We start from the raw sequence: 72,089 nt of genomic DNA on the forward strand, positions 1-72,089 counted from the left end.
TTTTCAAACACAGCCTGTAAAGTGACAGAAGCTGATTAGTTGGTTCTTTATCTCTCTCCGCTATATCTCTCTTCAAGGCTTAGTACATCTCCCTCTGTATACTATCGATTCCTACCTATCTATACCTTCTAACAATCGATTCCTGCCTATACCTTCTAAACAAAATTCCTTCCTATACCTTCCAAAATTGTCGCTATTCGGTGTAATGAGTCGTACAAGAAATAAATGCTTTCAGACTTTGAATGTGGTTCCAAAGCACAAAAAGATATTATTCAATATAAAAACAGATGGTTACATGCGGTGATCTAAATACAATTAGCGCAAATAAATCATACAGACCCAAGGTACAGTTGTTACATACGCACGCGCTCTGGGCCCAGATACCGGCATCAGCATTAGAAACCTCCGTCAACAGTACAGCAAGAAGACTCAAGACTGTGGTCAGAGAGCGCACATATATACTCTATATACTCTTGCAGGGATAGGCAATACAATAGACAATTCCATTGGTTCTTCTTAAAGGTGCTTTTGTTACAGGATAGTTCATAGGTCAATTCAAATAGACACAAACAGCATCCAACTGCCTTTTGTGTCCTTTTTCCCGCTTTTTCGCTGGTATCGTTTGTATATAAGTGCAACACTTTACTCCAAATTGGGTGGCCAAAGTTACGCAATACCCTCCGTTGACAGCTGTTAAATAATTTTAACACTAGTCTATGTTGCACCAGTTCTTTCTTGTATGCTTGCAATTCCCTACCTGTATACCTGAATGTGGGATCCAATGCTACTAAAACTTGAAAGCCAGTTGTCTCACTAATTAACTGAGTGGCTTTATGCACATCACCAGGTATCATATTTCTTTTGTCTCTGTGTTCATACTGTGAGGGGAATTCAATTAGAGGCGAAAGCCATATTCGCCTGTTTTTTTGTGAAAAATTTGCCTAAAAAAAAATTCGCCAAATTCAATGCCAGGACAATTTCGCCTAAGTGGAAATAATTCTCCAAAATGATTCTCCAATCAATAGCTGGTGAAAAGAAATGCAAAATCTTTATTTTGGGGTGCAAACGTGGGGAAACAACTCAGACCCCTTGGGACAGCCCCCCAAAGGACAAATACGCAAAAAAAACAGAAACTAAAACCTAAGAACACCCCAAAAAAGACATGTCATTTTTGGGGTGAAAATTTAAAAAGTAGGGGGATAAACATTAAAAGTATCGAAAAAGACTTCTTGGGGGTCCACAAGTATGGGTCAGGTGATTTTGGGATTGTAGGTGCATGCAGCAGGTGGATTTTTCAAGTTTTTTAAAAGTTCACTTTAGAGACATAAAAACATGCTTGCACCCATTTTCAAGCACCCCAAATTTGACAGTACAACCGATTTTCACCAAAAAATACAGCTTTATGCCATTCTTCACCACTTTTACAAAGACGCTAATAGCAAGCAATTTACACAACTTAAGTACGCAAAATAGTTTTATTAATGCTATTAGTACACATCTATATTGATTCCCTATGTTAGAGCATCTTTTTCTGGGGTACAGACTGATTTCCCCAATTCTTTCAGTACTTTTCACCTGTTCCGCATTCGCCTATTTCCGTTTTCGCCTGTTTTGCAATTAAATTAGGCGAAAAGCGGGGACGAGCACGGAATAAATTCGCCTCTGAAACAGGCGAATAAAGCGAACAGTTGGACAGGCGAAAACTTCGCCTCTAATTGAATATGGCACTGTGTGTGAAGATATGGTGGTGGTGTGTCTTTATGAATACTAAGCATTTCACCATGTGTAAGGGTCATAACTTCTGGAATTACTCTTCCCAAATAACACAAACCTTTGGAACTCGGAGAGAGCCACTTATACGCTTTCCTTCCACATATAAAATATACATCATCGGGGAGAACATAAGGAATCGTAAACATTATCATCGTACACATTTCCCTGGCAAGTGATCCTACTTCAGGTTCTCCCATTTGACTCATTAATGTTTCGGATTGTAATATCTTGGCAGAATACCCTTCTGGTACCCTACCAATCATTTCTTTGGTGGGACTCAGTGTATATTTATACCGGAAGTGTCTTCCACTCAACCTAATTGTGCGTAACAGTTCATAATTCATAGGCTCACGATCAGCTCTTAGTGAGAAGGTCTTCGTCTGATTATTCCCAGTCACCTCCCAACTTCCTGGTTCATTGGAGTTGGTGATGTTTAAACATAAAAGTGATTTATCTACTTGGTACTGGTGGAGTTTAAAATGGGGTGGTTTGGTATTAAGAAATTTGCCATCTAGTGCATGCCCTCTTTGTGATTCTATAATTTCAGAGACATTTAATGGGAATGGCACTAATCCTACATTATGCTGTCCTTGGGGCATGTGAGAACACACCCAACAGTCAGTTTGGTTTAAAATTTTGCCCACCATGGTGTGATAGTCCTCTAAAGGATACCCACTCCAATACTGATTATACTTAGGTTGACGCCGTTGGATGCAATTCTCATCAATTACGAACCCACAAAACTCACACATACAATAATCCTCAGACGATAGACCTTCACACTGTCTCCGAGTATCCAAAATAGCAGATCTCTTAACAATTACTGTACTAAGATTGGTCAAACACTTCCCTGATTGGCATAGCACTCCTCCTTTCGACTCCACTCCATCAATACTGCCATCAGCTCCCATCTCCTCTATCGGTCCCCCATCACAAAAACCAGAAATCCCCGAACAAACCAGGATGATGGAAACTCTGGAAGAGAATACAAAAATGAACACAGCAGACCAGTCCAATGCCGTAGCAAGGACCTGCAAATTTCTTTAGTTCAGATATCTCACTGCAACCTTTTAACCCTCCCGGAACAAACTCGTGATCGACAGGTCCACGTTATCAGTTTCTCCACCGGTTGGTTGACCTTCTTGCAGTGAGTGGAATGGACCCAGGTATCTCTCTCGGCCACCTTCAAAGATGTGGTACTCGTCAGCAACACCTGATACAGACCTTCCCAACGATCAGTCAAACAACCTGAATGCAAGAAATTTCTGATCAAAACATATTCTCCAGCTTCAACATCATGACAGTTTGTTTCAGGCATATCATGGGACAACAATTTCAATTTCTGCTGTTTTAACTGTTTACTCATTGTTATAAGATACCTTACAGTTACCTCGTTATTACCTTTCAAATCTTCCTGCGGACTTATAATCAAATGAGGTTGTCTGCCAAACAGTATTTCAAAGGGGGACAGATTTAGAGGGGGTCTAGGAGTGGTCCTTATGCTATGTAGGACCAACGGTAATGCTTCTGGCCATCCTAGTCCAGTCTCTGCAATGAACTTACTTAATTTATTTTTAATAGTACCATTCATCCTCTCCACCTTGGCACTGGTTTGCGGTCAGCAGGGGGTATGAAGTCGACTATTAATACCCATCAGTTTACACATGTTTTGAAAAACATCACCTGTGAAATGAGTACCCCTATCACTCTCGATAATTTTAGGGATACCGTATCTGCACACAAACTCCTGAACAATTTTCTTGGCAGTGAACGCAGAAGTATTAGTGGCAGCTGGGTATGCCTCACCCCAATTGGAAAACATATCAGTGCACACTAATACATACTTGAGATTCCTGCAGGGTGGTAATTGGATTAAATCAATTTGTATTACCTGGAATGGTCCGTCAGACGGAGGAATGTGAGATGGTTCGGTAGGGATCATTTTCCCAATGTTTTTCCTCAAGCAGGTCAGACAGGACATTGCTCTCTTTTCCGCTTGAGAAGAAAAACCCGGTGCGCCCCAGTATGCTCTCACCAATTTGCACATACCTTGCTTTCCCAAATGAGTCAGACCATGCGCTGCCTCAGCCTGGCTGGGGTAGTATGCCTTGGGAGCCACTGGCTTACCTTGTCCGTCCCTCCAGAGTCCAGTGGACTCTTGCCCACATCCCTTGGACCTCCAGACTGACTTTTCCTGGATAGAACACAAATTTTGCATCTCAATTAATTTCAGCATATCAATTGTTTGAAAAGTCATGATTTGTTCAATTGGTACATTCATTTTTAATCCTGCTGCCCATTTTACAGCTTCATCTGCCCTGTTGTTGCCCAGTGACATCGGATCATCTACACATGTATGGGCTTTAAACTTAATTACTGATACTGCCTTTGGCAATTGGATTGCTGTTAATAGTCCATTTATATGTTTGGAATGTGCAATTGGTGTGCCTGCTGCTGTCATAAATTTTCTCATACGCCATAAGGCACCGAAATCGTGTACTACCCCGAAGACGTACCTAGAGTCAGTGTAGATATTAGCAGATTTACCTTTCGCTAATTCACACGCTCTCTTTAGTGCCACCAGTTCCGCCACTTGGGCCAAGTGTGGTGGTCCTAAAGGTTTGGCTTCTATAACATCCTCGTCATTTACCACAGTATAACCTGTACATAACTCTCCAGTGTCAGTTTGTCTATGATAACTCCCATCCGTGTAAAATGTCACATCTACATTTTCTATAAAGGTGTATCCCGTATGTCAGGTCTTGCAGTAAAGGGTTGATTCAGATATTCCATACAATCATGTGCATCAATATACCTGCAGAACTCACCTGTTGCCAACGGCTCACCTCTCTCCACCCTTTGTGCATCATGTTGCACATATGGTAAACACATAGCTGGATTTAACGTACTGCACCTTTTGATGGTGATGTTTGCAAGTGCTATTAAGGCTAGTTCCCATTTTGTAAACCTGGCTGAGGAGACATGTCTGGTTTGGGCAGAGTTTAGCAAAGCAGATACAGCATGGGGAGTATAGACAATCATATCATGGCCTAGTACCACATCCTCACTCTTACTGACCAATAGAGCAGTTGCTGCTACACTTCTTAAACACGTTGGGAGTGATCTTGCCACAGTGTCCAACTGTGCACTGTAGTATGCTACGGGCCTACTGGCATCACCATGTTTTTGTGTGAGGACACCTGCTGCACAACCATCGGCTTCCGTACAATACAAATCAAAAGGTTTTTCATAATCGAGTATTCCCAATGCAGGTGCTCTTGTCAGACTATCCTTAAGATTAAGGAAAGCCTGCTCTGATTCCTGTGGGTGTATGACACGATCGGGCTTTGAGGAAGAGACTAAGGGCCTGATTCAGAGCCGCTCGTAAGCGGCCGCTCGTTCGCTGTGAGCGATTTTCGCAAAACTGCGAATGCGTATGGGTCGTAATGCCCATGTGTAAACCAGTCATTGCGGTCGGAAATCGAGCACTCGCAAAACAGCGAGGGGATGCTAATTTGATTGACAGAATGTACCATTTGTGGGTGGTAACAGGGGAAGGTGCTTGAAAACAGGGGAGTGGAGATCCAAACACAGGCGTGCCTAACGGTAAAAAGGGCATTTCATGGGAGTGCATAATTAGTAAAGGAGCGTCATTGACCACGTCACTTGATTATCTTTTAGCCTGAACTGCTCGCAGTGATTGCGGTAGGAAAAACCTACCACAAGCACTGCGAGCAATTCAGATGCCTTTCGATGTACCCGATTAATCAAATAAATACCGGAGATGACGTGTGATGTGAACGGCAAAGGGGCGTCATTACAAAATAGCGTGCGTATTTTTCGTTCACTTGCTTAGACATAGAGGCGTCAACAAACCGCAATGAGCGAGCGCTCAATTTAAATAGCCGGCCCCTTTTTAGGAATGACCGTCCGCAAATAGCGTCCAGCTCTGAATCAGGCCCTAAGTCCTGTAATGGCAAGGTCAAAATAGAAAAACCTGGGATCCACATTCTGCAGTATCCACACATTCCCAAGAAGGTATGAATTTGCTGTTGATTCTGCGGCAGTGTCATGTTCTGTATGGCCTGGATTCTGTTGTTTGTGAGATGTCATAACCCCTGAGTTAGGCAGTGTCCCAAATATTTAAACCTGGACTGGCATGGCTGCAGTTTGTCCTTAGCAACCTTGTGTCCTGTTTGCGAGAGATGAAGCAACAAAAGTTTAGTATCATTTAAACATGACATAAACGAATCAGAACATAACAATAAATCGTTCACATATTGTATTAGTACAGATCCATTGGCAGGTTGAAAAGATTGGAAACAGTCATGTAAGGCCTGGGAAAAGATACTGGGGCTGCCTATGAAACCCTGGGGCAATCGTGTCCATGTGTATTGTACACCCCTGTATGTTAAGGTGAATAGGTACTGACAGTCAGGATGAAGAGGTACAGAGAAGAAAGCAGAACAGAGGTCAATGACAGTGAAATGGGTTGCATTGGGTGGGATCTGCATAAGAATGACAGCTGGATTTGGTACTACGGGAAATTGTCTCTCTACCACCCTATTAACCCCTCTAAGGTCTTGTACCAGCCTATAACCCCTCCCACCACTCTTCTTTACAGGAAAGATGGGGCTGTTGGCTACACTTGCTGTACAAACTAAAATTCCCTGCTGTAACAATCGCTCAATTATGGGATAAACCCCTAATTCTACCTCTGTTTTAATGGGTACTGAGGAATTTTAGGAGCTTGCCTACCACTTTTTAGACTTGGGACTTACTTTTGCCATTAATCCAGTGTCCTGTCCATCCTTGGTCCAAAGCAAATCTGGAATTTGGGATAACATTTGATCTACCTGAGATGCATTTTTATCTGAACCAGTAGAGTGATACATTATCCTTTGGGCAGTGTCCAACATATCCCTCACCTCATGCGCAACTCTCTCAGAGATATCTAGAAATACACCATCAGGGGTACAATACATGACACATCCCATCTTACATAACAAATCCCTTCCCAGTAGGTTAGTAGGAGCCGCTGCTGCCAGGAGGAAAGAATGCCTGGTATGCAATGGCCCGATAGTGACCTCTGTGGATTTTGTTAAAGGATAATGTTGCACTTTACCCATTATACCCATTGTTGGTACTGTCTTGCTGGTTACCTGTAAGTTAGCGGGAGATTTTATCACTGACCTGGTCGCCCCTGTGTCTACAAGAAAAGGATATTTAGTACCAGCTACATCAACCATCATTACCGGTTCCTCCCTAGTACTTCCCGTTAACCTGACTATCTGTAGACTACAGGATTTACGGCCACAATTGGAGCTGGTGACTGTTGTGGGTTTCCTGTACTCTGTGTATATCCTGTATGGGGATATACAGGTATTCCTTGGTTAGGGGGTCCTACCCTCTTCACCTTACAGTTCCTACTTACATGTCCCACTTGGTTGCAGTTAAAGCACTTTCGTGAGTGGGGTGGGTGAAAGGATTGCTGTGTGGGTTGAGCGGAAGGGAAAGATGGTGGGTGTGGGTAAGGATATTGAGGGAAATATGGTGGTTGTGGATAGTATGGGTTTTGTGGTTGTGGTTTGTGGTTGTGTGTGATAAGTGGGGTATGGCTGTGTTTGTGGTGGTGCAGGATTGGCGAGTACGTGTAGCTGTTCAGGTGCAGGTGTGTCTGCTGGCTGTGATGTTACAGTCATTCCTTCTAGAGCTTGAATACTAACAGCCATTAGCTTCTCGCTCTGGGTCTCTCTCTTTTTAAGGATGTTCTTATCGTGTTCAATAGCGGATTCTATGAGGGTGTCTACAGTGACTCCCCTCCAGCCAGGTTGTGAGTTCTGAACTCGGGTCTTTAGGTTCTCTTTTAAACCATCCATAAGTACAGTGATGATCCTTCCCCTGTGATGAGTGCTATCTTTATTCAAGTGTACTGGGTGATAGCCTGCAGAGCTCGGTTACAATAATCCTCTGCAGATTCACTCTTTTTGTTTTATGGTGAAAATTTTGCTCCAGTTAACTACTACTGGAAAATATACACCCAATTGAGTTATAATGCGGGAAATGTTACCTTGGTTAATTTCATCAAGGGAATATCTCCATCCAATACACAATCCGTGATAAACTTTGTCACATTGGTATTGAGTGGAAGACAAGCCCTTAACACCACTCGCCAATCTTTATTGGTTGGCTCGTGAGCACTACCCAAATGTTTCTAAAATCTTTGGCATTTGGATAATTCCTTTTTAGGGTCAGGGAAATCATTCATTATGGAGTTTAGCTCCGTTCTTGTCCAAGGACAATGCATTGCTACCTCCCTTGTGGGCACTATACCGTTTGCATCTACATTCCCATTTGGAACAGTTATTGTCTGGAGGGGATGCAGACTGGCTGCACTGCTACTTTTGACCTTGTTACCTGGCTGGGGATGTCCCCCTCATGCTGCCATAATTTTAAACACTGGTTATATTTTACCTTTTTCATTCGAGAGCACACCATACAGATGCTATCTCGGACATTGTTCAATACCTCCTTATCAAAGCTGCCAATTCTGGGAAAAGGTCTAACACTCCTCATAGTCATTTTAAACCATACATCACAGTACCTAATTGCATAAGCACCATACTTAGTATGCATAATATGGCGTGCCGACCCAAGCAGCGCTTCCAACAGCAGCACATCATCTAACATCTTTACCGTTTGCTTGGCCCCCATCCTGAGAGAGCCCTAAGCTTTTCAATGGAGATTTAAACTGGTGAAAGACAGTCAAGATACTTTCACTTACCTGCGGACGATATTAACAGGATGCGCCCACACATCTATGGAAGGATAGTCGAGATGCCTCCACTCACCTATGGAAGAAAGTGTAGATGCCTCCACTCACCTATTCCCTTTTTGACTACCTTTCAACTGCTATCATGTAGGTATTCCAATAACACCTACTCTTTTCAGTGATTTCATCCACCCTCTACCTAGTTCGCAATCACAATTTAGCCAATACTGTGCGGTTCAATTACAATGCTCAAAGAACCCTAACTGATCACTGAATACTGTAACCACACTGGGAGCCAAATCTGCAACAAAGACAACAGATACACCTGCTTATGTGTAAGAACGGTATCTACTACCGAGCTACTAGACCAACCCTTGCGCCTAGCACTTAAGGGTCCTACGATACCCTTAACTAGGGAACATGTTACCCCTACCAACAAATACTCACTGTTACACACCCTTTTCCTGCGCAGAAAAATATACGTTTTCCCAGACTATGGCAACACTGATCAATGTATTTACAACAATGCTGTATCAATATCACCGTGCACACTCAACGGCTTTGTTTAAAACACATGGCAGCAATACCGGAAATACGTATAAGCTATTGTGCGACTATTCACATACACAATAATGCGACTACTACACAACACGTATTATGACTTTAACGCTATATTACAACTGGTCACATACACAATAATGCAACTTCCCCTTTTTAACATTAAAAAAAACTATCGATGAAGGAAAACAAACTTTTTCCTCCCTAGTCCCTGGATTCTCAATCAGGACTCCTAAAGCCCCATTAACAGGTAGCAGACTCTCAGCAACAAAGTGATAGCAGATTTCAAAGGCACAATGCGTTCTCCTGCTAGGCGCCTCCATTCTTTTGCTGAGAGATTGCTACAGAGTGTTACCTAGTGACCGGTAGCGTGATAAACACTGCGAGCTCCCAACTATCGAATCCTACCTATCTATACCTTCTAACAATCGATTCCTGCCTATACCTTCTAAACAATATTCCTTCCTATACCTTCTAAAATTGTCGCTATTCAGCGTAATGAGTTGCACAAGAAATAAATGCTTTCAGACTTTGAATGTGGTTCCAAAGCACAAAAAGATATTATTCAATATAAAAACAGATAGTTACATGCTGTGATCTAAATACAATTAGCGCAAATAAATCATACAGACCTAAGGTACAGTTGTTACATATGCACGTGCTCTGGGCCCAGATACCGGCATCAGCATTAGAAACCTCCGTCAACAGCACAGCAAGAATACTCAAGACTGGTGTCAGAGAGCGCACATATATATACTCTTGCAGGGATAGGCATTACAATAGACAAGTTTGACATGATTCCATTGGTTCTTCTTAAAGGTGCTTTTGTTACAGGATAGTTCATAGGTCAATTCAAATATACACAAACAGCCTCCAACTGCCCTTTGTGTCCTTTTTCTCACTGCATGCTAATCTAAGCTGCTAACATTACAGACTACATGTTAATGTTTCAACTCTCTATAGTCCATAGTTTGCAGACGCATATTCTGATCTTCTCACCGATGATACCAGAAATCTGTTGAGACACAGTGGATCAGTACAACACCAAATACGGTCTGCTTACCATGTATTAAATCTTAGATATCAAATAATCTTTATTTCACAACATTAATTATTATTGAATAAACCTTGAATATTACACTTTAATACTAGGGAACCTTTTATGTAAGTGTGCAGTGTGTAAGTATTGGGGAGTTGGGAAAAGACGCTAAGTAGCGCTGTACATCTGTGTTTTGTGGAGTACATTATGGTACGTGTTATGCATGGATAATCATTTTATATGTTTTAGTGACTGTCTGTATTTACATGGTGAGGTCTTTTAACTTCTTTCTATTGCATGGGAATTGCACAACGCTAAATAATAGCATCGCCGTATGTACTTATAATGGCGAGTTTCACTAAAATGGCGCTGGGCAGCCAGTCGCAAAATGCTGTCTCATTGCCATTTGCAAAATGGCGTTGCGCAGATCTAATTTTAAACTGATCCTGTCTCAGCCAATTATCCGGCTTTGACAATATGTAATTCTTTAATTTTTTGTAGTGCATAACACCCCTCTTCCCCCACCAGTGCCAAAAGATGCCCTCCTCCATTAGCCCCCCTTCCCCTGTGGCATAGCCCCACCCCCTCACCTTGTTGCAGAAAGCAGTGGAGCATGGGGCACTGATTATCAGCATATTTGTACTCAAATGAGAACTACTGTTTGTTTCCTTTGTCACACTTTTAGTTTCCTGTCCCAGTCTCTGGCACTGTCTGTTTCTTCAACTAATATGAGGTAAGTATGTAAAGGAGCCAATACACAGTACGATTTGGCCGTTTGCGATCATTCAGAACAACCAATCCTGTAAAAAGTGGCGTATTCCATTACGATGGCGATGCACGTCCCCGGCGTCGTGTATCGGCATCACAGATCAACTGAACCTGCAGTAAGATTTTGATCTATCGACACACATCCTACGCTATTTTGCTTGATGTACGATTGCAATGTGTGATTTACGATGTCCCTGGCCACTCCTTTCCTCCATTTTGTGACAGACGATAGGAGAAGTGAAGAAGCAGCAGCAGCATTGTCTCTTGCGGAGGTTTGCAAATAAAACGTGAGTAATCACCTGTATTCTACTATGTACACCCTGAACCACCAATGTACCCCTGCACCTCCAATGCCCTGCACCACTAATCAATACCAGATTAAGGTCCACATGGGCCTGGAGCTGAAATTTTTGAAGGGCCTATTGTGTGCCGCTGCAGGGGAATATGACCGCAATCACTATGATTTACCGCCGGACCTGTGCCCGGCGTTTGGAATCCAGACAGCAGGAGGCCGGCAGAGGAGGAAATCCTGATCGTCGAAGGTAAGTATATACTAACCTAATTCTAACCCCCTAACCCTCCTTTAGGGTGCCTAACCCTAACCTTCCCCCCCAGTGCCTAACTCTAATCCCCCCTCTAAGTGCCTAAACCTAACCCCCCCTACCCCACCGCCTAATCCCAAAATCACCCGGGGGCTTGCTAACCCTAACCCTCCCCCTAGCCTAACCCTAATCTCCCAGGTGGGTGCCTAACTCTAAATTCCCCCCTGGGAGCCCTAAACCTTACCCTTACCCTCCCCCTCCCCCCCGCGGCTGTCGGTAGCGCCGCCCGGCATCACTTCGATCGGGATGCCGGGCACCAGTCTCCCGGCATCGGTAAAATAACAGGCGTCTATATTTAGATGCTGGTCATTTAACCCTCACCGGGATATGACAGTCAGGAAGCCGGCTGTCGGGATTACGTCCGCCGGATTCCCGACTGCATATCGTATGACCAGCACTGTGGCGGTGTGAGTAGTCATGTGGGGCATGAATAGTGTGTGATCTACACAGAGTGTGTGGCTATCTTTCCTTGATGGCTAGAATAGTTTAGATTAATAAGAAAAAAAAGAGAAAAGAAAAATAATCCAAAATTGTTTTGGCATATTTCTATAAGTGTGCATCCCATTCTATAAGTGGCACATCCATAGCCACTGCAACGCACAAGGTGGTGGTTGATCATCATCACTCTTCAGTGGCAAACGCAGGATTTCTAGAGGGGGGTTTCCAAATGCTTAATTTTAGAGTGAATGTGGCCAGTCCATGAAGAGGGCAGAATTACCACTTATCCTGCTTTAATATGCATCATACAAAGTGTATTGTGTGTCATAATTCCAGCATATACAGGACCAGAGATCACAGTAAGCCATTAAAAGCGGCAGTAGGGCCATCATGCCTGAGCTTAATGTTTTTATTTTAGATGTGAGCACCATTCCAGGGCAGAATAACCTAGCACTGCTCTGGACATATATGGAAATATTGGGCTCTATAGCAGTGCATCACTAAAGCTGGCCACACACTAGACCAACTTACATCCAACCATCCAACTAGTTGATTGGTTGGAATGATAATCTGGTAACGTATGGCAGGGTCGAAACTAGGATATCTGTCACCCGGTGCAAGTTAGCAATTTTGCGCCCCCTCCCTTCCTGTACCTGGAGTTTGTCCTTGCCCCTCCATAAAGCAGTGCACTACTCAGATGTCCCTGGTATAGTGACTTACATTATTCCATACACCATAATGCTCATTACACATTATGCCACATACTGTAATGCCTATTACCAAAGTTCCACTTACATATTTGCCTGACACCATTTTATTTCCCACAGTAATGCTTCTAATTACTTTAAAATTACCTGCTCATTGCCAGGGGATTTATACTCGTTTCCAGGGGTTACATGCTCGTTGCCATAGGGTTACATGCTCGTTGCCATGGGGTTTCATGCTCGTTGCCAGGGTTTACATGCTCATTGCCAGGGGGTTTCATGCTTGTTGTCAGGGGATTTATGCTTATTACCAGGGGTTCCATACTCGTTGCCAGGAGTTACATGCTCATTGCCATGGGGTTTATGCTCGTTGCCAGGGGGTTTCATGCTCGTTGCCAGGGGGTTTCATGCTCATTGCCAGGAGTTACATGCTCGTTGCCATGGGGTTTCATGCTCGTTGCCATGGGGTTCCATGCTTGTTGTCTTGGGGTTCCATGCTCGTTGCCATGGGGTTTTTGCTCGTTTCCAGGGGGGTTTATGCTCATTGCCAGGGGATTTGAAGGGAGAAGATGCATCTTCTCCCTGCAGTGCCAGCATTCCCGGCACTTCCGGGAACGCTGTGTGCATTGCGCTCTGCTAACAGACACTAGAGGTCCAGTAGGACCTCTAGCATCTGTTTCTTCCTTGGCGACGGCCATTTTTGGATGGCCGTTTTCAGCAGACTCCATGCGGACGGCTAGTCCGCATGGAATCTGCTGAAAACGACCATCCAAAAATGGCCGCCGCCAAGGAAGAGACAGACACTAGAGGTCCAGTAAGGACCTCTAGCATTAGTCTCCTCTTTGGTGGCGGCCATTTTCAGATGGTCGAGTCAGCTTTTTCACCCCCCCGCAATCCCCACCCGGTGCTCGTGCACCTCTAGCCCCCCTAGTTGCGGCCCTGCATATGGGAGTAAATGATGATCAGCAATTTGCTCCTGAATGCCAGAAAACATGAAAATGGTCATCAGACAAGTTTGTTAAATGTTTGATCAAAACAATTTGTTCAAACAACAGTTTTTGTCCATTTTCCGGCGTTTGGGAGCAAATTGCTGATTGTCATTTGCTTTCATCCCTTACCAGGTTTTCATTCCAACCAATCAACTAGTTGGATGGTTGGATGTAAGCTGGTCAAGTGTGTGGCCAGCTTTACAGTGCATGTTTTCAAAATCCCCTAATTGGTGCATAGATGTATTTATTACTGGCTGATACATGTTAAAAGATCCACAGGTGGTGGTAATTATTTCATTTCTGATACTGAGAAGAACATGCAGCGCTAGTAAAGTTCCATTATATTACTATTTCTATTGTGGTCATGGTGTGGGCTGGGTAGGGGGGTTTCCAGGCAGAAGGAACCCCCCCTGCATTTGCCTATGCCCTTCAGTGTTGCAGCAGCTCCCTATACACAAACTCACACATTTTATGTAATATATATATAGTTAGTATATACCTTTCTCAAGACGAAACATCAGACAAAGGATCTTTATGTATCACCACAGTGACTAAAACCTAATGTAAATACCCCCGCCACTTTCCTGTACTCCCTCATGTCAAAAAACAGAAATATCACCCATGTCCCACCTATCTATCTAAGGGCTGTTTTCAATTAGACGCAAAAAAGTATCGCGGATTACGTCATTTCGCCAAGTGGAAACTTTTGCGCCCTATTCAATTCCAAATAGTTTTCGTGTAAGCGAAAACGCAATGCAATGTAATAGTCGAAAAAGATTTGCCTATAAGTAGGTGGTGAAAAAAAGTGCAGAATTGCGGTTTTGGGGTGCAAACGTCGGGAAACTACTCAGCACCCTTGGGACAGCCCCTAAAGCATAACTGCATCCAAAAATCCCTATAAAAAAATTAGGAACACCCCAAAAATGTCTTTGAAAATGGGGGCGAAAAAGTGCAAAGTGGGGATACAAATTTTTAACCTAGCGAAATAGACTTTTGGGGGGTTTGCAAGTATGGGGGGAGGTGTTTTTTTGATTGCAAGTGCTTGGTGAAGGTGCGTTTTTTTTGCAATTTTAAACCATGCTTGCACCCATTTTCAAGTACCCCAAATTTGACAGGAGTACTTATTTTCTCCCAAAAAAAAAGCTTAATACCATTCTTGTGCAAAGACACTAATTAGAGGCAATTGACAGCACTTGCCAAACACCTTCAGTAGGGCTATTCGGTGGAAATCTATATTGATCCCCAATGTTAGTGCATCTTTTGGCTGATTTCAGGCTGACTTCTCTATTTTTTACAGCACTTTTCGCCTGTTTGAGTATCGCCAGGACGCGTTTTCGCTTCCTTTGAAATTGAATACGGCGAATAGCGGGTGGGTGCGCCTGATAAGTTGTTTCAGTCAAAACATTCGATGTAGGCAAAGTGCGGCAGGCGAAACCTTCCCGACTTTTGGCAGCTAATTGTGAAAATGATTGTATTATATTGTATTATATCTAACAAAACCAAAACTCAGTATATAAAATAATGGGCTAGCTAACATGCATAATCAGCCCTATGTGCGCTCCACTGGATTACACTATCACAGGAAGTAACAAAACAGGTTATGCGAGTACTGTGTACCTGCTTCCAACATCCACAGTACCTCTGTTAGCCACTACCAAGGTCCCACACCACTCACCTGTCAGTAGGAGACTGCCACATAGTCACCGAACCATGACCGGAAGTACACTGTAAGGCACTTCCTGTTTGCGCTCCAGCATGGTGCGCAGGCTCAGGAAGTAACCAACTAAAGGGATAAAAATATCTATAGAAGCCAGCTAGTGCTCACTAAAATGACAATTACAGTATGGATCACTGAAAGGTTGAACAAATGTGCCCTATACCAATAAATATAGGGCCACCCAAATACTGTGGATATTATAAGGGAGCCATGCTTTGTGTGATATGCATGTACACCAATGTGTGTGTGTGTATGTATATATATATATATATATATATATATATATATAAATATATAAATATATATACACACAGTCAGGTCCATAAATATTTCACTTGATGAAGACAAAACTGAAGGGAAAATGCCCCACGAACAAACAGGAACTGAAGACATTTGCAGTAGAGGCCTGGCAGAGCTTCATACAAAGCCATTGTGGTGGTGAATAGAGGCCAAAATCTGAAAATTCTGTCAATGTCCCAATATTTATGGACCTGACTGTATATACACACACACACACACATGTATACACACATTGGACCTGATTTAGACCCGCTCGCTAAGGCACGATCGCTCGCTCTGAGCGATTTTTGCCCATGTGCGCATGCGTATAATTCGCAGTGCGCAAGCCATTCATTGGGATCTGATTTTGGTAGCTCATAAGCCACCATCAGGTTGCTGCTTTGAGTGACAGTGCCGTTTGTGGGTGGAGAGAGAGAAAGAGAGAGAGAGAGAGCGAGAACAAAGGCGGCAATCTAGAGGCTTACTATATGTCTTTATTCCATCCAACATTTTGGGCCTCTTTCAGGGATCTAATGATGACGGAGGCCTGAAACTTTGGATGGAATGAAGACGTTGTTTCACTTTATACAGTATATCAAGTCTCCAGAGTACCACTATTGATTGTCCTCTACATATTGTTATTAAGAAGAACCTGCTTCATACTTGCCGACATTCAGCTCCCTCCTTCCAGAAGGGAGCTGAATGTCTGCGCGCAGCAGGGGGAGTGGCCAGGTAATGATGCCACATTGCAGAAAATAGCAGCATTGTGAAGCATGGGGTGAGGTCATGATGACGCGATTCAGTGCCAATCGTGTCACTGCCCCCCACTGCGGGGGTTTATAGTTTACTCTAAGGGGGGGTAGGGAGGGTCGGCTTGCCTGCCTTCCGGAGGGGCTGGGTGTGGCAACCCGATATTCGGGACTGCTCCCAGCCAAATCATGAGGGTAGTCAAGCCTGAGCTACATACATACATGTACATACTAGGGGTGAGCGGGTTCGGATTTCTGAAATCCGAACCCCCCCAATCCGAGGCTAATCCGAGTTAGGCTCGACTTTTCCCGCCTGACTCGGATCTGAAATCGAGGCAAAACGTCCATATCCCGCCTTCCGGGTCTCGCGGGTTTTGGATTCTATATAAGGTACCCGCGTCAGCACCATTTTCTCACTCGGCTGTGGACAGTGAAGAGGGAGGGTGGGAGTTAGGGCTGGCTGGGCTGTGTAGTGTAGTGCAGTGTAGTGTTGTGCTGTGCTGCTGTTGTCCATAGGGCCTGTGTCCACTCCTCCAAAGTCCATAGGGGCTGGCTGTGTTGTGCTGCTGTTGTCCATAGGGGCTGTGTCCACTCCTCCAAAGTCCATAGGGCCTGGCTGTGTTGTGCTGCTGTTGTCCATAGGGGCTGTGTCCACTCCTCCAAAGTCCATAGGGGCTGGCTGTGTTGTGCTGTGCTGCTGTTGTCCATAGGGGCTGTGTCCACTCCTCCAAAGTCCATAGGGGCTGGCTGTACTGTGTTGCGCACTCAGTTGTCCATAGGGGCTGTGTCCACTCCAAAGTCCTGTGCAGTGTCCCAGTCCTAAAGGGGTGCTGTAGTGTTGTCCAGGGGGTGCTCTGTCCATCAGGGGTGCTCCCCCCAAGTCCAAAAAAAATAAATATTTTTTTTGTGTTTGTGAATTGTGTGCGCAGTAGCCGCACGTGCATCAACAAAGTAGCGCCAAGCGTGCGCCTGTGTCATAGGTAAAGGGTCGGCTGGCTTGACCGTTAAAGGGTGCTGTAACCCCCAAAGTGCACTCCAAACAAAATAAAAAAATATTTTCTGTGTTTGTAAATTGTGTGCACTGTGGCTGCACGTGCATCAACAAAGGAGCAGCGCCAAGCGTGCGCCTGTGTCCCATAAGTAAAGGGCCGGTTGGCTTGTCTGTTAAAGGGTGCTATAACCCCCAAAGGGCACTTCAAAAAAAATAAAAATATATATTTTTTTGTGTTTGTGAATTGTGTGCGCAGTAGCCGCACGTGCATCAACAAAGTAGCGCCAAGCGTGCGCCTGTGTCATAAGTAAAGGGCCAGCTGGCTTGACCGTTAAAGGGTGTTGTAACCCCCAAAGTGCACTCCAAACAAAATAAAAAAATATTTTCTGTGTTTGTGAATTGTGTGCACTGTGGCTGCACGTGCATCAACAAAGGAGCAGCGCCAAGCGTGCGCCTGTGTGCCATAAGTAAAGGGCCGGCTGGCTCATTTCTTAAAGGGTGGTGTAACCCACAAAGTGCACTAGTCTCCAACAAAAATAAAAAAATATTTTCTGTGTTTGTGTGCGCCTTAGCCGCACGTATATATCAATATAACATAAATGGAGGACCAAACTTTCTCCGATATAAATAAAATAGGGAAAGATCAAGAACCACTTCCTCCTAGTGCTGTTGCTGCTGCTGGGAGTTGTTCATTATCCCAGAGAGGAAGTAGGAACACCACTACTTTTACTAAACAATTGACCCTCCAACAGTCCTTAGCGAGGAAGATGAAGTACGACAGCAGTCATCCTGAAGCAAAACGTATAACTGAGGCCTTGACTGCTATGTTGGTGTTAGACGTGCGTCCGGTATCCGCCATTAGTGCAGTGGGATTTAGACAATTGATGGAGGTAGTGTGTCCTCGGTTCCAAATCCCATCTAGATTCCACCTGCATCCTCAAAGCAGCAGTGACAAGCATGCGTCTGTCTGTTAAAGGGTGGTGTAACCCTCAAAGTGCGCTCCACAAACAATAAAAAATGCTTCTTTTTTTTCTGTCTTTGTGAAATGTGTGGGCTGTAGCCGCACCTGCATCCTCAAAGCAGCAGCGACAAGCGTGCGTCTGTCTGTTAAAGGGTGGTGTAACCCTCAAAGTGCGCTCCACAAACAATAAAAAATGCTTCTTTTTTTTCTGTCTTTGTGAATTGTGGGGGCTGTAGCCGCACATGCATCCTCAAAGCAGCAGCAACAAGCGTGCGTCTGTCTGTTAAAGGGTGGTGTAACCCTCAAAGTGCTCCAAAAAATAAAAAACAATTTTTTTTCTGTGTTTGTGACTTGTGTGCGATGCAGCCGCACGTGCATCAACACAGTAGCAGCGCTAAGCGTGCTCCTGTGTCATAAGTCAAGGGCCGGTTTGGACATCTGGTCCGGACTGAAGGACGTGCCAACAATTTCTGACAAGTCTACTGTCACTGCATATGATACTGTCCTCAAAGCAGCAGCGACAAGCGTGCGTCTGTCTATTAAAGGGTGGTGTAACCCTCAAAGTGCGCTCCACAAACAATAAAAAAATGCTTCTTTTTTTTCTGTCTTTGTGAATTGTGTGGGCTGTAGCCGCACCTGCATCCTCAAAGCAGCAGCGACAAGCGTGCGTCTATCAAAGGGTGGTGTAACCCCCAAAGTGCGCTCCAACCAAAATAAAATAATCTTTTTTTCTGTGTTTGTGTGTGAAAAGTATGCGCAGTAGCCGCACATGCATCCTCAAAGCAGCAGCGACAAGCGTGCGTCTGTCTGTTAAAGGATTACATTGGTGACAGCATCCAAGTAGGCATGTCAGACAGTCCGTACATGTACTGGCAGGAAAAAGAGGCAATTTGGAGGCCCCTGTACAAACTGGCTCTATTTTACCTGAGTTGCCCCCCCTCCAGTGTGTACTCCGAAAGAGTGTTTAGTGCAGCCGGGAACCTTGTCAGCGAAAGGCGTAGGAGGTTGCTTCCACAAAATGTGGAGAAGATGATGTTCATAAAAATGAATTATCAACTCTTCCAGGGAGACCAGCCTCCAGAACGTGCAGAGGGTCCTGTGGTGGTGGATTCCAGCGGGGACGAAAGAATACTCTGTGAGGATGAGGATGTACACAACACTGAAGAGGGTGAGGAATCGGTGAATGAGAAGGATGAGGACGACATCTTGCCTCCGTAGAGCCAGTTTGTGCAGGGACAGATTAATTGCCAGCTTGTTTTGTGGGGGCCCAAACGAACCAATCATTTCAGCCACAGTCGTGTGGCAGACCCTGGCGCTGAAATGATTGGTTTGTTAAAGTGTGCATGTCCTGTTTATACAACATAAGGGTGGGTGGGAGGGCCCAAGGACAATTCCATCTTGCACCTCTTTTTTTTCTTTGCATTATGTACTGTTTCCGGCCTAGTTTTTCAAACTGCCATCCTGCCTGCCACTGCAGTATCACTCCTAGATGGGCCACGTGTTTGAGCCGCCCACTCGTATCTCTTAGCATAGTCATCCATCTACCTCGGTGCAACCTTTTGGACATAAAAACACTATTGTGAGGTGTTCAGTATAGACTGGAAATGAGTCGAAATTTAGGTTTTTGAGGTTAATAATAGCATAGGAGAAGAAAAATCAACACATTCTTTGATTTTAGCTGTTTTTATGCTTTTTTAAAAAAAATGACAGATCCAAAACACAACACCCAGAACCCAAAACACTGAAGGGTGGTTTTGGCGAAACCAATCCAGATCCAAAACACGAAGAAAGATCCAGATCCAAAACACGAAAAGTGCCCGCTGCACACCCCTAATACATACATATACACATATATACATATATATATATATATATATATATATATATATATATTTATATATATATATATACTAGGGGTGTGCACCGGCCACTTTTCGTGTTTTGTGTTTTGGCTTTGGATCTGGATCTTTCTTCGTGTTTTGGATCTGGATTGGTTTTGCCAAAACCACCCTTCCGTGTTTTGGGTTCTGGGTTTTGTGTTTTGGATCTGTATTTTTTTTTAAAAAAGCTTAAAAACAGATAAAATCACAGAATTTGTAGGTTTTTCTGCCCCTATGCTATTATTAACCTCAATAACCTTAATTTCCACTAATTTCCAGTCTATTCTGAACACCTCACACCTCACAATAGTGTTTTTATGTCCAAAAGGTTGCACCGAGGTAGCTGGATGACTATGCTAAGCGACACGAGTGGGCGGCACAAACACGTGACCCATCTAGGCGTGATACTGCAGTGGCAGACAGGATGGCAGTTTGAATAACTAGGCCCCAAACTGTACATAATGCAAAGAAAAAAAAGAGGTGCAAGATGGAATTGTCCTTGGCCCTCCCACCCACCCTTATGTTGTATAAACAGAACATGCACACTTTAACAAACCAATCATTTCAGCGCCAGGGTCTGCCACACAACTGTGGCTGAAATGATTGGTTCGTTTGGGCCCCCACAAAACAAGCTGGCAATTAATCTGTCCCTGCACAAACTGGCTCTACGGAGGCAAGATGTCATCCCCATCCTCCTCATCCACCGATTCCTCACCCTCTTCAGTGTTGTGTACATCCTCACAGAATATTAACTCGTCCCCACTGGAATCCACCACCACAGGTCCCTCTGTACGTTCTGGAGGCTGGTCTCCCTGGAAGAGCTGATAATTCATTTTGATGAACATCATCTTCTCCACATTCTGTGGAAGCAACCTCCTACGCCTTTCGCTGACAAGGTTCCCGGCTGCACTAAACACTCTTTCGGAGTACACACTGGAGGGGGGGCAACTCAGGTAAAATAGAGCCAGTTTGTACAGGGGCCTCCAAATTGCCTCTTTTTCCTGCCAGTACATGTACGGACTGTCTGGCATGCCTACTTGGATGCTGTCACCGATGTAATCCTCCACCATTCTGTCAATGGTGACAGTATCATGTGCAGTGACAGTAGACATGTCAGAAATTGTTGCCAGGTCCTTCAGTCCGGACCAGATGTCCAAACTTGGTCCTGCCTGCCCTGCATCACCGCCAGCGGGTTGCTTAGGATACCTAAGTTTTTTCCTGGCAGCCCCAGTTGCGGGAGAAAATGAAGAAGGAGCTGTTGACGTGTCACGTTCCGCTTCAGCTGACAGTGTTTTCACCAGCAGGTCTTTGCACCCCTGCAGGCTTGTGTCGGCCGGAAAGAGAGACACCACATAAGCTTTAAACCTAGGATCGAGCACGGTGGCCAAAATGTAGTGGTCTGATTTCAACAGATTGACCACCCTGGAATCCTGGCAAAGCGAATGAAGGGCCACATGCCGAGCGGAATCGCTCCATCTTAGCTCCTCCTTCACTTTCTCCAGCTGCTTCTGCAAAAGCCTGACTCAAGCTGGCAGTGTCTGAACTGACTTCACGTGTGGCAAGTTCGAAGGGCTGGAGAACCTTGCACAACACGGAAATCATTCTCCACTGCGCTTGAGTCAGGTGCATACCCCCTCCTTTGCCTATGTCATAGGTGGATGTATAGGATTGTATGGCCTTTTGCTGCTCCTCCATCCTCTGAAGCATATAGAGGGTTGAGTTCCACCGCGTCACAACCTCTTGCTTCAGGTGATGGCAGGGCAGGTTCAAGAGTGTTTCCTGGCGCTCCAGTCTTCGGCACGCAGTCGCTGAATGGCGAAAGTGGCCAGAAATTTTTCGGACCACCCAAAGCGTCTCCTGCACGCTCCTGTCGCTTTTCAGAAAATTCTGCACCACCAAGTTTATTGTGTGAGCAAAACATGGGACGTGCTGGAATTTGCCCAGATGTAATGCCCGCACAATATTGGTGGCGTTGTCAGATATCACAAATCCCCAGGAGAGTCTAAGTGGGGTAAGCCACTGGGCGATGATTTCCCTCAGTTTCTCTAAGAGGTTGTCAGCGGTGTGCCTCTTACTGAAACCGGTGATACACAGCGTAGCCTGCCTTGGAACGAGCTGGCGTTTCTGAGATGCTGCTACTGGTGACGCTGCTGCTGTTGCTGCGTAAGGTGATACATCTACCCAGTGGGCTGTCAGTCATATAGTCCTTAGTCTGCCCTGTTCCACTTGTCCACATGTCCGTGGTTAAGTGGACATTGGGTACAATGGCATTTTTCAGGACACTGAGGACACTTTTTCTGACGTTTCTGTACAGTCTCGGTATCGCCTGCCTAGTGAAGTGGAATCTAGACGGGATTTGGAACCGGGGACACACTACCTCCATCAATTGTCTAAATCCCACTGTACTAATGGCGGATACCGGACGCACGTCTAACACCAACATAGCAGTCAAGGCCTCAGTTATACGTTTTGCTTCAGGATGACTGCTGTCGTACTTCATCCTCCTCGCTAAGGACTGTTGGAGGGTCAATTGTTTAGTAAAAGTAGTGGTGTTCCTACTTCCTCTCTGGGATGATGAACGACTCCCAGCAGCAGCAACAGCAGCAGCAGCGGCAGCAGGAGGCGTAGCAATGCAGGATCCTCCGGAGGAATCCCGGATAGGAGAGTCAGTCATGCCAGTGACATGGCCTGCAGGACTGCTTCCGATCCTGACTAAGGAGGAAATTGACGAGGAGGGAGTTGACGGTGTGGTTTGCAGGCGCTTGGATACAACAGGACAATGGGATTTAGGTGTCCCTGGACTGCTTACGGTCTTAGCCAAAGTTTCTGAACTTGACAGTAACTTATTATGAACACGCTGCAGGTGCCGTATAAGGGAGGATGTTCCTAGGTGGTTAACGTCCCTACCCCTACTTATTCCACCTTTACATATGGTACATATGGCAAGACAGTTGTTGTCCGGATTTGGATAGAAATATTGCCAGACCAAAGAGGTGGAATGTTTGGTCTTCTGCCCAGGCATGACCGTGATGGGCTTTTTCATCCCACGGACAACAACTGTCTCCCCCGGAGCCTGATTTAAACAAACCACATCACCATCAGAATCCTCCTCGCCAACTTCCTCCTCAGCGCCAGCTACACCAGTATCCTCATCCTGTTGTACTTCAACAGTGACATCTTCAATTTGCATATCAGCAAGTGGACTGTGGGTGCTCCTTTCAGCACTTGCAGGGGGTGTGCAAATGGTGGAAAGAGCCACCTCTTCCCGTCCAGTGCTGGGAAGGTCAGGCATCGCAACCACCACCACACTTGGACTCTCCTTGGGGATTTGTGATATCTTCTTAGAAAGCACAGTTCTTCGCTGTGCTTTTGCCAGCTTAACTCTTTTGATTTTTTTTAGTGGGAGGAGGGCTTCCATCGTCATGTGAAGATGAACCACTAGTCATGAATATACTAGGGATCGACCTTAGCCGTTCCTTGCCACTCCGTGTCGTAAATGGCATATTGTCAAGTTTACGTTTCTCTTCAGATGATTTAAATGTTTTTTTCAGGGTCATTTTCCTGAACTTTGTCATTTGGGATTGTATATGCCCTCTACTATGACATTGGGCATCGGCCTTGGCAGACGACGTTGATGGCATGTTATTGTCCATTGCATGACTAGTGGCAGCAGCTTCAGCACTAGGAGGAAGTGGTTCTTGATCTTTCTCTATTTTATTTTTATCGTAGAAAGTTTGGTCCTCCATTTATGTTATATCGATTTGATATATACGTGCGGCTAAACACAGAAAATATTTTTTTATTTTTGCTGGAGAGTAGTGCACTTTGTGGGTTACACCACCCTTTAAGAAATGAGCCAGCCGGCTCTTTACTTATGGGACACAGGCGCACGCTTGGCGCTGCTCCTTTGTTGATGCACGTGCGGCTACTGCGCACACAATTCACAAACACAGAAAATATATATATTTTTTTGGTTTGGAGTGTACTTTGGGGGTTACAGCACCCTTTCACGGTCAAGCCAGCCGACCATTTACTTATGACACAGGCGCACGCTTGGCACTACTTTGTTGATGCACGTGCGGCTACTGCGCACACAATTCACAAACACAGAAAATATATATTTTTTTGGTTTGGAGTGTACTTTGGGGGTTACAGCACCCTTTAACGGTCAAGCCAGCCGGCCCTTTACTTATGACACAGGCGCACGCTTGGCACTACTTTGTTGAAGCACGTGCGGCTACTGCACACACAATTCACAAACACAGAAAAAATATTTTGTTATTTGGTTTGGAGTGTACTTTTGGGGTTACAGCACCTTTTAACGGTCAAGCCAGCCGGCCCTTTACTTATGACACAGGCGCACGCTTGGCACTACTTTGTTGATGCACGTGCGGCTACTGCGCACACAATTCACAAACACAGAAAATATATATTTTTTTGGTTTGGACTGGAGTGTACTTTGGGGGTTACAGCACCCTTTAACGGTCAAGCCAGCCGGCCCTTTACTGATGACACAGGCGCACGCTTGGCACTACTTTGTTGATGCACGTGCGGCTACTGCGCACACAATTCACAAACACAGAAAAAATATTTTGTTATTTGGTTTGGAGTGTACTTTTGGGGTACAGCACCTTTTAACGGTCAAGCCAGCCGGCCCTTTACTTATGACACAGGCGCACGCTTGGCACTACTTTGTTGATGCACGTGCGGCTACTGCGCACACAATTCACAAACACAGAAAATATTTTTTTTTTTTGTTTGGACTGGAGTGTACTTTGGGGGTTACAGCACCCTTTAACGGTCATACCAGCCGGCCCTTTACTTATGACACAGGCGCACGCTTGGCACTACTTTGTTGATGCACGTGCGGTTACTGCGCACACAATTCACAAACACAGAAAATATTTTTTTTGGGGGTTTGGACTGGAGTGTACTTTGGGGGTTACAGCACCCTTTAATGGTCAAGCCAGCCGGCCCTTTACTTATGACACAGGCGCACGCTTGGCACTACTTTGTTGATGCACGTGCGGCTACTGCGCACACAATTCACAAACACAGAAAAAATATTATTTTTTTAGCACTTCGGGGAAGCACCCCTGATGGACAGAGCACCCCCTGGACAACACTACAGCACCCCTTTAGGACTGGGACACTGCACAGGACTTTGGAGTGGACACAGCCCCTATGGAGAACTGACTGCACAACACAGTCCAGCCAGCCCCTATGGACTTTGAAGTAGTGGACACAGCCCCTATTAACAACAGCAGCACAGCACAACACAGCCAGCCCCTATGGACTTTGAAGTAGTAGACAACAGCAGCACAGCGCAGCACTACTCTGCACTACACTACACAGCCCAGCCAGCCCTAACTCCCACCCTCCCTCTTCACTGTCCACAGCCGAGTGAGAAAATGGCGCCGACGCGGGTACCTTATATAGGATCCAAAACCCGCGAGACCCGGAAGGCGGGATGATGACGTTTTGCCTCGATTTCAGATCCGAGTCAGGCGGGAAAACTCGAGCCTGACTCGGATCTGCCTCGGATCGGGGGGGCTCGGATTTCAGAAATCCGAACCCGCTCACCCCTAATATATACACATACACTCACACGTACATACATAGGTGCCAGACTAACCTGTATAGTGATGCATGCTGATTTCTTCTCATGGCTGGTGACAGCTGCCTTCCCTCCTGTGCAATTCAGCTCAGCCTCTGCTTTCCATCGGCAGCGCTGACTTCTCATAATTTCTGTGCCCAAGCCTAGGGCCAGCTGTCAAAAGGGCCCTGGGTAAGGGGAATGGGCGGGGCTTCAGATGGCCCGGTTACAGGAGATTCTGGTGACCCAGAGGAGGCAACTGTGGGCGGCCGAAGGGAGCTGCTTAGCATAACCTGGCTGCGGGGGCGGGGCTTTGGGCAACCTGAAGGCGGAGCTTCTGGTGACAATGGGCAGAGCTTCAGGCAGTCGAGGGGCAGGGCTTCGGATGGTCGAGGGGGTGGAGCTTCAGATGGCTGAGGGGGGGTTATTAGGCATGGGTATGGCTCCAGATCCTCCGTTGTCAGGTCATCAGATTCAATGCAATGTAGTCTTTGCAAGGAATTTTTTTTTCCTGTCTCAACAGCAGTGACTGGATCCTGTGGGCCTATTTAAATGGTGGGCTTGGAGCTCCACCCACCCCACTATTAATCCGGCCCTGCCACTAATGCATAATGACCAGTGCACCCCAATGTGTATATACCCCTGCCCCCCAATGTACCCTATACCACCAATGTACTAGTCCATCAATGGTTAATATCCACCACACCCACAATGTACCCACTGCCCCAGCCAATGTTATGACAGAGTAGCACAATGAAAGTTGTCCCCCAATTGTTTAAAGAAAAAAAAATGAAAATAAACTGACACAGGTTTCAAAATTTATTTAGATCACATTAAAAACATAACTAATTTAAAAAAAATTCAACTGGTAAAACATTCAAACTTTAAAATTTAAAAAAGAACACATTAAAAACATATCAACTAATTAAAATAATTAAACTAATTAAATTTTAAAAATATTTTTCTATTTTCCCACAGAAATGACCAGTGCAAGAGAGTGCCAGTTTGTCACTGGTTTTCTGGAGCGCTATCGCGCCCACTAATGTCTGTGGCGCATAAAGGGGGCCGACTACAGCAATGAATACAAGAGAGCTGCTGCATTTGAAGAGCTTGTATCTTTTAGCAAGCCATTCCACGACGAGGCTACCCCAGTGGGTTAAAACCAAAATACAATATTTACGTATGGTGTATGTTAAAGAAAACAAGAAACATCAGGACTTCTGTCCTCTTTAGATGTGGCAAGTACAGACATAGGGCCTGATTCAGAGCCGCTCGCGAGCGCTCGATGTTTGGCCACTGCGCATGGGCCGCGTCCGGCATGTGCGAGCCCTGCTGAGCGACTGAACTTCAGTCACTACAAGACAGGGCAGATGTCGATGGTGACAGCTCGCCCCGTTTTGTAGGCAGGTGGGGGGGTGGCTGCACAAATGCAAGCATTCCCTTACAAATGCCTGGTGTTTGTGAGAGGACCTACTGATGTCAGTAGTGGACTTCCTGCTCTATTAGAGCAGGAAGTCCACTCAGCTTTGTGGCAGCCTAGACCCTACCACAGGGTCTTGTCGCAAGGCCGATGGTCGTGATAATTGCAACGGTCTCCAGGCCACTCGCACAAGCTGTGAGAGGTCTCCCACAGCTTTACGAGTGGCAGGAGAAATAAAAATGCCCACAGACCCTGCGGCAGTGAGCGGATCTGAATCAGGGCCATAGTGCATACACACCATGCCAAATGTTTTTTAAAGGTTATAGGGCCTGATTCAGACCCGCTCGTGAGTGCACAGCGCTCGCAAGTGGGTCGATGGTCCCCCACTGCACATGCCGGAGCCGGCTCCGGCGTGTGCATGCGCGAGCCCCAGTGAGCGACGGCAGCTCCGTGGCTCCTGGGCTCGCAGCAAAACGTGGCGGCTGTTTTGTAGGCGGGTCGGGGGGTGGCTTGCCAAATGAGGCATTCCCGAAGGAACGCCTGCCGTTTGGGGGCAGCCCCACTGACATCACGAGTGATGTCAGTGGTGAGCTTCTGGCTCTATTAGAGCCAGAAGCTCACTGGGGCTTGCGGCAGACAAGACCCTACCACAAGGGTCTCGACGCAAGCCCGATGGTCGTGATGGTCAGGATCATCACGACCATCACCTGGCCGCTCGCTAAAGCTGTCAGTGGTCACCCACAGCTTAGCAAGCAGCCAGAAGGCCGGCTCCAAAAAAAAAAAAAAAAAAAATGCCGCCCTGATTCAAAGCGAGCGCTCTGAAAGAGTGTCCGCCTCTGAATCAGGGCCATAGTCCACAATTATCCCTATCACACTAGCAGATACTGTCCTCCTGCCATAGTACTACCCCCACTCCATTAAAGTAGGCCAGGTATTGCTCCCTGACCACTTTAGCCCGCACAGCAGTGGCGGGCTGGGCCGGGGGGCAGGGTGCCATCTGCCCCCCGGGCCGGTAGAATTCTAGTATTTTAGGGCCGGCAGGCACTGGCAGACAGCACAGGATGAGATGCTCTGGCTCTGGTGCTGCTGCCCCGAGAGAGATCCGATTTAGGTAACAGAGACTAAAATAAAATGGCTGCCACCATATCAGGTTACAAAAAGATGGCCGCTGTCGACCAATGGGGACCCAGGTTTCCCTACCCACAATTCCAAGTGGCTGGAGAAAGAGAAAGGGGGCGTGGCCTATCGGGGGAGTAGGAAGAGCCGAAGAGGAGCTGAATGATAAAATACATTTTTTATCATACCCATAGAGGAGAGAGGGAAGAGATGAGGAGTGCCTGCTTCATGGCTTCTACACCCATACCAGGTAAGTGGAGGGTGGAGTGGGGCATATAAATGTAGTGTCACAATGATATAAACGTTTTGTTATTTAAAATATGTGTGTGCTAAGTGTGACCGTATGTGTGTGTGTGCTGATTAAGTGTGACTGTGTGTGCTGACTAAGGCCCTGATTCAGAGCCGGACGCTCTGACCAGAGCGCTCGCTCTGAATTTGGGCCCACCTCCATAATTATGGAGCGTCCTCCTGGACGCTCGTATAGCTGTGGGTCATCACCCACAGCATACACGAGCGTGCAGGTTGATGGTCGCGATGGTCTTGACCATCGCGACCATCGCCACTGCGAGCCGAAGCCTGCGGTTGAGTTTCTCAACCGCAAGGCCCGGAGTGATTTTGGCTCTATCAGAGCCAAAATCACTCCCACTGACATCACTAGTGATGACAGTGGGGCCGGCTTCTGACGGTAGGTGTTCCCTTGGGAACGCCCCCGTCTGGGAGGCACGCCCCCGGCACGCCCACCAAAGGGGGCGTGCTGTCAATCAACATCGACAGCACGCCCCCTTTGATCAGACACAACGAGCGAAGGAAAGTCCTTCGCTCGTCGCGTCTCGCGCATGCGCACGACGGAGCTCCCTCCGTCGTGCGCATGCGCAGTGCACACCATCGACCCACTTGCGAGCGGACAGCTCCTCGCGAGTGGGCCTGATCAAAGGGGGCGTGCTGTCGATGTTGATTGACAGCACGCCCCCTTTGGTGGGCGTGCTGGGGGCGTGCCTCCCTGACGGGGCGTTCCCAAGGGAACGCCTACCGTCAGAAGCCGGCCCACTGACATCACTAGTGATGTCAGTGGGAGTGATTTTGGCTCTGATAGAGCCAAAATCACTCCGGGCCTTGCGGTTGAAAAACTCAACCGCAGGCTCCGGCTCGCAGTGGCGATGGTCGCGATGGTCAAGACCATCGCGGCCATCAAACTGCACGCTCATATAGGCTGTGGGTGGTGACCCACAGCTATACGAGCGTCCAGGAGGATGCTCCATAATTATGGAGGGCGGCCCTCATTCAGAGCGTGCGCTCTGCTCAGAGCGTACGGCTCTGAATGAGGGCCTAAGTGTGACTGTATATGTGTGCTGACTAAGTGTGACTGTATGTGTGTGTGCTGACTAAGTGTGACTATTTGTGTGGCTAAGTGTGACTGTGTGTATGTGCTGACTAAGTGTGTGTGTGCTAAGTGTGACTGTATTTGTGTGTGCTGACTAAGGCCCTGATTCAGAGCCGCTCGTAAGCGGCCGCTCGTTCGTTCTGACCGATGTTCGCACATCTGCACATGCGTACGGATTTTAATACGCATGCGCAAACCAGTCAGTGCGGCCGAAAATTGTTTATTCGCTATATAGCGAATGCCTGCTATTTTGAGTGACAGAAGGAGGCGTATGTGGGTGGTAACAGGGGAAGGTGCTTGAAAACGGGGGTGTGGAATTAGATCGCAGGCGTGCTTAAAGGTCAAAACGGGCGTTTTAAGGGAGTGCATAATTAATACAGCAGCGTCATTGACCACGTCACTTGGTTTTTTTTACTCCGAACTGCTCGCAAAATAGTGGTTGAAAAAACCAGCCACAAGAATAGCGAGCAGTTCATACGCTGTTCGATGTACTCGATTAATCTAATAAATAGCGGACATGACGTATGGTGCGAGCGGCAAGGGGGCGTATTTTTCAAAATTACAACCGCAAGTTTTGCTCGCTTGTTCAGACTTAGAGGCGTGAACAGACCGCAATTAGCGAACGGTTCATTTGAATAGCCACCCCTTGTTTTAGAACGAACGACCGCAAATAGCGAGCGGCTCTGAATGAGGGCCTAAGTGTGTGTGTGTGCTGACTAAGTGTGACTGTATGTGTGTGCTAAGTATGACTGTATATGTGTGCTGACTAAGGGCCTGATTCAGAGCTGAATGCTCTGACCAGAGCGCTCACTCTGAATCAGGGCCCTCCTCCATGAAAATGGAGCGGCCTCCTGGACGCTCGTATAGCTGTGGGTGACCACCCACAGCTATAGCGAGCGTCCATGATGGTCGCGATGGTCTTGAGCATCGCGACCATCGGGCTTGTGACGGAGACCCTGCGGTAGGGTCTCGCTGCCGCAAGCCCTGGAGTGATTTTGGCTCTATCAGAGCCAAAATCACTCCCACTGACATCACTAGTGATGTCAGTGGGGCCGGCTTGAGGCAGTAGGCGTTCCCATGGGAACGCCTCCGTCTGGCAGGCACGCTCCCGGCATGCCCACCAAAGGGGGCATGCTGTCAATCAACATCGACAACACGCCCCCTTTGGTGCGAGACCCGGAGCGATGGAAAGCCCGCCGCTCCCCGGGTCTCGCGCATACGCACGACGGAGCTCCCTCCGTCATGCGCAGTGGGGAACATCGACCCGCTTGCGAGCGTACTGCCGCTCGCGAGCGGATCTGAATGACCCCCTAAGTGTGACTGTGTGTGCTGACTAAGTGTGACTGTATATGTGTGCTAAGTGTGACTGTATATGTGTGCTGACTGTGACTGTGTGTGTGTGTTGACTAAGTGTGACTGTGTGTGTGTGTGTGTGCGCTGACTAAGTGTGACTGTATATGTGTGCTGTCTAAGTGTGACTGTGTGTGTGTGTTGACTAAGTGTGACTGTATGTGTGTGCGCTAAGTGTGACTGTGTGTATGTGCTGACTAAGTGTGTGTGTGTGCCGACTAAGTGTGACTGTGTGTGTGTGTGCTAAGTGTGACTGTGTGTGTGTGTGCTGACTAAGTGTGACTGTGTGTGTGTTGACTAAGTGTGACTGTGCGTATGTGTGTGTGTGCTGATAAAGTGTGACTTTATGTGTGTGCTGACTAAGTGTGACTGTGTGTGTGTGCTGACTAAGTGACTGTATGTGTGTGCTGACTAAGTGTTACTGTGTGTGTGCTGATAGGCCATGCGCTGTGGGCCACCATCGACCCGGTTGCGAGCGCTCAGCGCTTGCGACCGGGTCTGAATCAGGCCCTAAATTTAATGTCAATGAAGTAAAAAAAAAAAAAGGTAATTATTATGTGTACCATATAGGTTACAAAAATCAGGCATGTAGTAGTTTACTGTGGTACACACCCCCAACATTATTGTTATGGCCATTTTTAAAATTGCTTTCACCGGTAGAAAAGCTGGGCCACTTGCTCTGGTTTGCCCCCCAGGCTGCAAGTTGCCAGCCAGCCCTTGCCGCACAGACCCTGTTGACCTGCAGATGGGCCACAGAGGGCATTGGCAATGTCTCCTGTTGATGGTCCTGGTCGTCTGGCGAAGCTGTGTCTAATGTCCTCTGTTGTATAGTGGGAGGTTTGCAGAGGAAATTGTGGAGGACACAGCAGGCCAAGACGACGGAATGTATTTTGTTCACACATCGATTTATAGCCGTATGGAAGATTCTGAATCGGTTGCATAGAATGCCAAAGGTGCTTTCCACTATCCTCCGTGCCCTGGATAGACAGTAATTGAAGACGCGCTTTTCTTTCGTCAAAGCCCCTTTGCACATATGGCTTCAGCAAGTGTTCATGGAGAGCTAATGCCTCATCAGCCACAAAAATTTAATTTAGGCCGTGCTTCGTTGCCTCTGTATTTGGCAAATTCAGACGGTTGGTGTTAAGTCTCTCATAGCAGAGGATTTGTTTAAATGACCCTTCATCAGAAGCACGGCCATTTTTGCCCACATCAACAAAAATAAAACTCGTAATTGGCGTTTACCACCACCATGAGCACTATACTAAAAAAAACCTTTATAATTGTAAAAAAAAAAAAAGAATATGCTGGGCAGGTGGGTTAATGCGGATAGGTTTTCCATCAATGGCTCCTCCCAGGGGCGTCTTTAGAGAGGAGGAGGCCCGTGTGCATCACCGTCACGGGCCCCCTCCTCTCACTCCGGGGGCCTGCAGCCGATCGACTGACGTGGCTGGCTGGCCACCGCAGAATCAATAGACTCTGGGCACTAGAGTGTGGCCAAGGTCTATTGCGCATGCACAGATCGCCGGGGGGAACTGCTGCAGCTGCCATTTTCCTGTAGATCTCTTCACAGCGCATGCGCAAAATGCCGGATAAATGGCCATTTTCCAGCGTGTGGACAGTGCTGGGAGACCCGACGCGGGACTTTGGAGAGGTAAGTATTACAATGTATGGGTGCAGGCTGTGCGGTGTGGGCCCCCCTGGACCTGGGGGCCCATGTGCACCGCACGCCCTGCATCCGTTATAGATACGCCCCTGGCTAGGCCGCAGTTGGGGAAATTCCACCTACATTCAAATTCCTCTGCAATGGTCTGCCACACCTCCATCATTGTTGGGAACTAAAATAAAGATAAAAAAAATATATATTAAAAACATGTTATTAACATTATTCTTTTCTCTCTCTCCTCCATCAGTCTACAACACCAGACCTCGACCTCACCACTTTTCTGCAAATGGCCACCCAAAGTGAGAGAGAGGCTGAATTTACTCAGCCTGCTTCCAGACGGCGTAGGTACCAGCACAAGACCCAGGCGCAGCCAGATCCGCTGCTTAAACAGGTTGAGCAGACCCTACAAAAGCCCCCGGACATGTCCCACCACTCATATAGCCAGTAGTCTCCGGGAAATGGATGAGACTCAACAAATCCATGCCCAGAGGGTCATCTACGAGACAGTGATGCGGGGGCAGATTGAAGCAGCTGGGCAACACAACAAGGTTGATGGATGAGCCTCTGCCCCTGACAAGGGTGCAGCCACACTACGAGTCATCCTCATCCCATTTCTACCCGCCACCAAGCTACCAGGCCACACAACTGGCGCCTACCCCATCCCATCCTACTTACCATACTCCTGAACCCACCAACCCCTCCACATCCTCCTCAGAGGTTCTTTACAGAGCCATGTTGGCGGAGGATGAGGAGCCCCCCAATTTAAAAACAATATAATTTAATATATCAACAAATTTTCTCTCTCCCAATAGCTATTGCATGGTATACGGTGCGGATGATGCAGATTGGACAGGGTCACTAAAAGCATGGTGTAAGGACAGATTGGGGAATGTCGGGGCCCTCAATCTGGACTTGGCCATGTGCTTCTTGGCCTATTCAATCCGTCTTCTGACACAAAAGTATACCATGCAGCCGCCTAGCTATTGGGAGAAATAAACCTTGTTGATATAGCAGTTATTTTACATTACTTTAATTATGTTGAGTCCTGAAAAGGATAAAATAGTTTTCAGAAGGTTTTTTCCTTCAGTATCAACAAGTTTTTATCTCTCCCAATAGCTACTACATGGTATACGGTGCGGATGACGCGGATTGGACCGGGTCACTAAACGCATGGTGCAAGGACAGATTGGGGAATGCCGGGGCCTCAATCTGGACTTGCGCCATGCGCTTCTCGGCCTATTCAATCCATCATCTTGTTGATATAGCATTTTGTATACATTTAAAACCATGTTGGTTTTGGTAAACATTAAAAAGCAGCCATGTTGGCTTTGCTTTAAAGTAAAAATACAATTATCGATATTTACAGCCATGTTGGTTATTTATTCCCTCAGTGTGAAAAAAAAAAGTTCTTTCACCTGAAATAAAAATGTGTAGTGTTTTTACTCACCTTAAAGTAGTGGTACTTCAGGACATTCACAATGGCTTTGCAGGTGTCTGGGATGATTCACCCCAAAGCCTGGGGGGAAATGAGGGTCCCAAACTTCAGGTCTTCTTCAAAGGACCTTCCTGTAGTCAGGTACCTCAGAGAAGCAATGAGCCTCTCCTCATGCCGGTGTCCTGTCTCTGGTCACCAGACGCAAAAACAACTCCTGGAAGGTGGCATCATCCATACGCAGGTAGTTGCTGTAATCGTTCGGGTTGTTCTCCCTTATCTCCATCAACAGGGGCATATGGGAGAAAGTCTCCATCCTCATCAGCCACTCCTTGGTGCAGCTAGACCTCATCCTCCTCTCCTCAGCTCCATCACCTTTCAGCTTCAAATAGCCATAGGCTAGCAGAAGCTTATAGTGATAGGAATCCATCACCACAAAATGTAGGATAGAACACAGGACCTCATTCAGAGCATCTCGCAAAATGCGAGCGCTCGCTCTGAATGAGGGCGGCCGCTTCTATGTGAAGAGCCGGCCTCCTGGCCGCTCGCTAGGCTGCGGGTGACCACCCACAGCTTTAGCAAGCAACCAGGTTGATGGTCGCGATGGTGAAGACCATCGGGGCTTGCAACAAGACCCTTGTGGTAGGGTCTCATCTACCGCAAGCCCCAGTGAGCTTTGGGCTCTATTAGAGCCGGAAGCACACCACTGACATCACGAGTGATGTCAGTGGGGCCGCCCCCAAATGGCAGGCCTCAGTTTGTGTACCCGCCCCACCTACAAAACGGGGCGAGCTGTCGATCACCATCGACAGCCGCCCATTTTGTAGTGAGTCACGGAGCGAGAAAATTTCTCTCTCGCTCCGGGGCTTGCGCACGTGCAGTGCGGCCGCTGCGCGTGCACAGGGCCTCAACATTGACCCACTTGCGAGCGCATAGGCGCTTGCGAGAGGGTCTGAATGAGACCCACAGTTTGTTAAAGGCAAGGCCAAAACAAAGCAAAGCACAATAGCAATGTACAGCGTTCAGCAGGCTAGAAAACCAAGCCTCACTAGTCACAGAGCAGACAGATGTAAAATGGATGCTGCCTTTTATACCCCCTAGATAAGCCCTCCCCTATTGAGATTCCAGCAGATGCATCTTGAGGTTGTTGCAAATCGCACTGTGTATGGGTATCTTTAGTCTTCTGTGGGGGGAGGGAGGGCAAATGTGCTTTTTTGATGTTTTGGTGTTCTTTTATGCGATATGCCTCTGATTGTGCAAATCAGAAATTTATTGAAGGCAAACCTGCATGGAAATCACAGGTGAAACATGACTTTAGATGGCAATAGTTGGCATTAGACCATCGGTCAAAACATTGTATGCTATCACATAGACTGCAATAGAAATCACAGACTAAGAATTGTGTTGTCAAACACGATCACAATCACCCCAAAATTTCATCTGAATAGAAAAAATAAATAGATCTGCTGGTTTGGCCAAAGCACTGCACAGATCAGTATGATTTGTGCAGGTTTTGGTGTTTTAAAGAGTAAAGAAAGGGATACCGTTTAAAAAAAAAAATGTCTTGGGGTCCCTCCCAATTCAAAACCCAGCCCTGGACCTCTTAGCCTGGGTTGGTAGACGTGAGTTCCCCCCTTTTTTCCTATAACCAGAACCAGTCAGGGTGCTTACTCTATAGTGAAGAGACACACAGCGTGGGATCTCGTCTGCCATAATGTAAAGCAAGCCCCAAACTGGTCAGCCTAGGGCTGGGTATCCTAAGAAGTGGGGACCCCAAGTATCAGACAGCCCTGGGGAATCACTGATTGGCTGACAGAGTGTGGAAAGGGTATTCTCAGCCAATCAGTGCTTCCCCATTGACTTTAATGGGAATGACTGGAAGTGACCTGGTCATTTCTGGTGTGCACTGTACCAGGTACAGTGCATATCCGGATGGTATTGGGCTGTTGTTTTTTGGTTTTGCCAAGACATAGAAATGCCTACATGAACCCAAATGGTGAATGTGTTTTTTTTTTCTTAATAAAGGACTTTTGGTTTCCATGTCCTGTCATTATTTTAATATATTCTTTACAGTGGGACTACAGGTGCCAGCAGGCCCTTAATGTCCAGGCATGCTGGCACTTGTTGTTCCACAAGTGCCTGCATTAACCATTTCTTTACTGTTTTACACAACAAAGCCTGCACAAATCATATTGATCTGTGCAGTGCTTGGAATCTGCAGCACATTGACAGTGGATTCATACTTCTATTTAACAGTCTATCATAAAGGTAGCAATCCGAAAGGGTTTTAGACAGAAAAATACGATGAGAATCACCATCATTTCTAAACAGGCAGTCAAATATGCTGCTTAGTAAATCCGTGAATTTGAGCTTCTAAACTGCCGGCAATGTTCAGCAATTTTGTTTACGATACTTAGTAAATTTACCCCTATAGGTTTGTTTCTTTTTTTATTTTATTTTCCAGATGCCATACATTTCCTCACTGAAGCGAACACTGAATAAGTCACATTTAATCAACAGTGACATTTTTAACATCCTGCATTTAACTGTGGATAATCAGGGGACTGTTGGTGCCCTCTGGTGTTGATCACAGGATAATGCTACACAGTTCTCTGACATCTCCACATGTACTTTGTATCAGAGTTACATGGATTTTCTCCTGATTCAAACTGCGCAGCATACATTACTCATAAGGATGTATCCTTTAAGGAGAAGTTCTGTATCACAGTGAAGAGACCACGTTTGTCTACTCACAGGTGCACCAACTTGTGGGGGAAAAAGCAACAAAAAAATGGTATTGGATACCATCTTCAAAATTTCTGATTAGTCATTAAAAGTGGCGGAGTATATGAAGATTTGAATAGTTTATAAACACTGCTCTGTAAAACTGTATGTAGAGATCATGCTACCCTAAAACAGGGTTAATATAAAAGAACGCGGGACTAGCAAGTGATGGACCGAAACATGCTTTGGGCCCCCTCAACCCTGAAGGCCCACCTTCAACCCCCTCAAAAATATGCTTTGGGCCCCCTCAACCCTGAAGGCCCACCCTACCATCCACAAAAGAAAAACAAAATGCTGCAGGAACTTGTGCACATACTGTACACATATAATGCATAGCTTTCTCAAGAATATTTCAGGTATTCACATCAGTACTTGCCCTAGTGGAGCTTACAAACTATGGGCCTGATTTAGACCCGGACACTAAACCGCGAACGAATGCTGTGGCCGATAATCGCGCACATGCGTCAATATGTGCATGTGCGAGTCACTCACTGTGCTCGGGAATTGTGCGCTCGTAGTACACAGACTGGACGCTAATTTGAGTGACAGAGTGCCGTTTGTGGGTGGTAACTTGGTGCTTGTGAATGGGGGAGTGGATGTGTGAACACAGGCGTGTCTGGGCATCTAAATGGTGTTTTAGGGATGTGCATAGTTAGCAAAGAAGCGCCATTGTACACGTCACTTGGTTGTATTTTAGTCAGCGCTGATCACAGTGCTAGCGGTGGGGTAGGGTCTACCTCAAGCACTGCGTGCAGCTCCGGTGGCTCTCAATGTCACCGATTGATCACACACTTCCTGGAGATGACGTGTGATGAGAGAAAGGTGGACGTCTTTATACTGGCATGCGTTCGCTCTGCCATCGCTCTAAGGCATAGAGGCCGTCCTTCCACCAGACAGTGCGATCGCAGCATTTGCATACCCGGCCCCTTCTGGCTGCGTTCGTTCGCGGCTTAGCGTCCGGGTCTGAATCAAGCCCTATATTCACTATTATATGGACACACACATGGGTAAATTTTCAATAGCCTTTTAACATACCAATTTATATTTAAATTGTGGGAGGAAACTGGAGCAAATCTGGTGCATTGTAATGCGTGCTAGTGAGATGGCTGAGGATGTCAGAGAATGTGGTGCCAGAGCAGAGAGTGTTGTTCAGGGGATCGTAATGACCTACAGGAGAGATGTCTGGTGTTGTCAGAAAATTAGGTGTTGGTACATGGGGCATGGCTGGGGTTGTCGGAATGGAGTGCTGAAGAGATGGATGGAGGTGTCAAAGAATAAGGTGCTGAGAGATGGCTGGGTATGTCAGTGATCCGAGGAGTCAGATTAAGAAGCTTAAAAAAATAAATAAATAAAAAAACTGTCCATAAAAACTTCAAGAAGGAACATATCCATCTCCCCCCACTGGTCCCATCTTAGTACCTGTGTCATGCCCCCCACATTTGCTCCACATCCAAGCCTGGTAACAAGTGACGCTTCCTCTATCTCATGTGAGATGAGACCTAAAGGGGAAAGGTTCCAGTCCGCCTTTCTCCCATCTCAGGTGCATGAGTCAAAATAAGGGGTGTGAGTAACGTGGCCACCTCAGGCGGGTTGGAGCAGCAGAAAGGGATGGCTCAGGACACACTGATAGTGATGTCACTGGCACAATGCCCCACTGTGGGCATCCCTGACAGCACTGTCTGAAGAAACCACAGCAAGGGATACCACTGGTAACCATAGCTACATCAGGATGGATTCCTTCCAGCCTGGATGGCACAGCTGTCAGCAGACCAGCCAAGGCCACTCAGCTGTGTGCGCATTAATCAACATGAGCAATAGTGTAGGACACTTGCTGCACTGCCGGTAGTTCTGCCCCTGAAAGAAAGTATATAATATTAATTTAGATTAAATAACTACACAGAACAAATACACCTCATTTGCGATGACATTGAATTGCTCATTATATATTTTGTTATTAAGCAGAGATGAAGATTGAAGGTACCAGCCGGCTTTCTCCACTGCACTAGGACATCATACCGCACATTTCAAAGGGAGGATGAAGTGCAGTGTGTTCTGTACCATGTGGGCTCCCTCCTTCTTCAGTGGGCTCAGGCTATAAGGATAAGCAAGTTCTAAGCTGTAAATTATCAAGCTAATTGGTGTCATTTGGAAAAGTATACGAGTGCAAATGGACAATATGTATAGGGGTCTGAGTATACGTGAAGGCATTTTGTGGCAAGTGAGGGGTTGAGTGCATGTGGGGGGGGGGATTTTGTGGCAAGTGATGGGGATTTGGGATGACCGATATGTGGGTGCCAAGGTCATTCTGGGGCTATTAATTGCTGTAATTAAGTGTAATGTGCTGCACTTTTGAAAGTGCAGCCCTTAACATATATTGGTTTGTTCAACCTGCACATACTTATTCACAGGAAGAAAATTCCTTTAATGAAGAATAACAGAATTCCTCCTTAAATTTAAAGCTTGGTACACACTATACAATAATTAGGTCAATTTGCCAATAATCAGGTGATCGGCCTGATTGATTGTATAGAGAACGATCGTTTGTGTTTCACAGAGAAAACGGTAAAAAAAAAATTACAAACGTATTCCTTCGATTATCAGATTGGTCATCCAAGAAAGAAAGCCTTGTTCTCAATCAGTGGTCTCGTGTGTGTGCATTCTCGATAATCTTTTCATATTTCCAACGTTTCCCGTCACTATGTCATCCTCCTTATGGGCAGACATATGCAAAATCAGTGTAGTGTGGCCGAAAATCAGCAACTTCCAATGAAAAATTGCAAAATGTGTGGTATTGGGGCTTTTGATTTGCAAAAAAATCTCCGTCTGTCGGCCCTATCCAAAAAAAATAAATAAATAATCGGAAAATGTGTAGCTAGTTTATTTATAATATGTTAGATTTATTGGAAATAACAGTTTTTTTACTAACTGCATACCGTGAGGAAGGCAATACTCTGCAGATCTCCTTCACCGGGTGAGAGCATGGATACTGATATCATACGGGTCATTCAGGTCTGCACATCCTTCTATTCCAGATTAAAGCATTACAGTTTTTTGCAAGTATTCAGGTCCCTAAAGAGTTAACAGTTATAAATTAAATGTACTGACCTCATTAATACCAAGTATAAAATGATCTTGCTCATTTTGTAGAGAAGGAAAATGTATTAAAGTAAATAGTGAATTTAAATTTAATATTTAAAAATGAATCATTTGGATTCTAATTATTCCGTTCTGCTATAATAACTTGAAATTAGTTTTTGTCTATGTATATCTTGAATTACTTTTGTTTTATATTGTCTGTATAATATTTACTGAAATTACATTTTTAAAATCCCAGCTTCCATTGAGGTGATTTAGCATAGTAATAACAATGCCGATGTCTCATTACAAATCAATCAGCAATCCATGTAGATGCAATAATTACCTGTCAGTCTCAATAGGGATAAACCTATTTTAATGCATTACTTATCTTGCATTTAAACAAAAAACAAAAACAAAACACAACTTAGACTTTTTTTTGACCGCCTGGTGACATGTGTCGTATAGAGATCTACAACACAAGTCCTGAAAATTAGCAGCAAGTAATACTATACATTATTACAATGGAATCGGTATGTTATACCACCGGAGGTCAGCCCGGCAGATGAAATACTGACGCCGGAAGGCCGGCAGATGAAGATCCCGACGAGGAAGGCATGTAGGCTATCCCTAACACAATCCCTAACCCTCCCTTAGGGGTGCCTAACCCTAACCTTCCCCCATGGGTGCCTAAACCTAACCCCCCCTCCCTGCACCCTAATCCTAACCCTCCCAGAGGGGGTGCCTAACCCTAACCGCCCCCTGGGGGTGCCTGACCCTAACCCCCCCTTCCCCTAGCCTAACCGTCCCGGGAGACCCTAAACAGTCTTCCCCCCCCCACGCAGCTATCCGCTCCCAATGCCTGGTTTACCTACGATCTGTAGGCCGGGCGTCGGGATTTCGGCGTGGGGCTAATAATAGGCGTCAGTATTTAAATGCCTTTCATTAGTCCCATGCCGGGATTTCACTGTTGGGAAGCCGGCAGTCGGCATGTTGGCCACCAGCTTCATACCATTACAATTACTGGTGTGTTTCTCCAGCAACCAATCTGATTTTAGAGGAATATTATGAAGTGAAAGTCTCTGGATAATTAACTCCCTTTCAACCTATCAACTTTTAATGGTTAATTTAATACACATTCATTCATAATTGAAATATATCCTTTAACTTATTTGGTAAAATAATTAAAACATAACTAGTTAAATAATAAATATATATATATATATTTTTTTGAAATATAAATGCTCATTTTATATCCACTGCCAAGAATAGACAGAGCAATATAAGCTAAGCTAGGAAGAGCAAAATCATGGCAAGAATGAGAACGTGCTTATATTCATGCAGCTGTGAGACGAGACGCATTTAATGGTTTCAATTATCTCACTTTTCTAAACCCAGTACATGGAGGCAGTGAGGAGTGAATAACGAATACTCATATCAGCTCTATTACTGCAATTAGGGATGTGACAGAATGAACAGTGGAACACATCTTGGTTTTCTAGTCAAATTTATTACAATGAGCTCATTCCTGCAGTAAATTTATATGATGGAACACAAATATTATAATAAGCCTTTCATTAGAAATAGAGGAGTGGCAATAGTAAGTAACAAGTTTTATAGAGTTATACTCCTTTTACACTGCTGCGAAAACCCAGATTATTGCTGGGTCTACATGGGTCGCAGCCCAGTGTAAAAGGGTCCCTGAAAATAAGCCGGATCAAGAGACTCGGCAATCCAACACAGGTACTGGATGTGTGCTGTCTACACACATCGTTTAGTGTTTCTGTCAGATATCTGTCCAGTCTGGCTGGTTGGAATGAAAACCTGGTAATGTATGGGAGAAAATGACAGACGATCATGTGGTTTTAAACACTGAAAATAGGACAAAAGAAAAATTGTTCAAATTGGTTCAATTTGTGTGTTTCAACCAATTTGTCTGAACAACCATTTTTGGGTATTTTCCAGTGTTTGCGAGCAAATGGACGATTGTCATTTTCTCCCATACCAGGTTTTCATTCCAACCAGCCAGAGAGGACAGATATCTGACAGAAAATTGTATAGTGGATGCCCAGCTTTAAACGTTTCATTAAAAGCACCTACAAAAATGATACTATTTCAAAGGGTGGTTTTAAGCATTAAATACAACTGCAGCGACAAAGGAATCTGTAATATCATTGGATACATAAAAATACTGTATCCAGGACAAGTACCACTCATCTAGCAATAATGTTACTTACTGCCACCTGGACTGGCCGTGAATATCCTATTAACAGTTTAAAAATCATACCCAGCCCCTCTGCATATAAGAACATGGACACATGATTGAATAGTCAAATACTGAAATTAAACTCCAGGTTTTCATTGCCTACTGCATCCATTACATACAAAATACATTTATTTAATACAGTGCCTAATGGAGCCATTGCAATATGAGTATTAAAGTGCATTGAAGTGCCTCAGTAACTGGTTCATTATGATTTCATATGATGCTTTGTCAGATAAATAAGAGTGTAGGCAACAAGAATACTTCAATATTAACACATTATTTCTGTAATTCATTACAATATAAATAAAATGAACAAGAAAAACAAATAATTTAGCGTTCCCGCTAGGCTGTTTTAGCGGGGCGCGGCGCCCTGTCCTCCTTCTGGAGGGCAAAAAGCACCCTGCCCTCCAGGAGGAGGGCAAAAAGCGCCCTGCCCTCACAGCCTGCGGGTGCCGTTCTCACCCGCGGGACGCAGTGTCCCGCCGGTGGAGAAACATGCGCTGTCTCGGTCACCGCCGGAGAATAGACGCCGGGCCCATGCGCCCGGCATCTATTCTCCCTTTCTGCAGTGCTTGGGGGCTGCCCGGCATGTCCATAAGCGCCGGGCACGCCCCCAAGTATGATGAAAACTGGACGCATCTTATAGACACGCCCCCTTTTCATGACCACGCCCCTTTTTCGGGCGCGCGCGCGCCTTCGGCACGCTCTTAATGTTGCCCTCTCTAGCTCCGGCGCCCTGCCTGCCGCTGGAGCTAGAGTGAACACTATAATTCATTGGAAATTGCAAAGTGAGGAAAATTGGTGAAGTGAGAAAAGTGCTTTATCTCAGATGTGTGTGATAATAATGAGAAAACCTCGCAATTAGGCTAATATTCCGTCTATTTGTCAGTAATAAAAGTTTATCAATTTTCCACACAAGTTACTTCACAGTGCGACGGGAAAGTATATCTGACCTTTTCCTCAGTTATACTCAATATCATTTAGCAATTCCATGGTTCTATATTAAATACATAGAGCCATGGTTTCTCATTTTATGTAGAAGCACAATCTTTTTCGCATTACACTGGGCATAGGGTATGCAGTCGGGAAGCCGGCAGACCTAATCCCGACAGCCGGCTTCCCGAATGCTTAATCCCAGCAAGGGTTAAATGACAGGCGTCTAAATCTAGACGCCTGTCATTTTACCGATGCCGGGAGACCGGCGCCCGGCATCCCGATCGAAGGGACGCCGGGCGCCAAGCACAGATAGCTGTGGGGAGGAGGGTTAGGTTTAGGGCTCCCGGGGGGGGGGATTTAGGGATAGGCACCCCCGGGTGTTAGGGTTAGGCTAGGGGGAAGGGGGGCTCAGGGTTAGGCACCTCCCGGGGGGCTTAGGTTTAGGCGGCAGGGAAGGGGGGGGTTAGGTTTAGGCACTGGGGGGAACGTTAGGCACCCATAAGGGAGGGAATTAGGTTAGTCAATACTTACTTTAGGGACGATCGGGATTTTCACCCATGTCGGGCAGTTGCTATCGGGTAAATCATACTGATTCCGGGCATAGTGCCCCTGATTCACATTACACCACAGTAGTGTCCCTTATTCACTTTATGACACACAGTGGTGCCTCTTATACACAATGCCCACAGTACTGCCCCTTATACTCATGATGTCCACAGTAGTTATGCCCCTTATGCAATGCCCACAGTAGTCGTGTCCCTTACACATAAATGACACACAATTACATTACCTACATTATTTGACTACCGCACACCTCTCAGAGTAACCACATGGCAGAACTACTGCCGACTGTCACCAAAACGTCATCATAGCACTATCATTCCACAAGTGTAATCAGTAGCATCACTCACAAAGGGCTCTATTTACTACAATCCGCATACTGAATGCGGATTGTAGTGTGATATTACCGAGTGAATTCGCATTGCGAATTCAGGCAATATCACAGGGATTTACTATAAATCCCTTGCAGGGACAGAGCTTGCGATAAAGCTCTGTCCCTGCGGATCCCATCCGCACTCTAGTCGCTGTATTTTCGGAAAAAATACTGCAACTAAGAGCCCGCACATGCACCGACCGACCACTGCTACTACCCCCCACCGACGCTAAGCCCCGCCCAACAGCGCTAAGCCCCACCCCCCGAGATCGCGGACCCCCGCGACCCCCTCTCCCTTCATTACACTTACCTGCATCCTCCTGGCCTCCGGTGATCTTCTTCGGGCTTCCCGATCAGGTGATCTCCCATACTGCACTGGGGCCCGATCACCTGATGACCGGGCCCCAGTGTACTATGGGAGACCAGCTGACCGGAGAGGAGCCATCACCGGAGGCCCGATCACCGGTCCCTGGATTCAGGTAAGTAAAAAAAAAAATGTTTAATTTTTTTTTTTCTTTTTTTTACAGTAATCAGCTTGCGGTCTGCTTAGACCACATAGCTGATTACAGGTACCGGCTCCCGCCTCTGCTCTCCCCGTTAGAGCAGAGTGGGAGCCCGTTAACTGGAGGAGACCCTGGATAATGCCACCTCCAGGTAAGTAATAAGTGATACTGGGGGTTGGAGTAGAATTTTACTAATTCTACTCCAATTGCCCTGTAATAACTACAGGTGAAACTCAAATAATGTGAAAAGGGTGTGAAAACACCCTTTTTCACTTTATTTTAGTAAAAATAATGTTAATAAATAGAGCCCAAAGAGACTACTCAGAGAGAAGCAGCACATCACTGCCTCACTGACAGACACATTTCTAACAGAAAAATTGCAACCGATTTATTCACTTAAGATGCCTACACACTAGACATATTTTGCACGATTTGCCCGATTTTGACGCATCAGAACGACATATCGGGTAAAATATGTGCATATCGTAAGTGTCCACTCATGATAACGATGGCGATGTGCGTGTACCCACGGGTCGTCCGTCGTATCTTGAGATCTTGCCTACAGTAGGCAAGATCTGGCAATCTCATACACAACGCAAATCGTTAAGGACGCAAGATAGATTGTTGGTCAGATTGGACACTTTTAAGCACCATATCATGGTTGCTATCAACGGGGAGAGTTCAAGAGAAATAGTGATATCACATCATTTGGAGTGTACACACCTTTACACTGTTATCCAGTTAAATATTTATTCATTAAAAATATTTCAAACTAAACATCCGAACTATTATTACACTCCTGGGTGTGTGGTTGTGCTCTGATGTACGCACGCCTTGGGTGACTGACAGGGATGCAGGACTATTGATAGACAGTAAAAAGGTCAACAATGTCTAGATAGACACCAGATGTTACACAGTCAATAGGTTGACTGGGACAAAAGGTTGACATACTAAAGGTCAACATGTGCAAATTGTTGATGGGGTCAAAAGGTCAACATGAAAATGGTCGACATGTTTTTTGGGTTAGGTACTTACCGTTCAGGGTTAGGCACCAGGAGGGAGGGTTAGGGTTAAAGTGAAGATTAGGGCTATAAAAAAGAAAAAAAAAGTGGTGTTGACCATTTTCATGTCAACCTTTTGAAACCATCAACCTTTTGACTGTCTTCCACAGGGGTGGGCATTAAGTGGCCCTCCAGTTGTTGTTGAACTACAAAGCATAGCATGCATTGCAATAGTTTTAGCATGGTCAAATAGCAATTTTGTGTCAAGGCATGCTGGGATGTGTAATTCTACAACAGCTTGGGGGCTGCTTATTTCCACACTTAGTCAAACAAATGGGGGTATATTTACTATTGTGAGAGTTTGTAGAAATGGAGATGTTGCCCGTAACAACCAATTTACATTCTAGCTATTATCTTCTAGTAGATGCTAGTTGAATGCTAAGTAGAATCTGTTTGGTTGCTATGGGGAACAACTCCACTTCTAAAAACCATCACTTCATTAAATATGTTCATATTTTCTGCAGTTAAGCATTGTTTATTACAGAGTTCTGCTGTCATTGGAATCAGTATTGTGGGTCCACTTGGACACCTACGGAGAAAGAAAAAAGAAAAGTGCGAGAGTGTGCATTTTCCAAGGGAGCCCGCATGGCGACATTTTCATCCATTTGGGGTGCAACCTCAATGTAACAGTCGCAAAAAATGAGGTTCACTTGTATACAAAAAAAATCAAATTCAGAGGGCACTCACCAGCTCAAAAGGTGCAACTTTTGATGGCTTACGCATTCTGTGGCGTTCTATTTACCTTGACAAAAGGCCCCACTTAGGATCGAAACGTCGGTCATAGCCTGCATATTTGACACTGGTGGTATGTAACAAATAAATAGGACTGTTTACCTTCTGAGATGGTGAGTGCCCTCTGAAATATATATATATATAATATATATATATATATATATATATATACACACACACACGCACACACACTAGGAGTGCCACCTAAAGACATATATGTGTTGTAGCAGGGTCGGGGAACTGGTACCTTCTCCCGGGGTAGATGGCAATGCACAGCAGCTGAGAAATCACACAAAGGGCCTGATTCAGACCCGCTCGTGAGCGCTGAGTGCTCGCAAGCAGGTCGATGTTGCCCAAGTGCGCATGCGCACGACGGAGGCGGCTCCGTCGTGCGCATGCGCGAGACCCGAACAACGACGGCCAAGCCGTCGTTATTGGTCTCGCACCAAAGGGGGCGTGCTGTCGATGGGGATTGACAGCACGCCCCCTTTGGTGGGCGTGCCTGCCCAGACGGAGGTGTTCCCTAGGGAAAGCCTACCGTCTGAGGCCGGCCCCACTGACATCACAAATGATGTCAGTGGGAGTGCATTTGGCTCTGATAGAGCCAAAAGCACTACAGGGCTTGCGACAGCGAGACCCTACCACAGGGTCTCGTCGCAAGCCCAATGGTCGCGATGGTCTTGACCATCGCGACCATCATTTTGGCCGCTCGCTATAGCTCTGGGTGGTCACCCACAGCTATGCGAGCGGCCAAGAGGCCGCTCCAAAAAGGAGAAGGAACGGCCCTGATTCAGAGCGAGCGCTCTGTCAGAACGTCCGGCTCTGAATCAGGGCCAAAGTGCGTTGGTCTGGTGCAACTGGCCTCAGCCAGCTTTATTTGCAGCAAAACAAAATTAACAGAAATAAACGCCTTGCCGTCTGGCACTGACTAAACATAGAACATTCCTAACTCACTAAAAAACAGAAAGTTTTACCAGGCTTAGTTGATATGTTTCCCAAAAGCATATCCTCTGTCATAGAGACACCATAGCTCCTTTCCCAAGGTAGCGTGTCTCCTAATGATCAGCCTCACAACTGAAAGCCCTAATTAGCCTCCTGTGAAGCTAATAGTCCAAAACACCTTCTCAAAGTTTCAAAAGACATAGGCCCTGATTCAGAGCCGGACGCTCTGACCAGAGCGCTCGCTCTGAATCAGGGCCCACCTCCATTAAAATGGACCGTCCTCCTGGACGCTCGTATAGCTGTGGGTCACCACCCACAGCATATACGAGCGTCCAACAAGATGGTCGCGATGGTCTTGACCATCGCGACCATCGGACTTGCGAGTGAAACCCTGTGGTCGGGTTTCTCAACCGCAAGGCCAGGAGTGATTTTGGCTCTATCAGAGCCAAAATCACTCCCACTGACATCACTAGTGATGTCAGTGGGGCCGGACCCAGACGGTAGGCGTTCCCATGGGAACGCCTCTGTCTGGCAGGCACTCCCCCGGAACGCCCACCAAAGGGGGCGTGCTGTCAATCAACATCGACAGCACTCCCCCTTTGGTGCGAGACCCGGAGCGATGGAAAGTCCTTCGCTCGCCGGGTCTCGCGCATGCGCACGACGGAGCTCCCTCCATCGTGCGCATGCGCAGTGGGGAACATCGACCCACTTGCGAGCGTACTGCTGCTCGCGAGTGGGTCTGAATGACCCCCATAGGTCAGAAATCTAGGGAAAAAATACCTGCCCTCCACTATGATGCCAGTGACCTTGTCACAATGTATGTATGCATGTATATATACAGACGGTGGTTGTGGTTTGTTTAAATCAGGCTCCGGGGGAGACAGTTGTTGTCCATGGGATGAAAAAGACCATCACGGTCATGCCTGGGCAGAAGACCAAACATTCCACCTCTTTGGTCTGGCAATATTTCTATCCAAATCCGGACAACAACTGTCTTGCCATATGTACCATATGTAAAGGTGAAATAAGTAGGGGTCGGGACGTTAACCACCTAGGAACATCCTCCCTTATACGGCACCTGCAGCGCGTTCATAAAAAGTTACTGTCAAGTTCAGAAACTTTGGCTAAGACCGTAAGCAGTCCAGGGACACCTAAATCCCTTTTTCCTGTTTTATCCAAGGAATCGGTGGATGAGGAGGATGAGGACGACATCTTGCCTCCGTAGAGCCAGTTTGTGCAGGGACACATTAATTGCCAGCTTGTTTTGTGGGGGCCCAAACGAACCAATCATTTCAGCCACAGTCATGTGGCAGACCCTGGCGCTGAAATGATTGATTTGTTAAAGTGTGCATGTCCTATTTATACAACATAAGGGTGGATGGGAGGGCCCAAGGACAATTCCATCTTGCACTTCTTTTTTTTCTTTGCAGTATGTACTGTTTGGGGCCTAGTTTTTCAAACTGCCATCCTGTCTGCCACTGCAGTGTCACTCCTAGATGGGCCACGTGTTTGTGCTGCCCACTCGTGTCGCTTAGCATAGTCATCTAGCTACCTTGGTGCAATCTTTTGGCCATAAAAACAATATTGTGAGGTGTGAGGTATTCAGAATAGACTGGAAATGAGTGGAATGAAGGTTATTGAGGTTAATAATTGCATAGGAGCAGAAAAACCCACAAATTCTGCGATTTAAGCTGTTTTTATGCTTTTTTTCAAAAAAATACAGATCCAAAACACAAAACCCAGAACCCAAAACACGGAGGGGTGGTTTTGGCAAAACCAATCCAGATCCAAAACACGAAGAAAGATCCAGATCCAAAACCAAAACACGAAAAGTGGCCGGTGCACACCCCTAATATACACACACACACACACATATATATAAAATATTAAAGAAAGCCTTTTTGTAAAGTAAGCCTGCCCTACAGTTTTGAATATGCTTACAAAGTTATTATAACCCTTAGTAAAAGTATACTACCTCCCAACAATCCCTATTTTCTCAGCTCTAAGAAGGGGTATGGCCTTATAATTATATGGTATTAGTTTGTGAGGCTGGGTAAATTTGGGAGTGGTTTGGGTGGTTATGGGTTTGGAGGATGATGAGAGGAGCATATTTATGTGTTGAATACGTATTTAATGTTGGGAGGCAGGGGCGGATTGGGAGTTTAAAGTGGCCCTGGAAAATATATTGAAAGTGGCCCCATGTGCGCGCGCCGAAGGCACGTGCCCGAAAAAGTAGGTGTGGCCACGTGGCAAGGGGTGTGGCCTTATGTGAAATTCCTGAAGGCCGCTGCCCCCCATTTTTGTTATGCTGGGGGCTTGCCCACCGCTACATGAGCTGATGCATATACCCCCTACATGCAGGTACACACAAACATACATACTGTTACACACATATGCAGTCACACACATAAACATACATACTATCACACACATACATACTGTCACACACATATGCAGTCACACATAAACATACATACTGTCACACACAGATACTGTCACACACATAAACATACATACTGTCACACACAAAAACATACATACTATCACACACAAACATACATACTGTCACACACAAACATACATACTGTCACACACAAAAACATACATACTATCACACACATAAACATACATATTGTCACAGACAAAAACATACATACTGTCACACACATAGATACTGTCACACACATATGCAGTCACACACATAAACATACATACTGTCACACACATACGTAGTCACACACATAAACATACATACTGTCACACATAAACATACATACTGTCACACACAAACATACATACTGTCACACCCAAAAACATACATACTATCACACACAAACATACATAGTCACAGGCAAAAAAGATACATACTGTCACACACATAGACACTGTCACACACATAAACATAGATACTGTCACACACATAGATACTGTCACACACATATGCAGTCACACATAAACATACATACTGTCACACACAAACATACATACTGTCACACATATGCAGTCACACACAAAAATATACATACTGTCACACGTAAACATACATATTGTCACACACAAAAACATACCTACTGTCACACACAAAGATACTGTCACACACATATGCAGTCACACACATAAACATACATACTGTCACACACATAGATACTGTCACACACATATGCAGTCACACACAAAAATATACATACTGTCACACACATAGATACTGTCATACACATATACATACATACTGTCACACACACAAACATACTGTCACACACATAGATACTGTCACACACATATGCAGTCACACACATAAACATACATACTTTCACACACAAAAACATACATACTGTCACAGACAAAAACACTCATACTGTCACACACATAGATACTGTCACACACATACTGTCACCACCCACACATAGATACTGTCACACACATATGCAGTCACACACATAAACATACATATTGTCACACACATAGATACTGTCACACACATATGCAGTCATACACATATGCAGTCACACACATAAACATACATACTGTCACACACATAGATACTGTCACACACATATGTAGTCACACACAAAACTATACATACTGTCACACACATAGATACTGTCACACACATATACATACATACTGTCACACACACAAACATACATACTGTCACACACATAGATACTGTCACACACATATGCAGTCACACACATAAACATACATACTTTCACACACAAAAACATACATACTGTCACAGACAAAAACACTCATACTGTCACACACATAGATACTGTCACACACATACTGTCACCACCCACACATAGATACTGTCACACACATATGCAGTCACACACATAAACATACATATTGTCACACATAAACATATATACTGTCACCCACAAAAACATACATACTGTCCCACACACAAAAACATACTGTCACACACATACTGTCACCCACATACATACTGTCACACACATACAGTCACACATAGATACTGTCACACACATATGCAGTCACACACAAACATACATACTGTCACACACAAAAACATTCATACTGTCACACACATAAACATACATACTGTCACACACATATGCAGTCACACACAGAAAAATACATACTGTCACACACAAACATACATACCGTCACACACAAAAACATACATACTGTCACATACAAAAACATACTGTAACCCAAATACATACTGTCACCCACAAATGCAGTCACACACATACATACTGTCACACACATATGCAGTCGCACACAAAAATATACATACTGTCACACACAATAACATACATACGGTCACACACATAGATACTGTCACACACATATGCAGTCACACACATAAACATATATACTGTCACACACATAGATACTGCCACACACATATGCAGTCACACACAAAAAAAAACATACTGTCACACACATAGATACTGTCACACACATATACATACATACTGTCACACACAAACATACATACTGTCACACACATAGATACTGTCACACACATATGCAGTCACACACATAAACATACATACTGTCACACACAAACATACATACTGTCACAGACAAAAACATACATACTGTCACACACATACACATTCTGTCACCCACAAATGCAGTCACACACATACATACTGTCACACACATATGCAGTCACACACATATGCAGTCACACACATACATACTGTCACACACATAATCATACGTACTGTCAGACAAAAACATACATACTGTCACAAACATACATACTGTCACACACAAAAACATATATACTGTCAAATAAACATACATACTGTCACACACATAAACAAACATACTGTCACCCACAAATGCAGTCATACATAGTCACACACATACATATTGTCACACACATATGCAGTCACACACATACATACTGTCACACACATATGCAGTCACACACAAAAATATACATACTGTCACACACATAGATACTGTCACACACATATGCAGTCACACACAAACATACATACTGTCACAGACATAAACATACATACTGTCACACACATAAACAAACATACTGTCACCCACAAATGCAGTCATACATAGTCACACACATACATATTGTCACACACATATGCAGTCACCCAAATACATACTGTCACCCACAAATGCAGTCACACATAGTCACACACATACATACTGTCACACACATATGCAGTCACACACAAAAATATACATACTGTCACACACATATGCAGTCACACACAAACATACATACTGTCACAGACAAAAACATACATACTGTCACACACATACTGTCACCCACAAATGCAGTCACAGTCACACACATACATACTGTCACACATATGCAGTCACACACATACATACTGTCACACACATAATCATACATACTGTCACACACAAAAACATACATACTGTCACATAAACATACATACTGTCACACACAAAAACATATATACTGTCACATAAACATACATACTGTCACACACATAAACAAACATACTGTCACCCACAAATGCAGTCATACATAGTCACACACATACATATTGTCACGCACATATGCAGTCACACACATACATACTGTCACACAAATGTGCAGTCACACACATACTGTCACACACATATGCAGTCACACAGAAAAATATACATACTGTCACACAAAGATACTGTCACACACATATGCAGTCACACACAAACATACATACTGTCACAGACAAAAACATACATACTGTCACACACATACACATACTGCCACCCACAAATGCAGTCACACACATACATACTGTCACACACATAATCATACATACTGTCACACACAAAAAATATGAGATATGGTAAGAACTTACCCATGTTATCTCTATTTCTACGAAGTCCATAGGGTTCCACAGGATTCCTTGGGTATAGGTGTTGACGTCAGTCTTCAGGCACCACAGAGTTAAAGTTTTCAGCCTCCCAGGATGCATCTGGGTCCCTCTCCTATACCCCGCCCCCGGGCCAAGGCATCTCAGTTACGTCACAAGCCATAGGCCGGAGGAGGAGAAGAAAGAGAGAGAAGAAAAAATCTGGACACTCACAAGAATCACATTCTCACCAGAGGGAGACGGAAAAACCGGTGACCAGAATAAAGCCCATCTGCAGTACAGGTGCGACAGGGCGGGAGTCCTGTGGAACCCTATGGACTTCGTAGAAATAGAGATAACAAGGGTAAGTTCTTACCATATCTCATATTTTCTACTTCAGGGTCCATAGGGTATCCACAGGATACCTTGGGGATGTCCCAAAGCAGTATCCTTTAAGGGTGGGGACGCTCCTGTGCAGAAAGGAGAATCCGCCGCCCGAAGGAAGCATCCTGAGAGGCAAAGGTGTCAAAAGCGTAATACCTCACAAAGGTATGGACAGAAGACTATGTAGCAGCCTTGCAGATCTGAACTGCAGAGGCACCACGTCTAGCTGCCCACGAAGGACCCACAGACCTAGTGGAATGAGCCCTCACCAAGGAGGGAGTCCAGGTGAATTGAAAGCCGGCACAACAATTTCTTCATTGATGTGAACGCTGGATACCACTTTGGGAAGGAATCCCGGACGAGTGCGAAGCACCGCCCTATTCCTCTGAAAAATCAAGAGAGAGCCCCTAAATCCGCAACCCTTCTGGCCGAGGCAATGGCCCGAAGGAATATGGTTTTAGCTGTAAGCCATTTGAAGTCCACTGAGCCCAGTGTTTCAAACGGCGGTCCCTGGTGAACTCTGAGGACCACATCCAAATCCTAAGGCGCCACCGGTGGAACAAAAGGTGGCTGAATGCGAAGAACACCTTGCATAAAGGTGCGCACATCAGAGAGCGCAGCAATCCTATGATGAAACCAGACAGACACCTGCACTTTCATAGAAGCCAGGCGAAGCCCATGATCCAGTCCAGCCTGTAGGAAAGCCAACACCCTAGACAGGCGGAACTCCCTAGGGGAATACACTCTAGGTCTACACCACCGGAAGAAAGTATGCCACACACGATGGTAGATTCTTGCCGAGGAAGGTTTACGAGCTCTTAGCATGGTTTGCACCACAGAGCCAGAAAACCCTCTGGACTTTAGCATGACCGTTTGAACAGCCACGCCGGCAAAGACAGCAGAGTCAGGTCCGGGTGAAGACAAGGACCCTGTGACAGCAGATCCGGTCGAAATGGTAACCTCAGAGGAACGTCTGACAGACAGACTCTGGGGGTCGGAAAACCAGTGCCGTCTGGGCCACTCGGGAGCTATCAACAGTAGCGTACCTCCTTCTCATTTGAATTTCCGTATTACCCGCGGAAGAAGGGAAAATGGAGGGAAAAGGTAGGCAAATTGGAACGTCCACTGGACGGACAGAGCATCCACCAGAGACGCCTTTTCGTCTCTTGTTCGAGACCCGTACACCGGCAACTTGTTGTTGTGTCGGGACGCCATGAGGTCTATCTCTGGAAGACCCCACTTGCCCACCAGAATCTGAAAGACATCCTGGTGCAAAGACCACTCTCCCGGATGCACGTCCTGCCTGCTGAGAAAATCCGCTTCCCAGTTGAGGACTCCTGGGATGAACACTGCTGATATTGCCGGGAGATTGCGCTCCGCCCAGACCAGAATGCGGGACACTTCTGCGAGTGCTGCCCGACTGCGGGTTCCTCCTTGAGTGTTTAAATAGGCCACTGTGGTGGCGTTGTCCGACTGGACCTGCACAGGGTGACCCTGGAGAACCGGCTGCGCAAGCTGGAGAGCTCTGAACACCGCACGGAGTTCCAAGATGTTTAGTGGAAGCTCCGCTTCTGCCCGAGTCCACCTGCCCTGAAACAAGTGTGGACCCGTGACAGCTCCCCAGCCCCGGAGACTGGCATTCGTTGTTAACAGGACCCACTCCGCCATCCAGAACGGACGACCCTTGTTGAGGTGGGTCTTCTGCAACCACCAGGTTAGAGACAGGCGAACCTCCGGAGTGAGCATTATCTTCTGGGACCTGAGACACTGATGCAATCCATTCCACCTGGACAGGATCAATAGCTGCAGAGGTCTGGAGTGAAATTGGGCATACTCCACCATGTCGAATACCGACACCATTGAGCCCAATAACCTCATTGCCGAGTGAATCGACACTCGACGACACTGCAGACAGCTGTGCACCCTCAACTGCAGAGCCAGGATCTTTTCCTCCGTCACAAAGATCCGCTGCTGCCTGGAGTCCAAGAAGGCCCCGAGGTGCAGGATCCTCTGAGACGAGGTGAGAGTGGACTTCTGCCAGTTTATCAACCAGCCGTGACGTTGCAGTACCGCAATCGTCAGATCCAGATGGTGTAAAAGAACCTCTGGAAACCCTGCTATCAATAGGAGGTCGTCCAGATAAGGCAACAGTCGGACTCCCTGCGTCCGCAGGAGAGCCGGCATGACCACCACGACCTTGGCGAATACCCGTGGAGCAGTCGCCAGGCCAAAAGGCAGCTTTGTTGCAAATTGCAAATCTGAGGAACTGCTGATGGCGCAAAAAAATAGGGACATGCAGGTAAGCGTCCTGGATGTCCAATGACACCATGTAGTCCCCAGGGTCCAGTGCCAGAATAATGGACCGCAGGGTCTCCATCCGAAACCAAGGCCCCTTCAATGACTTGTTGAGGGCCTTTTAGGTTGAGCATTGGACGGTAAGACCCATTGGGTTTCTGCACCAAAAATAGATTGGAATAGAAACCCTGGCCCCTCTGGGAAATTGGAACATGCACTATAACTCCGGCCTGGAGCATAGTGTGCAAAACCTTCCGCAGTTCCGAAGCTTTGCTCCGGTCTAGCAGAAGGCTTGTGGTAAAAAAAACCGGAATGGAGGCCTGTGCCGAAAGGAGAGGGCATACCCGTGAGAGACCACCTTCTGAACCCAAGTGTCCGTCGTAGCTCTCGACCAGCACTGGGCGAACTGAAGCAGGCGGCCCCCCCTATGGGGTCCCCAAAGGGAGGCCCGGACCGTCAGGCCGTAGGTTTGTCATCTGACCTAGGGGCCGGACGTCTGGTACATCTAGGCCTGTTTCCTGGGCTTGGACGATTTCTTGGTCCCAGTCTGTCGTGGAAAGGACTGTGCTTTAGGCCTACCTTGGACCCTGTGAGGCCGAAAGGTTGACATACCAGCACTTGACTGCATCGTAGCAGACGGGAGACATGCAGATTTTGCTGCTGCCAACGTAGATACTATTTTGTCCAGATCTGGACCAAATAGGACCTCTCCATTGAAAGGCAGCCCTTCTAATCCCTTTTTTGGAATCAGCGTCCGCCTTCCAAGAAGGCAACCATAAGGTGCGACAAGCAGCCACAGCTGCAGAGGAAATCCTAGAGGTGAGCATACAAATATCTAAGGCTGCTTCATTGATGTAAGTGGCCGAGTCTCGGAGAATGCCCACCAACTCGGCCTGTTCAGCCGAACAGTCAGAGTCCAAAGACGCCTCCAAACTATCCGCCCAGCGCTCCATAGCTCTGGCTACCCAACACACGGCCATAGCCGGTCTGGATGCTCCCCCTGCCAGGGAATAAATGGATTTGAGGCAGATCTCCACCTTGCGGTCTGTGACATCCTTCAAGGATGACAGCGAAGGCATAGGCAACGTGGGACTTCTGACTAGGTGTGTGACGTAAATCCACCTGCGGAGGGGACTCCCACTTAGAAAAATAATTGTCTGCAAACGGATAAGCCACGGCTAAGCACCTCTGGATTTTTCCACGCCTTCTCTAAATGATCCACTAATTGATCAGAAAGAGGGAACACCATAGCCTCACCCTCAATATCCTTAAAAAAAGGCATATTTGGATTTGGCCACCGGAGGATCCTCATCCTCAATAACTAAAGCCGTGCGGACTGCCCGAATAAGACCAGGGATATAGACCTTGGACTTAGCGTCCGGCTCTTTGGTACGGAGAGGTTCTTGGTCAGATAGATCCAGAATCTCCCCATAATCAGACGTCACGTCGTCATCCTCATAAGGAGCAGACAGAGACGCCACCGGCCGCTTATGAGGCCGCAACACAGACTCCCCCTGTAAAACATCAGACAAATGCTGAACCGATGTATGCAGGGTATTAACCCACGCAGGCTCCTGAGGAACCTGGTGAGGGGAATTGGGGAGACTGTGGGGTACCATCAGTTGTCTCGGGAAACCCTGCATGGATGATGACACCACTGACTGCTGGGACAGACCCGTCTGGGTAAACACAGGTGGCGGAGCTAGCTGGCCCACAAGGGTTGTAAGCGCCTTAGCGAAACAAGCCCAGGGAGGTTCCTGTACCGGAGCCGTGACCATAACTGGCCGTGACAGTGCCAGGCACTGGCGACATAGCCCCTCCGCGTTACCCTCCCCCTCCGCTATCGGTACATTACATTTAGTACACAAGAGCCGGAGAGGAAAATCAGTCTGAGACATGATGGTAAAGTATGTGACACTCACACCTATACTATTGGTATAGTGTGAAAAACGCCCTGCACTCCGCACACCGCAAGGGCTTTGAGCAGAGCAAGATCAGGGACAGTTATATGGCTGACAGTAGATAGTGAAAGTACAGACAGCAGGGCTAGCAGTTGAGTCACATACAATGCTGAAGAAACAAATCCCTGCACTATCAGCGCTGATCTTCAACTACTCAGACCCTCAGGCTGGTAGGACTCAGCGCTGCATACACTGACCTCTGGCAAACGGAGGAGAGGTATACTGGGGGACCCAGACCGCAATGCCACCGCTCACAGGCTTCCAGCAGCGTTCACCATGCTTTAAAGATGGCCACCGAGGAGCAGAGGATGAAGGAGGCCGGCCTGGGGGAGGAGCGCTGACACACTATGGCCAATCAGCCTAAGCAGAGAGGCTGTTTGCAGCAGGGGAGGCGCCAGCTGTGAGACAGAGAAAGCGCGCTCCCCTGGCATGCATTTAACCCCTGGGACGCCGCAGCGTATGCCGCTCAGCAGCAGCCCACTGTCCCAGGGGGTTGTGGAAGCACAGGTTGGTCGCCTGGCTCCACGCAGCAGCCAGTCCCCAGGGAGCCCCCTGCCTGGGGACTCAGGACCATGTGACCAGCGGGGACCCACCGCGGGACCCCGCTGCTTACCTGCATCCCCTTGGATCCGGCCACGGTCCAAAACATCTGGGGGCACCGTTAGCCGTGACCCCAGATGTTTACCAGCATCCTTGGATCGGTACCGACGTTCTGGTACCGGCGGGGTGTAGGGGAGACAGCATGGACGTCAGTACTGACTGTCCATGCTGTACTCCCAGATGTGCAGCCAGCGCTGCCTTTAAAAGAAACTTCAGGGGCTCTTCATAGCCCCCCTCTTCACAGTGCCTCCGACTCCGGCCAAGCACCGACGAAACTGGGATGCCTTTGCCCGGGGGTGGGGTATAGGAGAGGGACCCAGATGCATCCTGGGAGGCTGAAAACTTTAACTCTGTGGTGCCTGAAGACTGACGTCAACACCTATACCCAAGGTATCCTGTGGATACCCTATGGACCCTGAAGTAGAAACATACATACTGTCACACACAAAAACATATATACTGTCACATAAACATACATACTGTCACATAAACATACATACTGTCACACACATAAACAAACATACTGTCACCCACAAATGCAGTCATACATAGTCACACACATACATATTGTCACACACATATGCAGTCACACACATATGCAGTCACCCAAATACATACTGTCACCCACAAATGCAGTCACACATAGTCACACACATACATACTGTCACACACATATGCAGTCACACACAAAAATATACATACTGTCACACACATATGCAGTCACACACAAACATACATACTGTCACAGACAAAAACATACATACTGTCACACACATACACATACTGTCACCCACAAATGCAGTCACACACATACATACTGTCACATACATATGCAGTCACACACATACATACTGTCACACACATATGCAGTCACACACATACATACTGTCACACACATACATACTGTCACACACAAAAACATATATACTGTCACATAAACATACATACTGTCACACACATAAACAAACATACTGTCACCCACAAATGCAGTCATACATAGTCACACACATACATATTGTCACACACAAATGCAGTCACACACATACATACTGTCACACACATGTGCAGTCACACACATATATATTGTCACCCACATAAACATACATACTGTCACACCCATAAACATACATACTGTCACATACACAAAAACATACATACTGTCACACACATAGATACTGTCACACACATATGCAGTCACACACAAAGATACTGTCACACACTTATGCAGTCACACCCATAAACATACATACTGTCACACACATAGATACTGTCACACCCATAAACATACACACTGTCACACACATAAACATACATACTGTCACACACATATGCAGTCACACACAAACATACATACTGTCACACACAAAAACATACATACTGTCACAGACAAAAACACTCATACTGTCACACACATATATACTGTCACACACATACTGTCACCCACAAATGCAGTCACACACATAGATACTGTCACACACATATGCAGTCACACACATAAACATACATACTGTCACACACAAAAACATACATACTGTCACACACATAAACATACATACTGTTACACACATATGCAGTCACACACAAAAATATACATACTGTCACAAGTAAACATACATACTGTCACCCACAAAAACATACGTACTGTCCCACACACAAAAACATACTGTTACCCAAATACATACTGTCACACACATACAGTCACCCACAAATGCAGTCACACATAGATACTGTCACACACATATGCAGTCACACACATAAACATACATACTGTAACACACAAAAACATACATACTGTCACACACATAAACATACATACTGTCACACACATATGCAGTCACACACATATGCAGTTACACACAAAAAAATACATACTGTCACACACAAACATACATACCGTCACACACAAAAAAATACTGTCACCCACATACACATACTGTCACCCACAAATGCAGTCACACATAGTCACACACATACATACTGTCACACACATATGCAGTCACACACAAAAATATACATACTGTCACACACATAGATACTGTCATACACATATGCAGACACACACAAACATACATACTGTCACAGACAAAAACATACATACTGTCACACACATACACATACTGTCACCCACAAATCGAGTCACACACATACATAATGTCACACACATACTGTCACACACAAAAACATACATACTGTCACACACAAAAACATATATACTGTCACATAAACATACATACTGTCACACACATAAACATACATACTGTCACACACAAAAGCATACTGTCACCCACAAATGCAGTCACACATAGTCACACACATACATACTGTCACACACATATGCAGTCACACACATACATACTGTCACACACAAAAACATACATACTGTCACATAAACATACATACTGTCACACACAAAAACATATATACTGTCACATAAACATACATACTGGCACACACATAAACAAACATACTGTCACCAACAAATGCAGTCATACATAGTCACACACATACATATTGTCACACACAAATGCAGTCACACACATACATACTGTCACACACATGTGCAGTCACACACATACATATTGTCACCCACATATGCAGTCACACATACATACTGTCACACACATACATACTGTCACACACATATGCAGTCACACACATAAACATACATACTGTCATACCCATAAACATACATACTGTCACATACACAAAAACATACATACTGTCACACACATAGATACTGTCACACACTTATGCAGTCACACACAAAGATACTGTCACACACTTATGCAGTCACACCCATAAACATACATACTGTCACACACATAGATACTGTCACACCCATAAACATACACACTGTCACACACATATGCAGTCACACACATAAACATACATACTGTCACACACATATGCAGTCACACACATAAACATACATACTGTCACACACAAACATACATACTGTCACACACAAAAACATACATACTGTCACAGACAAAAACACTCATACTGTCACACACATAGATACTGTCACCCACAAATGCAGTCACACACATAGATACTGTCACACACATATGCAGTCACACACATAAACATACATACTGTCACACACAAAAACATACATACTGTCACACACAAAAACATACATACTGTCACACACATAAACATACCAACTGTTACACACATATGCAGTCACACACAAAAATATACATACTGTCACAAGTAAACATACATACTGTCACCCACAAAAACATACATACTGTCCCACACACTAAAACATACTGTTACCCAAATACATACTGTCACCCACATACATACTGTCACACACATACAGTCACCCACAAATGCAGTCACACATAGATACTGTCACACACATATGCAGTCACACACATAAACATACATACTGTCACACACAAAAACATACATACTGTCACACACATAAACATACATACTGTCACACACATATGCAGTCACACACATATGCAGTTACACACAAAAAAATACATACTGTCACACACAAACATACATACCGTCACACACAAAAACATACTGTCACCCACATACACATACTGTCACCCACATATGCAGTCACACATACATACTGTCACACACATACTGTCACCCACATACATACTGTCACCCACATAAACATACATACTGTCACCCACATAAACATACATACTGTCACACACATAAACATACATACTGTCACACACATAGATACTGTCACACACATAAACATACATACTGTCACACACAAAAACATACATACTGTCACACACATAGATACTGTCACACACATATGCAGTCACACACAAACATACATACTGTCACACACTTATGCAGTCACACCTATAAACATACAAACTGTCACACACATATATACTGTCACACACATATTCAGTCACACACAAAAATATACAAACTGTCACACACATACTGTCACACACAAAAATATACATACTGTCACACACATAGATACTGTCACACACATATGCAGTCACACAGATAAACACATACTGTCACACACAAACATACATACTGTCACACACATAGATACTGTCACACGCATATGCAGTCACACGCATATGCAGTCACACACAAACATACATACTGTCACACACAAAGATACTGTCATACACATATGCAGTCACACACAAACATACATACTGTCACACACAGATACTGTCACCCACATACACATACTGTCACCCACATACACATACTGTCACGCACATATGCAGTCACACATACATGCTGTCACCCACATACACATACTGTCACCCACATACATACTGTCACACACATACACGTACTGTCACCCACATATGCAGTCACACACATACACATACTGTCACCCACATATGTAGTCACACATGCTGTCACACACATATTGTACACATACATACTGTCACACACATATACTCATACATACATACATACACACAGTCACACACATATGCAATCACACACATATACATACATACATACATACATACATACTGTCTGTCACACACATGTGACAAATACACTTAGACAATACTATAGTGTCCCACTTACTTTACACTCTGCAGCTCCTCCTCTCAGTGCTCCCATCCATGCTGCTCCTGGCCCTGACCTCAGGCAGTGCCGTGTAGCTCCGCCCCCTACTCTGACTCCGCCTCCACCATTCTTCTCAATTAATTTCAGATTGCAGCTGCTGTAGCTGCAATCACAGACTGGGGGGCCCTTCAGAGAGAGGGGGGGGACACACAGGAGCAGCCTCCCGAGTTCTTGCTGCACCTGCTGGCCTTATGTTTACACAATGCACGGGGAGGGGAGGGGGGCGGGGCGATGTACAGAACCTGTGCTGCTGCTTACCTTACTTTTCCTGCCGGTCCTGGGGCCTCTCCAGTTCTTACATAATCAGCGGCCCGGGCCTCGGCACTGCTAGTTGTGACAGGCAGCCGGCAGGCTGCCTGTCAAGAAAGAGACTGCTAAGCTTTGGGCGGGTGACGCGTATAGGGGGCGGGGCCACGGGTGACAAACGGCCCCACAACCCAATCGGCCCACCGGGAATCTTCCCACCGTAGGTAACAGCCAATCCGCCCCTGTTGGGAGGTATGGGTAAAAAGGCAAATATAGAATAAATTATAGCTTTAACACATCATAATTGGAACAGTAAATGATATGTTGCCTAATCAGATATTTGTTTAGTGCAAACATGCCACCTTTTGAAAAAGTATTTTAGAGAGTATTAGGGCCCATACACCTGAATGACCAGCATAAGATCAGATTCATCATACGATTTCCGTATGATTCCCCGGAGCTCCCTGGCAGTCCCGGCAGCATGTTTGTTGTTTTTCTTAGAACAGGATCTGTCGTAAGATCGATCCTGTGTCTCACAGGTTCATAACGGAAACAGTCATTGAAATGACTTGAATTGCTACACGATGGATCGCATGAAAAAAACGGCACGATCTGCACACAATATGATGGAACATATGTGCTGCACATATGATCATAAGATACGATTGAAGGTGCAGTGGGAGCGCACATCGGATCATATCACAGTTAAAAAAATAAGAGTTATTGTATGACATACCTTTGTTAACTCTTTTTCTTCGAGGTCCATGGGGTCCACAGCCATTACGTTGGGGTATGAATCCCGGTCACCAAACAGTTGACGCAAATGAGTTCTCTGCTCCCAGAATGCACCAGGGTTCCTCCTCATATACCCCACCCCCTGCCTCAGGTAGCCAGTTCGTTACCAAGCTCAAGCAGGCAGAGACAAACAAAGGGTAAGAAAGAAAAGACCCATACTCACGAGTCCAGACTCTCAAGAGAAGAACTACGGAAAAACCTCCCCCAGAACTACAGGTGCGTCTGGGTGGGTGTCCTATGGACCTCGAAGAAAAAGAGTTAACAAAGGTATGTCATACCATAACTCTTATTTTCTTCGGGGTCCATGGGGTCCACAGCCATTACGCTGGGGATATCCCAAAGCACTAACCCTACGGGCGGGGACGCTCCCCGGCTCTCGGAAGAGAGGAGAATCCTACGCCTGAAGAAGGCATCCTGACAGGCAAAGGTGTCAAAGGAATAAAATTTGACAAAGGTATGGATGGAAGACCATGTGGCTGCTTTGCATAATTGCTCAGAAGAAGCACCCTGGTGGGCCGCCCATGATGGACCTACCACCCTAGTAGAATGTGCTGACACTGAATCCGGCACCCGCATACCAGCCTGTGTATAAGGCATATAAGCCAATGAAATTGCCATGCGAATCCACCTGGCCAGTGTCTGTTTACTGGCTGGCCAGCCACGCTTATCACAACCATAAAGCACAAAAAGTGAATCGGACTTCCTCCATTTGCTCGTGCATTTAACATAAATTCTCAACGCACGGACCACATCCAGGGAAGCCTCACATTGTGAGAGACTTGTGCCCTGAAATGCTGGAACTACTATTTCTTCATTAATATGAAATTTAGACACCACTTTCGGAAGGTAACCCTCCCTAGTACGCAGCACTGCTCTATCTTGATGAAATTCCAAGAACGGCTCCCAGAAGGAAAGCGCAGCTAAATCCGACACTACGTGCAGATGCCATAGCAAGGAGAAATACCATCTTTGCTGTTAGCCACTTGATGTCTATTGAATTTAAAGGCTCGAACGGAGGAGCCTGTAAAACCTTCAGAACTAGAGTCAAGTCCCACGGAACAACCGGGGAAACGAAGGGAGGCTGAATCCTCAACACCCCCTGAAAAAAGGTCTTTATATCTGGTCTCAGAGCAATTTTATGTTGGAACCAGACTGAAAGAGCTGACACCTGTACCCTTAAAGAGGCCAGACGGAGCCCTTTTTCCAGACCGCTTTGAAGAAAATCAAGCACTCTGGATATCAGGAATTTCTGTGGATCATACCCTCTCAGTTCACACCACTGAAAGAAAGTATGCCAAACCCTATAGTATATACTGGCTGAGGATGGTTTCCGTGCCTTCAACATCGTCTGTATAACAGACTCGGAAAACCCCTTCTTCCTCAAGACGGAGATGTCAAGAGCGATGCCGTCAGTGATAGCCGATGAAGATCCGGGTACCAGCAGGGACCCTGTAGCAACAGATCTCAATGGCAGAGGCCATGGAGTGTCTATGGAGAGAGACCGTACATCTGTGAACCAGTGCCCTCTCGGCCAAGCAGGAGCTATTAATATGACGGTGCTGCCCTCTTGTTGGATCTTTCTGACAACTCTGGGCAGAAGAGCAAACGGGGGAAACAGATATACCAAGTTGTAACGCCACTTTACTGTCAGTGCGTCTACAAACTCGGCTCTCGGATCTCTTCTTGATGCCATCAGATCTATTTCTGGTAGACCCCACCTGTCCACAAGGTTCCGAAAAACCTGTGGATGTAGGGCCCATTCTCCTGCATTTATCTCTTGCCGACTGAGAAAATCGGCCTCCCAATTCAGGATTCCTGGAATGAACACGGCAGATATCGTGGGCAGATGAGTCTCTGCCCATACCAGGATCTTTGATACCTCTGCCAAGGCAGCCCAACTCCTTGTGCCCCCTTGATGATTTAGGTAGGCGACCACGGTGCGATTGTCCGACTGTATCTGCACAGACCTGCCCTTTAAGATTTCCTGAGCCTGCACTAAAGCTTTGAATATAGCTCTTAGTTCCAGGATGTTTATCGGTAGCCGACTTTCCGCCACTGACCACTTTCCTTGGAAAGTATGTGACCCCGTCATCGCCCCCCAACCTTGGTTTTGACTAATGTCCAATCCGGCACCCAAAAGGGGCGACCCTGCCTGAGGTGCTTTGTCTGCAACCACCAGGTCAGGGACAACCGTACCTCTGGAGAGAGACGCAGCAGCTGAGACCTGATCGTGCGATGATCCTTGTTCCAGCAAGACAGAACTAATTGGTGCAGTGGTCTGGAGTGGAATTGAGCGTATTCCACCATCCTATAGGTGGCCCCCATCGACCCCAGGACCTGCATGGCTACTAAAACGGATATCTGCCTGTTGCGAAGCAACCTGCGTATTCGTGATTGTAGGGCAAGGATCTTCTCCTCCGGCAGATATATTTTCTGCACCACGGAGTCCAATCTCGCTCCCAAATGACACATCTGTTGTATCGGACAGGGTGACGACTTTTGCCAGTTTATGATCCAGCCGTGAATGCACAGACATGATACTGTCAGCCTAAAATGATCCTGTACCTGCTGTGGGGACTGCCCCAGCAACAGGAGGTCGTCCAAGTAAGGCAAAATCCTGACGCCTTGGCGTCTGAGGCATGCCATCATCACCGCCATCACCTTTGTGAATACCCGAGGGGCTGTGGACAGGCCAAACGGCAGGGCCTGGAACTGAAAATGTTCCTCCCCTACCGCAAAACAAAGACATTTTTGATGAGCCTGTGTGATTGGGATGTGAAGGTAGGCATCCTGTATATCTAGGGATACCATATAGTCCCCTTGTTCCATTGCCAACACAATCGATTGCAATGTTTCCATCCTGAACCCGGGGGCTCGAACAAATTTGTTGAGCTCTCTCAGATTCAGAATAGGCCGGTATGACCCATTCAGTTTCTGAACCAAGAACTGATTCTCTGGCACCGGAATCACTACTTCCAATGCTAGCAAGGCAAGAATAGCCTTTAGAAGGGCCAAAGCTCTTTATGAACCCACCCGCGGGTTTACACAAAAGAACCTTTGCAGAGGAGTCCTCCAAAAAAGCGTACCCTCGGGAAACAACTCCTCGAACCCAGGCATCCTCCATCGTGAGGTGCCAGGGCTCTGAGAAGTAGTCAGCCCCCCACCCTGGGATCCCCCAGGGGGAGGCCCATTCCATCAGGCCACTGGTTTAACCTGGACCCTAGATCCTGGACGTTTGTTCTGCCAGGGCTTCCTGGGTCCTGCCTTTTTTGGTGGAAATCTCACTGAGGGCTGACCTTTGGCCTTGCCGTGCGGCCGAAACCCCGAAAGGATGCCCTCCTCAATTTAGACGAGGTTGCTGATGGCAAACCTGCCGTCTTTGAGGCTGCCATGGAGGATACAATTTTGTCCAATTCTGGACCAAAGAGAACACCTCCTGTGAATGGAAGGAATTCTAGGGCCTTTTTTGACCCGGCATCTGCCTTCCAATCCTTCAACCAGAGGATCCTACGTGCTACCACGGACTCTGCTGAAACCTTAGAGGAAAGGATCCCTGCATCCAAGGCGGCATCTCCCAAATAAGAGGCCCCTTCTCTAATAAAGGAGATCATGTCCAGTTGCTCCTTAGAGGCATCTGGTAAAGACTCCGTTAGAGTTTTGGCCCACTCCTCAATAGCTCTTGCTACCCAGGCAGTGGCCATAGCTGGGCGGGTGGCCGTTCCTGCCAGCGAAAAAATTGATTTGAGACAAGTCTCCAGTCTCCTATCCGTGATTTCCTTCAGCGAAACTGCTGGGATTAGCAGAGTGGTACGTTTAATCAGCTGTGCCACATGTGCATCAACTGACGGTGGATTCTCCCACTTGGCACAGTCCTCTGCTGGAAAAGGATATAGAAGCGCCATTCTTTTAGAAGAATCGCTTACCTTATCCGGATGGACCCAGGCTTCCACCATAAGTTCTGATAAATGTTCAGACTTTGGGAATTCTGCCTTAACCACTTTCTGACGCTTAAACAGGGGGCTTTCCTAGGTGGAAGATCCCCTTCCTCGATATTTAACACCGATTTTACAGCCCTTATCAGAAAGGGGACATCGGCTACTGGGAAATGATAATCACCCTCCTTGGAGCTAGACTCATGTGAAGAGTCCTGTGCCTGTTCCTCCTCCTCGGAGGCACTGGAGTACTCACCCATATGAGGCGATACATGGCGCCTATATTTAGGCTACTTTGGCTTGAGAGCCTGAGGCTGAAAAACCCCCGAGGATGATGCCATAACCTTACCAGCACCAGGGTCCATCCAAGGCGGCCACATCATGGGCATAGGATGCATCTGCTGAGGCAAACCCGAAACCGGTACCGGGGCAGCCAGCCGTTCCGCCACCTGAGCCATAACCTGAGAAAATGACGCCCAAGGGGGCTCAGGGCCTGAAACAGGCAAACTTGATTGGTGTGGTGGCTGTCTGAAACAGTTCCCACAAAGCCCATTTTGTAGAAAGTCCAGTGGAGACAATCCTGCCTTGCAGGCTATACAGGATATCAGCAACAGGGCTCCCGCCACCTGACCCTCAGACTCCTTAGACATATCACTATGCCACTGGTTCTGGATGTCTATGTGCTGCTTTCTACTCTCAACCCACACACCTGTAGCAAGGGAAGGGGAGAGACAGTGACAGTATACAGGAATTACAGTTCTTTTACAGAAGAAACAGTATCCATAAACAACAATCACATGTCATGCATAAATACTCCACGAGCCATATGCATATAAGCTCTCACTACCACAATCAGCCTAAGCTTAGGTAGGATAGAGCCCTATAAACACCTAAACCAGCAGTAGGCAAGGTATACAGGGAGACTGCCCAGCGTCCTGTAGGAGCAGCGTTCAGAGAGCAACTGACATACACTCTGGCTGCCCTGTATGGAGGCTGGGAGGAGCAATCCACAATCACTGCGCCAGAGGGCTGAACTAACGTGTGGATTGGGGGAGAGGCCGCCGGGGAAGCGTACCTCCCCTACGCTGCTTGGACCTGCTCGGTAAACTGACCTGGCCGCCGCCACAAGACCCGGCTGGTCAGGAACATCATATCCCGGTGGTCTAGGCTAGGAGACAAGCTGTATGCCTCCTGACTGCAGCGTGCCTCCAGTCAGTCTCACCTCTGGAGGCCGGACCGCCACGTGGTCCAGGAGTCAGCAACCATCTGCTTACCTGCCATCCCCTTGATCCGGTTGCGGTCCAGGGCCTGAGAGCCCCTGCCGAATCCCCTGCCATGGACCTGCCAAGGCTAGTGGTGCGGCGCCGGAGGAGGTAGTTGCAGCGCGTGGCCGGTGCTCCTCCAATCAGGCACGAGGCTGCTTCCAGGACAGCTCAGACCACCCGCTGAGATAGAGAGTAAAACTCTCCTTTTTTTTTTCTTTTTTTTTTTACTCGTCTGCAGGACTGCTCCAGCAGTCCCACTGTCTATGTGGTGAACACAACAAACAGGAAGAACTGGCTACCTGAGGCAGGGGGTGGGGTATATGAGGAGGAACCCCGATGCATCCTGGGAGCAGAGAACTCGTTTGCGTTAACTGTTTGGTGACCGAGATTCATACCTCAACGTAATGGCTGTGGACCCCATGGACCCCGAAGAAGAAAATACACGATTTCCACAAGATTGATCGTACAGCGAGTCGAAAATCGACTAATAGTCCAAAAATCGCGTTGGTGTATGGGGGCCTCAAGGCCGGGATGTACTAAGGTTGCGGTGACCATTCCGCCAGTCACCGCAACCTTACTAATCGCACATGTAATAACATATGTGATTAGTATCGCAGAGGACAGCTCTTGCGATAAGAGCTGCCCTTTGCGAAGTAACCGACGCCGGGTGATGAGGTCTCCATGGGACACCGCCCCCTCCAAGCCCCGGGAGCTTCCTGCTGGTCACCTGTGAAGGAAGCCCCAGGCTCCTCCTCCTCCTCCCTGCACCCGGAAGAAGATTTGGAGGAGGCGGAGGACCCAGGAGGAGCGCGGATCGGCGACTATGGACAGCAGGTGAGTGGGGGCCAGCGCTGGGCGATGGCGAGGCGGTGGCGAATCGTCGGTAGCCGGGTGCGGTAAGAAGCCCATAGGCTTCTATAGGGTAACGCCAGGTTTTTCTGGCGTTACCCTCTGCACCAATAAAGTGCGGCTGGGTCTTAGTACATATGGAAATGCGGTAAAACCCTCGAAAACTGGGTTTTACCGCATTTTTACTTTAGTACATCCCGGCCTAAGAAAGCAGCACATGCTTGCAGTGCTGATGAAGGCGCTTACTGTTCCATCTGAGAGGCGTGTCACAAAATTTGCTTCAGTCCAATTGTGCATTAAACTTATTGTGCACTCTACTATTTTCCAGCATCTTCAATGACCCTCTCTAACTTTGTCTTCCTTGGGCATACAAGGGTCTAGTTACTAAGCTTTGTTAGGAGATAAAGTGAACGGAGATATGGTACCAGCCAATCAGCTCCTAACTGCCATTTTTCAAACACAGCCTGTAACATGGCAGTTAGCAGCTGATTGGCTGGTACCTTATCACTGTTCACTTTATCTCCTAACAAGGCTTAGTAAATAGACCTCACAGTCACTCGGGTAGCCATCAGTGGGCTGGAGAGTGGTGGGCATTTTTATGTAGGCCTCGTTCTTCTCCTCAGTGCTTCCTCCATGTTTGAGGACAGTGATGACATCATCAATGTGTTGCACCTACTGGTTGATTGCTAGACTCTTCAGGGAAAGAAAATCAACGATATTTCAGGAATTTTCCCTGACCTTCAGGGAGAGTTAGCAAATATGTAAAGGCCCCTGTACACTACACGCTATCTCTAAAGATTTGGCCGATTCCGACACATCGGAATGACAAATTGTTAACAATGTGTAGTATGTATGCACTACGCTGTGTAGTGCCTGCTCACATGGGGTCGTCAGACTGAACTTATGTACTGCATGTAAGATCAGGTGATGTGGCTGACGATCCCATGCTGCGATATGTGGGGGGTGGCATATCCGGCGGTCGGTCACCAGATTGGCCAGTGTGTACGGACCGCTTGATATGTCTGCAGCCAGGAGCGTCATTAGAGAGGAGGGGGCCAGTGTGCATCCCCCGTCAGGGGCGCCCTTCACTTACCCTGGTGGCCAGCAGCCGACTGACTTGGCTGGCCAGCCACCGCAGAATCAGTAGACTCTGGGCACTAGAGTGTGCCCAGAGCCTACTGCGCATGCGCAGATTGCCGGGGAAATGGCACTGCCGCCATGTTCCCGGCGATTTCCTCACAGCGCATGTGCAAAATGCCAGAAAAAAATCCAGCATCTTGGGCAGCGCTGAGAGACCTGATGCGGGACCTCGGAGAGGTAAGTTTTAGATAATATGGGTGCAGAGTGTGCGGTGCGGGCCTTCCTGGACCCTGCACCCATTATAGATACGCCCCTGCTGCCAGCCATCACTGGGATCATCGGCAACATCGCTGGGTACACATCGTTTAGTGTACCCAGCTTAAGTCACACAGATCACTGTTCACGGATGCAACTGGCGAGTATTTGCATACAGCTCATGCACATATGCGAATTTACACAATATTCCATATGCCTGTCATAGTCTGAATTGGACAGAACTTGGATGAATATGTCTTTCCGTGAAATAGGGCATTTCGTGGCAGGAACTGGGCAGTGACAATACATCGACTATAACCCCCCTGACTTGAGTGAGATTGTCATGGGAGTTTTATGGGAGTGTGTCGTGGGTTTGGGTTAAATTCTCCAGGTGATTTGTGGGAAGGAAGTCTGGGCCTGATTCAGACCCAGTCGCAAGCGCTGAGCGCTCGCAACCGGATCGATGGTGGCCCACAGCGCATGCGCACGACGGACCCGGCTCCGTCATGCGCATGCGCGAGATCCAGCTAGCGACGGGCATTCCGTCGCTCCGGGTCTCGCACCAAAGGGGGCGAGCTGTCGATGTTGAGTGACAGTTCGCCCCCTT

The sequence above is a fragment of the Taudactylus pleione genome, unplaced genomic scaffold (genome assembly GCF_031769625.1).
Source record: "Taudactylus pleione unplaced genomic scaffold, aTauple2 ptg000121l, whole genome shotgun sequence".
NCBI classification, from domain to species: Eukaryota; Metazoa; Chordata; class Amphibia; order Anura; family Myobatrachidae; genus Taudactylus; species Taudactylus pleione.